The sequence below is a fragment of the Phocoena phocoena genome, chromosome 20 (genome assembly GCF_963924675.1).
Source record: "Phocoena phocoena chromosome 20, mPhoPho1.1, whole genome shotgun sequence".
Lineage (NCBI taxonomy): Eukaryota > Metazoa > Chordata > Mammalia > Artiodactyla > Phocoenidae > Phocoena > Phocoena phocoena.
In genome coordinates this window covers 9450660-9511607 of record NC_089238.1, presented here as the reverse complement: position 1 = coordinate 9511607, position 60948 = coordinate 9450660, and the positions used below count along the sequence as shown (strand labels likewise).

The window sequence follows — 60948 nt, the reverse complement described above, 5'->3', positions numbered from 1 at the left end:
GACCCAATGAAAGGGATGCTTAGCGCTGGACCACTTACTTCCCCAGAACTTGGACATTAGGGAAGGGTCAAAAGCTGGAGGACAGGAAAGAAGACTTTGATTCCATAGATCTGAAACCTGGAGGTCTGCAGGGCTGATATGATTGCTGGACTGTGCCGGCTGAATAGGAGTTCCCTGGGTGGACATGTTCAGAAAGGGTGTACCAGCGGGAAGGGAACAGCACGTGCAGAGGCTCAGAGACATGAAATGTCACAAGGAAGGGCAAGTATTGGTGATTCAAGTGGCTGGATATAAGAGATGGGGACAGGAGAGGATGTTGGCTTAAAAAGGAAGGATCAGGGACTTCCCTGGTAGCACAGTGGTTAAGAATCCGCCTGCCAATGCAGGGGACACGCGTTCGAGCCCTGGTCAGGGAGGATCCCACATGCCGCGGAGCAACTAAACCCGTGCACCGCAACTACTGACCCGGCGCTCTAGAGGCCATGAGCCACAACTACTGAGCCGCGTGCCACAACTACTGAAGCCCACGTGCCTAGAGCCTGTGCTCTGCAACAAGAGAAGTCACTGCAATGAGAAGCCCGTGCACTGCAACGAAGAGTAGCCCCTGCTGGCTGCAACTAGAGAAAGCCCGTGCGCAGCAACGAAGACCCAACACAGCCAAAAATAAATTTAAAAACAAAAAAGGAAGGATCAGAAATGATTGAAAAATAAGGACAGCTAACATTTAATGACCACTTACTGCATTCCAAGTACCATTCTAAGCACTTTATGTGAATAACTCATTTCATCCTCAAAATAACCATATGCAGAGGCACCATTTTACAGATGGGGCCTGGATGGGTAAGTGGAAATGCTGGACTCCCAACAGTGGAGCTCTAGTCTTTAACTGCTCTTATGCCACTTCTTGGGGGTGGGAAATTAGGGTTGAGGACTTTGAACTTTGATCCTCTTCATCTAACACACTTTCAACTGTTTCACACACACATACCCACACACACCACTCTTCTATTCATTCAGTAAACACTCTCTGAGCCCTTACTTCTGTACCTGGCCCTGGGCTAGGCAGTGTTGGGGACACGGCAGTGACCACAACAGCCCTGGCCCTTCTCTCCCAGGGCTGGCAGTCAGTGAGGGGGAGACAGATCTGTCCCTGACAGTCATACCTCAGAGTGGTCAAGGCTGGAACAGGGGTCCAGGGGGCTTCTGGAGCCTAGAGGGGGCCTTGTCACAGTTTGTTGGGGGAATAGGAGGAAGGAGGGAGCTGTCAGAACTGCCACTTGGAACACTCCCCTCACTTTACCTGGTTCATTCCTTACTCATCCTTCAATAGGCAGGTCTGTCGTCCCCTCCAGGAAGCCCTCCCTGATACCCACTTGGCCTTCCTTTGCCCACTTATGGTCATCATTGTCTAAGGATGGGTCTGCCTTCCCCACCGGACTGAGTCCCTTGAGGGCAGGGCTGGGGCTGTCTCAGTCACCACTCTGCCCAGCACTGCCCAGCTCAGGCTCTGGCCTAGAGTAAAATGTTTCTTACATATATTGAATGAATTCATTCATTGATTAATCAACATTTGTGTTTGTTGAGCATTTACTGCATGCCAGACACTGTGCTAGGCCCTGAGAATACAGTCTTAAAAGCCAAAATCCTCATCCTCGTGGGCAATTGATTAGTGAATGATTGACATCTGGTCATATTAATTGAGATCTCTGGCCAGAAATGTGGAGGGGATGAAAAGCTTTGATATGATTGAACACCCTCCCCTTCCTAGAATTTCATGTTTGGCTCTGGGGGCTGTCACTTCTGAAGGATATTGACATTTGGAGAGTTACGGCTTAGGCAGCTGTTCCTGGAGACACATGGACAACCTCCTTGCTGGTCAAAGAGGGATTTGCAGGTTTCTCCTGCAGTAATTTTTCCTTCCCTTAGGAATTGATGGCCTTGATAAACTGTCACTCTGAAACTGCAAGGCTCTAAGCCTTCCAACCCAAGAGATCATCTGTACAGTTCAGACAAGGAAAAGAAACACAAGTGTGTAATGTTCTACAAAATTCTATGTACTGCTCTGTCTAGAGAAATCCTATAGATTTGTTACCTTATTATAGTTCTATTAGTGCAGTGTTTCTCAAAGTGTGGTCCTTGGAGCATCTGGGAACTCTTTGGAAATGCAAATTCTTGGGCCCCACCCAGATTGATGGAATTAGAAACCCTGGATGGGGAATTGGGAGGAGGTGCATTTTCATTATAACAAACCCTACAGATGATTCTACGACTGCTCCTTCAAGTGTAAGAACTACTGAACTCGAGAATAGCGGTGGGGTGGGGGGCGGGAATGTCAGCGCTTCAAACATAAAAGAAAGAGAGAGAGAGAAGAGACAGAGAGGTAATTAGATAGCATCACCATAAATTATCTTGCCTACCAAAGATAAAGGAATCAGAACAATTCAGTCCCTACTCCTTCTGGACAGTCACAGTTAATATTCAGCTGGTTCACACTGATAGGGCTGTATCATTTGTTAAAATACTGAAATGCTTTCATACCAGGCAGTAAAGAGTCATTAACAAGAGCAGACTTCTCCTCCTTGTCCTAAGGCAATAGTTGGGGCTGCAAAACTTGATGCTTCTGCTGGCCTAGTTCTAGGCACCCCACTTGACTTTATGATTCCTCATCCAGCACATCACTACTGACTAAAAGCACACAATGATTTCAGCCAGCCAGCCAGCCAACCTCTTCTGAAGTTGTTACCCTCTCTCTCTCCTACTTCTATTCACTGCTGCAGCACTCTGAATCCTGCCACTTCTCTGGCCCCAACAGAAGAAAGGAAACCTCAATTGTCTTACCTTGATTGGGGAACTTTCTGTACCTCTTGCAGGTTTATTAGAGACTCCCATTGAGAACGCTGACCTATTATGTTTTAATTGATGATCATTCCTGTAATGATTAATTTTATGCACCAACTTGACTGGGCCATGAAGTGCCCAGATATTTGGTCAAACATTCTGGGTGCTCTGGATGAGCTGAACATTTAAATTGGGAAACTGAGTAAAGCAGATTGCCCTCCCCAACGTGGGTGGGCCTCACCCAATCAGTTGAAGGCATGCATGGAACAAAAAAGGCTGACCTTTCCCCGAGTAAGAGAGACTATCTTCTGCTCAACTGCCTTTGAACGGGAACACTGGCTTTTTCCTACCTTCTAGATTCAAACTGAAACATTGGTTCTTTCTGTGTCTCGAGTCTGCCGGCATTCAGACTAGAACTGCACCTCTGCCTCTCCTGGATCTCCAGCTTGCCGACTCAGCAAGCAGATCTTAGGACTTGTCAGTTTCCATAATTGAATGAGCCAATTCCTCATAATATATACATCCCACTGGTTCTGTTTCTCTGGCGTTTTCTCTAATACAATACTTCAAAACTGAAAATAGAGGTATCCTATCACTAATTTAAGGTCTCCTTTAGAATACAGTCCCATACCTGAGGTACGAACAGCCCAGATGGCAGACCTCATTGAGCTTATTAAGGTTTGTTAACTAGCTAAAGACCAGAGAGCAAACATACATATACACAGACAGCAGGTATACTTTGGGAATATTTTGGAAACAAAAGGGAGTTTCTAACCTTTGCTGGAACCCCCTTGGAAAAAATCTATACACGTCATAAAACTGCATAGACACACGCACGCACACACACACACACACATATACGCACGCATACAAGCAGAAGGGCATGTAAAAATGGTGAAATCTGAATAAGGTCTGTAGATTCACCAGTGTCAGTTTCCAAGTCTGGTATTGTGCTATAGTTATACAGGATGTTACCATTGGGGGAAACTGGATGAAGGATATAGAGGACCTCTCTGTACTATGTTGGCAACTTCCCCTGAGTCTATAATTATTTCAAAACTGTTTAATTAAAACCACACACACACATGTTCCTCAAAAAGTTAAATACAGAATTACCATATGGCTCAGCAATTCTACTCCTAGGTATATACCCAAGAGAAATGAAAACATATGTCCGAATAGAAACTTGTATATAAATGTTTATCACAGCCTTATTTGCAATAGCAAACGATGGACACAACCCAAACTTCCATCATGGGTGAATGCCTAACACCAAACTATGAGTGATAACAAAATGGTTGTTGTTCTAAGCCATTACGTTTTGGAATGCTTTGTTCTGAAGCAATAGATACTGGGAATAGGGGTCTTCAAACTCCCAGAAACATTATTGACCCTGCCCTCCAGGGTGTCACCCACCTTGACATAAATATGCCGAGGTTGCTGGTAGCTTCCGTCTCCCGCTTGAGTGTTTTCCCATCCCCCTTCCTTTGGGAGAACTCCCCGACCCATTCTGCGAGGTTTAGGTGGCGCTGTCAGTCCCAGGTACACTAACCCCTTCCTAAGCAAAAAGATGAGCACGTGACCCAGGCCTGGCCGATCAGATGACTCCATTCCCTAGGCCATGGAGATTGGCCACATGATCCAAGGTGAGCCAATCAGATTACTCCTGGAGACGCTTGAGTGGTATGAGAGAAAGACTTCCTCTGGCTTTGTTACCATGTGGCCTGGCAGAATGCCTGCAGCCATAGCGTCTGTGTTCTCAACAGTGTAAAAATAATCAGCTAACATTTGTAGAGAGCTTGCTACGTGCCAGGCACTGTCCTAAGCTTTTGCGTCTATTTAACTCATTGTCACAGCACCCCAATGGGGCAGGTGCTATTATTAACTTCTATTTTATACATTGGGAAACTGAGGCCTTGAGAGGCTTAAGAAACCCGCTCAAGGGGAGAAGCCAGATCCACGAGTTCATACTCTATGATTCCATCTATTTAAAGCAAAGGTGAGCAAACTACCACTGTGGACCAAACCCTATCTACCGCCTGTCTTTGTACAGCTCGTCAGCTAAGATGGTTTTCACATTTTTAAGTGGTTCCCAAAATATCAATAGTATTTCATGACACGCAAAAATGCTGAGAAACTCAAGTTTCAGTATCCATAGTTTTATTTGAACACAGCCAAGCTCATTCATGCCTGCACCGTCTGTGACTGCTTTCACACAACAATGTCAGAGTTAGCTGGGACAGAGACTGAGTGGTTCATAAAATCTAAAATATTTACTATATGGCCCTTTCCGGAAACAGTCTGCTGACCTCTGATTTAAAGTACAAAACTGGGTAAAACTGTTTTATGGTGTGAGAAGTAGGATAGCAATTACTGGCGGGGGCCGGGCGGTGGTGTGCAATGACAAGGAAGGGGCACAAGAACGCTTTCTGGGGCCTGGGGATGTTCTACTTCATCTGGGAGCTGGCTGCATGGATGGGATCAGTTTGTGATTATACATTTATGATGGGCGTACTTCTCTGCATGTAGCATACATCAATACAAAGTTAAAGTTAAAAATTTGCTCAAAGTTAGATACGACACTGAGAAATCGCCAAAAGGAAAACCCCAATCACATCTGAGCCGCCTGAATCTAGCTGGGTCCCTCCTGGACTACCCAGTTCCATGACCTGGCAATTGCTTCTTATTGTTTCTGCTGGATGAAGTTAGGTTTCTGTCTCTTGCTACCCAGAATCCTCATACCCCATCTCCTAGACATCGAGAAGGTCATCAGCCCACTTCTCTGAAAACTTTCCTTGCCCTATTTCAACCTCGTGGTTCAAGTGGAGGCTTCCGTGTTTTTACATATTCCATCTTCCTGGCCACAATCATTGGTCCAGGGTTGGCCTTCACCCAAGTGGAACCAATCACAGCAGGCCAAACAACAGGCCACGTTGATAGACCTGCAGATGGGCCAATCATAGCCCTTCCCTGGGATTTTTGGACTTGGGGCTCAACCTGCTGGGTGCCATCCTTCCGTGGTGTGGAGAATGCTGGTCCCAGAGAAACATGCTGACTTGCAGAAGGTCAGAGAAGGTATGGAGTACCTTGGTTGCCCTCAAATCCTTGGTTTGATGGCCCTGAAGGCCAGAGGGGACAACTGCCCTTCCTTGTTTGGCAATGTCGATCAACTGAGTCCTCCTCTGGCCTAAGTTAGAGCAAGCTTGGTTTCTGTCAAGCTTAAAGACGAATAAAGACCTGATAATGGTGTCTCATCACAAACGCTGTAATATATGCACACCCCACACACACCTCATACATATACACCTATAGACACAATCTATGGACACACCATATACACAGACCCTGACACTCCACCTCAGTGCACGTGTTTTTATTTCCGGATGATATAAAATAATAAACTTAAAAAACACCCCAAACCAAACACCCTAATGGCTCCCCCAAAGCAATGTGCCCCCTTTTCCCACCCCAATAAATAGAGACTTCTGTCTGTCAGTCCACCCTCCCACCCCCATAACCCCCTTTGCTATAGACATACTCTGGGTATATATTACTCTACTCGGCAATAGACATCTCCCGAAAATAGAATTCCAATACTGCCACCTGACTCTACCTGGGCCCCATGTTCCTGGGAACCCCCCCACCTGCCAGTTCAGACCACCCGCCACTGCAGCACGCTGGTGTCCTTGCCCCCTGTGGTCAGGGCCACACTGTCATCCCACAAGAAGGCCACATTTGTCACATGGCTGCTGTGTCCGCCGTATTTGTGGCTGAGAGCCTGTGATATGGAAAGAAGGAAGTGAAAGGAAGTCATCTGTCTTGTTCACTGCTGTTCCCTGTATTCCCTGGGCCCAGGCATTCGGTAAGTGCTCAATAAATATTTCTTGAGTTAATAGGAAAAAGAACCAAAGATCTCACAATGCAGATGCTCAGACCTTTAGCACTACAGACTTGGTAATTTATCGACTTTCAAGTTAAGAAAGGCCCCTGGGATCAAGCCACTGCCCTCCTTGTACAGCTGGTGAAACTGGGATCCAGAAAGGGCTGCCTTAATCCTGCCTGCAGTGCTGCTTGGTACCTCCACCCTGCCAGCCCCCCAGAGGGACTCACTCGAGGCTGACAGCAGGGGTAGCTAAACAGGTGGACTTTGCCAAAGTCATCAGCTGAAGCCAGCAACTTCCCATCATGGGAACGGGCCACGGCATTGATGTCAGTACCATCTGCTCCCTCAGACCAGATCCCTGCGGGCAAGATTGGGGGTGGCTGGTGGTAAGATGGCAGCTGGGGCCAGGGACCCCCAAGGCGAGTAGGCCCCAGCCCCAGCCTCCCTGCCTCTCTCTCACCTAGCCCGTCTCTAGCCGGGGATGAGAATTGGAATAATCTTTTGGAAATGCTTATCTGACCCTATCCCTCTATAGCTCAAAGCCCTCCCATGGGGAATTCCCTGGCGGTTCAATGGTTAGGACTCCACGCTCTCACTGCCAAGGGCCTGGGCTCAATCCCTGGTCAGGGAACTAAGATCCCACAAAAAAAAAAACCCTCCCATGGCCCAGGCTTCTCGCCATGACCCCCAAGCTCTGCCTTGTCCCCCACACTGCTCCTGCCTTGTCCTTACCAGTGCTTCCCTTGAACTCTGCAATGATTTAGCCATCCTGCCTTCTTGCATTTCTCCAAATACCAAGCTCTGTCACCTCTAGGCTTTTATACATGGCTATTATTCTCTTTGCCTAGCCACTGCTTTCCTTCTTCACCACCCTAGAACCTAACTCCTCATCCTGCAGATCCAGTTCGGATGTCCCTTCCTCCAGGAAGCCCTCCCTGACTCCCTCCTAGGCTGGGGCCAGGTGTCCTCTCTGGACTTCCTTGTCCCAGCCCAGTCTACTCTGGGTGGTCTGGGGACAGGTCTCCCTCTTCCACTGGACTGTGAGACCCATGATGGCAGGGTCAGGGCTGTCGTGGTCACCACTGGGTCTTAGCACTGCCCAGCTGGGCACACAGGTGCTCAGGGGGTATGTGTTGAGTGCATTAATGCCTGAATGAATGGGTGACTGGGACACAGGCTGTGTGAATCTCCCTGGGCCAGGTGACACCCCCAATTGTTCTCATTTCATTACAGTTCCAAGGGATCTGAGTAGTCACCTCACCCTAACCTTTCCTCTTATACAAATACCGCTGCTCACATGTTTAAAGGAATGAGTTTCCCACCTTAGAGGTAATAAGAGACTGTGAAAACCACCAGTCAGGGATGTTTCTTGGAACTCCTGTCCTCAGCAAGACTTTCCCCATTCCAGAACTTACCAAACACGCCAAAACCCAGGACACAGGTAGCCGTGGCCCATTCCACGTTCCTCACAGCATCTGCAGTAGTGATCTGCTTACAGGTAGCTGGGTCCCCTGGGGCAGAAAATGGGAGGAGGTGTTCAGAGCAGAAAGAACTACTGGGAATTCCCTGGCGGTCCAGTGGTTAGGACTCCGCGGTTCCACTGCAGGGGGCACGGGTTCGATCCCTGGTCGGGGAACTAAGATCCGGCAAGCTGCGCGGCAAGGCCAAGAAAACCAAAAACCAAAAACCAAACGGAAAGAACTACTGACTTAATTCATCCATTCCACAGACAATGGGCACTGAGGTCCGACACAGGAGGCTAATTCTACCTCTCCAGACTGGTGCTAGATCCTGGGTGGTGACATCTCAAGACGAGAGCAGGGGTATCTGCTTAGAAACCTGTACCCCAGCCATCCAACCCGGAGGGGGAGGAACTGGTTAAAAGTTGGGTCCACCAGGGAGGAAACCAGAAGCCAGGAGACCAGCCAATCAGATCAACCCCTGAATAAAACAGCCAGAGGAGAAGGGACTTGAAGCCCCTGCTTCCCCTTCCAGAACCCAGGGAAGGCTATGCAAATCGCACACGCAATAGAGGCTGAAGGAGGAATGCCTTTGGGTTTCAGAGAACTCACAGTACAGAATCTCGTAGTCCCCAGAGTTGGTGACGAAGCAGCTGCTGTCCTGGGCCCAATCCAGGTGGGTGATAAAACTGGAATGGCCCTGCAGGGGAGGGAAGGGGCGGAGTTAGAGCTGGAGCGGGTAGGATCAGACCAGGATGGGTGGAAGGCAAAATACAAAGGTAGGGTGAAAACACAGGGGGTCTCGAGGAAAGATACACAAGCCTTTGGGGTGTGGGGACGGGGCCACACTATCATGGGCGGGGCCAGACTGTGATGAGCGGGGCTAGACAAATAGGGCTTAGAACACAAGGGGGAGTTTAGAACAAGTGGGCAGAGCTAGACACGGAGGGGCGGGCTTCGACTGCAAGGGGCTGGGCTACACAGAGGGTGTGCTTAGAACGTGAGGGGCGGGGCTACACATAGGGACGGCCTTTAAACACAGGAGAGGGTAAATGTGTGGGCGGGGCTAAAACTCCTTGAGGTGACCAGGGCAGTCAGTTGAGTGTTGAAGATGTGCGCCCTTGAGGTAGAAAACTGGTTAATTCTGCACCCCCTGGACGGGGTGGCGGCGCGGGCTGGGGGCCACTGCCCACTCACCGAGCACTTGCCCAGGCGGCTGACCTTGCGGCCGCCCTGGTCCACCGTGTACAGGTACACCAAGTTGTCGTGGGAGCCCACGGCCAGGTACGCCCCGTCTGGGGGAGGGGGAGGGGGCTATGAGGAGGCACCCAGGCTCTACCCCTCCTCTCTCAGATTCAGCCCCCCACTATCCCAGACTCCTCAGTAGTCCCAAGTTCCATCCCTGCCACAGGCCTGGCCCCGCCCTTAGGCCGTGCCACACAGACTCCACCCCTTCCCCCTGCCAGTAACTCTTGAGCTTCAGTTCCCAGGCCTGGCCTCTCCAAGGTCCCCTCCCCGGCCCCGGCCCTCACCTGGAGAGAAGCTGACCACTGAGATCTGTTCATTCCCATCTGTATGGATGGCCACCAGGTCATGGGTCTCCGTGTCCAGCAGCAGCCATCTTTAAGGAGAAGGCATGGTGGGAGAGGAGGGGTAAGCTGATCTGGTAGAGAAGGGTGGCAATCTGTGGGGCCTGAGGGAAGGACCCCAGAAAAGATTAGGGAGAGAGGCTGACTCCAGAGGAATGTTGGGAGATCAAGGCCTGGTAAACAGTTGGTACCTAATTATCATTCTCTGTAAGCTTTGGGGCAGTAGGGAAGGCAGGGGGAGGTGATCAAGGGATAGTGCCTGGGGGGCGCAGAGAAGCCCTCCCCAAATGCCCATCAGCTTTACCTGCCCGTCGCCGTGCCAATGGCCAGGACACAGCCACTGGGGTGGAAGCCAGCAGAGTAGGCCGGGTCCTGAGGAGGGAGAGAAGAGGAAGGGCTGGGAGCTGGGGTCCCCCTTCCATCTGGCCCACACTTCCCCAGCCTCAGAGGCAACTCTCAGCCTGGCATGAGGGCTCTCACCTCCCTCTGTTGCCCTCCAGTAACCTGCTGCTGCAGATGCTCTGGAAACCACTCTCCTTTCCTTTAACATGTCAGCTCGAAGAGAAAATATTCCTCCTTTCACTGTTGACTCTGGATCCTTTTTCACTCCTGTTTTAACCTCCCACAGCTTTATAAACCCAAGATGATTTCCTTAGGGACTTTTCTACTAGTGAGATCGTTGGGACAAAGGCTATCCATATTTTTAAGGGTTCTGATATATCATGCCAATTTGCTTTCCCTTATAAAATTATATTGACTTATCATTAGGCTTGTCTGAGTGCCTGTTTCCCCATATCTTTATCTAACTCCTAGCACAAAATTTTTAAATTTCAGGGGCATTTGGTTGATTTGCAGGCAACAGAGCACCATGGAATCAGACGTGGTTTGAAACTGTGGCCCTGACACTTCCTCGTTATGTGACATCAAATAACTTTCCCCATCGTGGCCTTGGTTGCCCCAAACGGAGAACATCAATACACACTCCCCAGGACTGTTATAAGCAAGGTGTAAAGTCCTTAGAATGGTAAGCTGGTGAGTAAGATGGCCTACAGGAAGCACTGAATAAAGGTCAGCTATGATTGTAATTACGAACGGCAAGTGATTTTACCTTTCTGGGCCCGTTTCCTGATTTTACCTTCCTGTTTCTGGGCGATCCATCGTCTCTACTGCCTTGTGGAGGTTGGGGTGGGGGGGAGTTAAGAAGACAATGTGGGTAAAGTGCTAAGCCAATGTCAGGCATGGTGGGCAGACTGCCCAAATCAGAATAACCCGAGGGAGCTTGTTCTTATTATAAATTGCAGATTTCTGGGACTAAACTCAGACCTCCTGAACCAGACTTCCCATGCTTGGGACTCAGGATTCTATGTTTCTAACAACTCAGGGGGTTCTTATGCCCTGGCTAGAGAACTGCTGTGCTGAGCACAGGTCCTGGCATATAGTAGGTGCTCAATTAGGCAGCCAGAGTGAGGATTATTATACATGGCCCTAATAATTTCCGGGGTACACCATCCCTGACTCCTAGAAGTTCAAAGGCCATCAAGTGTTCCAGGATCATAGGTAACCCTAGATTCCTGGAGCAAAACCTCAAAGGGTGGTGTGGGGAATATGATGACTGACCTTCTACCATACAGGCAGGAGAGCTTAAAAACTACATTGCCCAGAATCCCTTGTAGCTAGGGTTGGCTGTGATTTGGGTCTGACAATCAGCTGCACCATTGTGGGCTCTGGAAGGTACGAGGTGGAGGCCCCGCTCTGCCACTTCCACTGATCAGTTGGGTTGTGAAAGCAATAGCATTTGCTATGCTGGTGAGCAGTCACTAGCCTTGAGAGGCAAGGGCACAGAGTATCTGTTTTTGGCCAGTGTAAATGTAGCCAGCATTGGGTCACTCTAGAGCAAGATAGTCCAACTGAACCTTCTGCGATAATGGAGATGTTCTCTATCTGCACTTTCCAATATGGTAGCGACTAGCCACATGTTTGGAATGTAGCTAGTGCAATGGAGAAACTGAATGTTTAATTCTACTTACATTTAAAGTTAAGTTTGAATAGCCACATGTATTGGACAGCATAGCTCTAGAGCCAACACTTGAGTGACCACAGCATCCTGGTTCCTGGATTGCAGTTACAATGACAGCATTTTCTTGAACTCAGTGGTTCCTGACTCCCCAACTTCCTGACTGTGGCAGAGGCAGCAGCTCCTCTGGCAGGTCAGTTCTGTGGTGCTGTTCTGGGCTTCTTTCCAGTCAAGAACTCACTCCTCTAGCACTTCTAAGTGAGTTTGTAAGCACCCAGTTCCCTGCATTAAATCTCCTTCTGCTTAAAGACGCCAAGTGTGGCTTCCATTTGATGCACTGAACCCTGACACACTGAGACAAGTCGTTCTGTTAGAATGGCGTGTCAAGTCCCCCATCCCCTTACCTCGATGATCCTACTCCACAGGGGCTGGTGGGACTCCACGCTCCACAGATGCACCAACTTATCCTGACCACATGTCACAAATTGTCCCCGGCTGGGGTGTGTGGCCAGGCCCCACAGCTCTTCCACGTGGCCCTGGCAGAAAGGAGAGATGACAGCATGGAGACTGCCAATCCAGGCCTTTCCTCTGCATCCCCCACCTCCCCAAAGTCTGATGCCAGAAAGAAGTGCTGGACTAGCCCCAGCAACACACTCTCCCCACAGGTTACCCAGGGAAGACCCTTTCCCCAGTCTATCTGAAGGAGGCTGTGATTGGGCAGACCCCTGCCCCAGTGTGGGGCTCGAGGCAAATGTTGCCCCTCCCCCCAGGTCTCTGCTTTCCAGTGTGCACAATGGGAGGCAAGAGACATGATGAGTAGGAGCTTGACTTTGGGAGACAGATGGCGCCCAGCAGGCTGTAGGAACCCATGGAGGGTACTCAGCCTGGTGAGTCTGACTGCAGCTCTCTCTTATTGACTGTGGCAGTCACCTGGGCAGATGACTTCTCCTTGGAGCCTCAGTTTCATCTTCTGTAAAATGGAACCAATCACTGTATGTGGCTCATGGCATTTTTCTGCTCACTCAAATTATGGATGGAAAGTGTGAATAGATGGAAAGTGTATGAGGCTGGTACAAAATGCTCACCAAATGGAAGTGGCTGACTATTATCAGTAGTGATAACATACACTATTAATATATAATTAAAGTAATTAACAATGATAATCAACAGAATTATAATTATTGATATTAGTATAATGATTAATGTTAATAAATAATATAAAGCTAGTAATATATTAATAATATAATTAATACTAAATAATATTGATACTATTATTAGAGGTCTTTAAGGTCCATTCTGGTCTTGGGACCCCTAGGAAATCCCTCTAGCCCTTGTTTTTCCTCATCTTTTTCCATGGAAACAAGAGCCAGAGAGGGGGAATCTAAATGCAGCTGCTGTACGGATCTCAGCTACCATGCAAGAGGTAAAATGCATGTCAGGAGTGAAGGAAGGGGCGGGGGGGGGCTCACTGAACAAGAAGTAATTTTGGCCAAGACTCTTTGAGCCCTTACTCTGTGCCAGGCACCATTCTAAATGCTGTGCATGAATTGACTCATTGAATCCTTACAAAACCCCATGAGTCAGTTCTATTATTCTCCTGGTTCACAGAGGCACAGAGAGGTTATTTACTTGCCTCATATCACACAGCGAGTGAGCAACAGGGCTGTGCTTCGATCCCAGGGTTTTTTTTGTCCGCACCATGTGGCTTGCAGGATCTTCCCTGACTACCGGGGATCGAACCCAGGCCCCCAGCAGTGGAAGTGCAGAGTTCTAACCACTGGACGGCCAGGGAATTCCCCTAGTAGGCTGGGTTTTTTACTTGGATGTGTGGTAGGGTTCTGGCCCACGAGGATGAAGGAATGCGCATCTGAGAAGACTCCAGAGGGTCTTCCTAGATCCTTGTAGCTGAAGACCTGGGAGGTGTGTGGCTCAAGGCCTGTGTGACAACCTGCCAGGGCACTTACAGAAATGGACACCAACCTGACCAGCAGGGGGCAGCACAGCTGGAGCAGGGCCCTGGGACCCCTCTGCTGTGCTACCAGTTAACCCATTGCTGGACCATGGGGTGTTCTGGGGTGGAGTTATGTGTCAGGAGCAGTTAAAGGGAAGGTAAGTGGTGTTTACCAGGCCAGAGGATAAGGGATGGGGCAGGGAGGTGAGGTGAAATGGGAGTGGGAAGAGAGGAGGAATGAATGGTACAGAGGAGAGAAGAGAGGTGGGTGGGGAGGGAGCAGGGCAGGTGCAGAAGAGAAGCTCACCTGGATGAGCAGCGAGAAGCCAGTGTGGACAGAGCCCTGCAGGATGGAGTTGCGGGTGGTCCCCACGTACAGCGTGTCACCCCGGCCCTCTGCCACGGTCCGCACGGGGCCGAAGTCCTCGGGGACCTGAGTAGGCAAAGGGGGGTGGGGGGTAGGCAGATGAGTGTAGGGCACACGCAGAGGTGGGGTTGGGGGGTGGGGGAGACAGGCTGGGAGAGCAGGGTCTAGTATTAGTGGGGTGGGAGGAGGTATCCTCACCTTCATGAGCCTCTCCCCCTCACCTCCGCCTCCTGCAGCTTGCTGTAGTCGGAACCCCAGAGGATCACCCGCCGATCGCGGCCCCCTCCTGACACCAGCGTCCCGTCCCGCAGGGCGCAGAGCCCAAACACGCCGCCATCGTGGACACCCAGCAGGGCCTGTGTGATACGGTTCCCACCTGCAGGGTGGCCAGGGGCAGAGGTCAGCATGGGGAAGCTCCCCCATACTGACCCCAGAAAACACCTCAAACTCTCAATCCTACATCCAGCCATTCACTCAACTTTTCTTCTACCCAGCCTTCCACCCACCCATCTACTCAACCACCCATCTATTCAAATACCCTATCATCCATCTAATAAACCATCTGAAGTAACATCTACCCATCCACCCTTTGATCCTAACCCTAACCCACTTACCCACCCATTCATCCACTCACCTATCTACTGGTCTGTCCATCCATCTATCTACTCACCCATCCAATTACCCATCCATCCAGCCATCAACGCTTCCTTCCTTCTATCCATCCATCAATCCGCCTCTCATCCATTCATTCACCCTCTCTTTCATCTGACTACCCACTCACCAGTCAATCCATCCTTCTATCCAAACATCCACCCATTTTCCATTTTTTTTCCTATCCATCTACCCATTCACCCATCTATCCACTCATCTGTCAACCTAACCATCACCATCGGTTCATCCATCCATTCAGTCAACAATTATTAAACTAGCATTGACTCTGGGCCCAGCCTCATGCTGGGTGATGCTGGGTACTGATGAAGGCAACCTCAGATCCTACCCTCACAGGGATCACAGTCCAGTTTCAGAGACAGACCTACTACCAGTCAGTGACGACCCAACATGGCTGGGGCTGGGATGGGGAAACCCAGGAGACTGTGGGATCCCAGAGTGGGCACCTACCCTGGTGGGCCAGGGAGGGCTTCCTGGAGGAGGGGACAGCTGAGCAAGGATCTGAAGGTTGAGTAGGAGTTGGCTAGGACAACAGAGGGTAGAAAAGTGTTCCAGGCAGAAGGAACAACATGTGCAAAAGGCAGAGAGAACATGGACTATTTAGGAAACTAAAGAAATCTGGTGTGACCAAGTATAACATGCAAGGGACAAGAGAAAGCAGGGCCAGACCATGCATGGCCTCATTGAGGAATCCGGACCTTGCAGACCTCAGTGAGGAATCCAGACCTTATTCTGAGGGATCTGAACTGTGTAGTAATGGAAGGGTTCAGCAGGGGAAGGATAGGGTCAGATTTACATTTGGTTCTGACAACAAACTGAATTGGAGGGGACAAGACTGAAGGCCCGGGAACCAGGGAAGAGGCTGGGGCAGGGACTAAGTGGAGAGGAAGAAAAAGCAACTCTCTTCAATTCCATCCTTCCAGGCTCAGAAGTGGTGCCACGTGTACATACATCCTTTTGTCCACCTATCTTTCTAACCACCCACCCACCCAACATCCTGTAGCCCTGCGGGCTGGACCCAGTGGTGAGACTGGAGATATGGGAACCAATCAGACCAAGTCTCTGCCCTCAGAGAGCTTAGAGTCTGCTGGGAAAGACACACTGCCAATTATTCAGAGCTTATTCTCAGCTGTCTAATCTCAAGAAAAGCTCGAAACAACCGTGTGAGGGAGAGAGTATTATACCCATTTTACAGATGGGGCAACTGAGTCTCAGAAGGGAGCTGACTCTCCCAAGGCCACAGAGAGCACACAGCACCGCTGAGACCTGAACCCAAAGCCTGCCCAACTCCCAAACCCACTCCTCACCCACTACCCCAAGATGAATGGTTACCTCAGCCAATGGATTAACATGTTATGAAGAACTGATTGTTCCAGGAAGTGGTTTGATGACTGAGAAAACTCATTCATTCATTCATTCGTAACTTTACAGTCATCCACTGCCTGGGAAAAGACCTAGTCGTTTATTAACACAGTCGTCCGTTCTGGGGACAGCCATTCATATATTTATTTGTTCACTCACCTAATCACCCACCCATTAAGGACAGCATATTCATCTACTCATTCTTCTATTCACTGGGTAGGACAAACGCTTCATTCATTCATTAACTTTTTCATTCATTCATTGCTCTGGAACAAACCACCTCTCCATCCATCCGTCCATCCACACTGGGTTAACCCATTCATTTATAGCTCAAACTTGATCGCTGCCATGGGATTTGCAGAGGACAAGGGGAGGGAATAAGTGAAGATTTCATGCAGGTGGGGATACTGGAGCTGAGCCTTGATGGAGGTGTTAGAATTGGACAAGTAATGACTTGTATTGTTGTATCGTACATTCCACATCAGCATGCTCCGAGAAAGGGACGCACAGCCAAAGGGAGTCAGGGAGGACCGGGTTGGGGAACCAAACAGGTGGGGCTGACACTGACCTTTGCCCCAGACATAGAGGTTCCCCCCAGAGTCCCCGGTGACCACATCGCCACCCTCCAAAAAGGTCACACACAGCACGTACTTCGGTTTCTCGTGTTTCTAAGGTGGGGGAGAAGGGGAAGGTGTCAGAGGGTCGCTGAAGCCGGGAGGCCTCCCAGAGCTCACCCATCACCCAGGACAATGGTCCAGGGGATGCCCTCCATGCTTTGGGGAGCGGCCCTGTGGGGAGCATCCTCATCTCCAATCCACCTCCATGGAGTGTCACGTTGCCTACAGACCACTTTCTGACCCACCCCGGACCCCCTTCCTCCCTCCTCTCTCTCCTCCCTGACTCCTGTCCCAGTCTCTGTCCTTCGTTCCCCTGCTGTCTTCCGCTTGGATTCCTTTCTCTCTGGTCCCTTGGTCTCCCCCTCTCTGCCCCTGCCCCTCTCCTCTCCTTCCCTCCTGCCCCCTCTTCTGTCTGTCTCCAGGTCCCTCACCCTGCCCCGCCCCACCCTCTTCTCATCTCAATATCTCCGTCTTCATCTCCATCTGAGCCTGGTGTTCTCAGGGCCTCCCCTTTTGGGGTAGAAGCCCCAACTCTCACCAAAGGCAAAGGAGCCCTGTCAGAGGTGTGCCTGCATCTTCTCTCCCAGGCCCTGTGCTTCCTGCTGTTTCTCTCTCTGTCTCTCTTGGCCAGTCAGCCTCTGACCTCGGTTTATCCAGAATATTGACAACCGCAGCAACCCATCTATTGAGCATCCACTATCTGCTAGGAGTCGCTATACTCTTCATCCCACTGAATCCTCACAACTTCAAAGAGTTAAGGTGGATCACGCCACTGGTATGGATAAGGGAACTGAGGCCCCAGCAGGCAATATCTCAGCATTCCTACAACTTCCAGCCCCTGGGGTATCTTCTTGTCTGCCTGGGTGTCCCTGCCAGCCTCCTTCAGGGCCAGCCTGTCCCAGTACCCCTGGCACTCACCTCAAAGAGGCCCTGCCGTTTGCTCATGCCGCCCCCTTCTAGGTTCCAGAAGTAGATGTGGGATTTCCCGCAGGTGATGAGCACGGTGGGGTCTGTGGGGTGGAAGGTGGCCACCAGCACGGCCTCATTGGAGCACTTTAGGGGGTGGGGGAGATTCTGAATGAGGACCTCAAAGCCATCGGGACCACGATACCCAACCCAGGAAGGACTGCCCTATACAACTGTGTGGGTTGTGCGCTTGCACACCCAACTTGCCTGTACCTCTCCTTTACGGGCAAACTAAAGTACAGGAAGCAGGGCCAGCCAGTGAAGCATTATTGTTTTCTTCATCAACATAATGGCAGGCACGAGAGCCCTAACTTTGTACCAAGCTCTGTGCCAAGTACTTAACGTCCATCAACTCATTTAACCCCACAGCACCCTGTAAGGTAAGGCTCATTAGCACCTCCTATTACAGATGATGAAGTGAGGCTCAGAGAGGGGAATTCACTTGCCTAAGGACACACAGCCAGATTGTGCCCAGAATCAAGTCACTGAGAGCCCAGCCTCTCAACTACTTCTCTTTCCCCAAGCCATGGGCCCCAATCCTAGGTCTCTTGCCCCCAGCCCAGAATAAGCACGTGACCATGGGCAAGTAGCTCTCCCCTCTACCATGCCTCAGGTTCCTCATCTGTAAAGCAGGTTATTGCCCAGAGATGCAAGTCAAGGTCTGTCTTGGACATCACAGGACAGCAGAACCAGCAGCCACCTTGTACCGATCCTCCTGTTGGGCCTGGTTTGCCCACCCCATATGCCAACATCAAAGCCAAATTATCCCTACAAGGAAGATGCTACCATTATCCCCATTTTATAGATGAGGCAACTGAAGCTCCGAGAAGGCAAGCCACTTGCCCAAAGTCACACAGCCAGCAAATGGCAAAGCCAGGACTTCAACATAAGTCTGATTCCAGACTTGTGAACACTGAGATCTGGCCAATCCCACAGGGAGACCCCAAGGAGAGGGGATAAGAAGGGTTACCTCACCTTGCCATCTGCCACCTTGGTCTCCTTGGCCCAGTCCCACACAGAAAGCATGTGATCGTTGGACTCATCTACCGCACAGAGGAGGTTGCCCCCATTCTAGGAAGAGGAGAGAGGATGGGAGAGGGGCAGGCAGGTCAGGATCCACCCCCTCCCTCCAACACCTTGCCCACTGGGGCATTAGCTACTCAGGCCTGTTTCACAGGCCCTGACCCAAGTCATGTGAAACACATGAAAATATACTCCCCGTCCAGGGCCACACACATTTTAAAGGCTGTTTATAATTTTCCTTTTGAAATGACTCCTCCCTAAGAATTTCCTCTAATTTCCCCTCAGCTACAATTTCTCTGCAAGTAGCCCGAGGTCAGGAATTCTTACTGAGAGCCTCTAATCTGCATTTTCCTATGGAATGACTTTTAGGGCTGTGAAGTTAAACAGTTAATAAAGTCGGGATGATGTTGCTTTTTTATACCTGTAGTTAAGCGCAGGTTAGTTTTGATTTTGCAAAGTTTTCCTTTCCCCTACATTTTGGCAACAAAATAGCTTTATTTCCCCAAAGTTCTCAAGTGTCTCCTCAGGTCTCAGAAAACCTGTGAGGTTCTTAAACTGTCTATGGGATGACAGGTTGTTTTTTATTCCCCGATCCATTGCAGCCAATACTCTGGTAAAATACAGTAAAACTGTAAAATATGATTTAAAAAAAAAAAAAAAAGCCCACCACTCACACACTTGGATGTTGTGTGAATGTCAAATTGCTGGACAAATTCCTAAAGGCTAACTCTCGATTTCTGTGCTTATCTCCTCCATACCTGCCAACACCCACTTAGGATGGTACTAGGAGCCAGGGCTGCCCTAGACACAGGGCTTAAAATGCCTAAGGGTTAAGGACCCTTCCAGAATGAAAGGTGGTGTGAAAAAATAATGCAGAAAGTGTTAACTGACGTACAAAGGATCACTGAGGAGTTTTCTCTGCGGAGCAATCATGACACATGGTCCCCTCGTAAGGGCTAATAGAGCAGGCTTGTGAGGCCACAAATGTGGGCACACAGCCTGGAGGGCCAGGGGGCGTGGCCAGCACCTGTGAGGCCATGATGAAGGCCTCCAGCCCCAAGGGGCACCCGGGGCAGGCGAGGGATGGCACAGGACTTACAGATTTGGAAAAGCCCACACAGCACACAGCTCTGTCAAACACCCCCAGGCCCAGTACGTGTAAGGTGGAGAGGGAAACGGAGTCCCAGACGCGCACGTGGGGCGGCAGTGGCTGCAGGGAAGAGAGAGGCCGGTTACCTGGAGGGCCCAGCTTCCTGACCCACCCACGACTCCATCCCAGTCTCCAGGTCCTGCCCCCTCCACTCTGTTACCTTCCCCTCCTTAGTGGTGCCTGCCACCTGTCCAGTGGCGATGGTGACCATATCAGGGTGGACAGCCAGGCTGAGGAGAGAGAGGGCAGATGGACAGGGCTCAGCAGGGGGGTGCTCGCAGCACACCAGGACCCCTCCCACAGCAGGCCACAGTCTCGAAGCCTGATTATTCATTCCGCAGTTTGCTTGACTGAGTTACTTAGTCAATAAACACTGATTCAGCTCTTCAGTAGCAATAAGGGTATACTCTCTGGGTACTCCGGCTCAGAAGCAAGACTCAGGCCTGCGTCTCTAACTCAAGTGCCCAGAGGGCTCAAGCCTGTACCACAAACGGTCAGGAGAACACACCCATTTAAAAGGGCTGTCAACAATAAAATAAAATAAAAGGGACTTCCTTGGAGGTCCAGTGGTTAAGACTCCAGGCTTCCACTGCAGGGGGCATGGGTTCGATCCCTGGTTGGGGAACTAAGATCCCACATGCTGTGCGGTGAGGCTAAATATAAAAAAATAAAAAATAAAGGGGCTGTCACCACAGGGCTCCAACACACTGTGGGATAGTTTGGGGTGCCCACTTGAAGTTTTCAAAAGAAGTGAAAAATTCAGGCATCTGAGTGAATTCACCGACATTTGACGTATTGATAATCAATCCACATTTTTTTCCCCCTGAATTCAGCCTGTTGGCCAGGGAAGGCCTGGCCCCACCCACCTCCCCTAAGAAGGTCCCAAGCAGGAAATATTTGGCATCCTCCTCCCAGGCCTCACCACTTGATGTCATCATTGTGTCCCAGGTAGTGCCGCTGCCTCTGCTCCTCCACACTGTATAGCACAGCCACAGAGGCCACGAAGTACACTATCTCCCCTGTGGGCAGCAGGTAAAGGTTGGCGCGGCAGTCTCGGCCACGGTAGCCATAGCTGGAGGTGCCCAGGGGCTGGTTAAAGAGCCTGTTTTGCATTGCATCTGCTGACTGACTCCCAGATGAAGGTCATCAGAGCTAGGTTTTCCTGTTTCCACTCTTACCCCTGTGGGAGGTTGAATGATGGTATCCCCCAAAAATATGTCCACCAAAATATTAACCCCTGGGAAGTGTGAAGGTGACCTTCCTTGGAAAAGGAGTCTTCGCAGATGTAATTAAGGATCTCAAGACGAGATCATCCTGGATTATCTGGATGGGCCCTAACTCCAGCAACAAGTGTCCTTATAAGGGACAGAGAAGAAAAGACACAGACACAGGGTGGGAGAAGGCGGTGTGAAGACAGAGATTGGAGTAAAGCAACTATAAGCCAAAGAACCCCAAGGGTTGCCAGTAGCCACCAAAAGCTGGGAGACAGACAGGGGCCTCTTCCTCATCTCTCCATGGCTCCCGCACCTCCTTCAGATCTCTACTCAACTGTCAGCTCCTTGGAGAGGCCTTCCCAAGCCTCTCCCAAATAGTTCCCAGCTGTTTAAAACTGCAAACTGGAATTCCCTGGCAGTCCAGTGGTTAGGACTCAGCGCTTTCACTTCCGGGGCCTGGGCTCAATACTTGGTTGGGGAACTAAGATCCTACAAGTCGCGCCACGGCCAAACACAAACAAACAAAAAAACCGCAAACTCACACACCCTCAACTGCCCCCATCCCCCTCCCTCTTCATATTCCTGCAGTACAGTCATCAGCATCCCACACGTTATCTGTTTATTTTGTGTCTCCTGAACTACAGTGTCTGCTCCAGGGGGGCAGGGACCTCTGTCCATTTTGTTTACTGATGTACCCCTTGTGCCCAGATCAGGGCCTGGTACACAGCAGACATGAGTTCAATATTTGTTGAAGGAATGTGACCCTCCTCTGTTCAGAACTTTCTGTGGCTCCCCAGTTCCCCTAAGACAAAGCCCAAGCTCCTCCACTGGCCTGGTTTGCCCCTCCCTGGCCTTAGCAGGGCTTCTGCCCTCCTTTGCTCTCTGACCTTGGAGTTTCTCAAAACACTAAGATCACTACTGTCACCCAGGTCTTGGCACTAACCTTCCCCTTTGCCTAGCACACACTACCTGCCACCCTTCTCAGTTGCCCTGTCCTCAGATCAAGCTTCAGGCTCTCTTCCTCCGCTAGATTCATCCCACTTATCTGATCAATTTGTTAACGTCACCTATTCCTTAATGAGACTATCAGTTCCACAGTGGCCAAGACTGGGCTGTTTTGTTCTCTTCTACAACTCCTCCTCTGAGAAGCCTTCCCTGATGCCCAGGCTGGGTCAGCTGCCCTCTCTGGGTTCTCCCAATCCCAGCCTGAGTGGTCATTGTCACGGATTCTGTCCCCACACTGGACTGTGATTTGGGGACTGTTGGAACCCAGCCCTTAGCCCCAGAATGTTCAGGAAACATTTGAATGAATGTCGATATGTGTATCCCGACCCCACAGAAACTGCTTCACCCTGCAGCCATTTGGGGCTGGGGAATGAGGCCTATACTGACTGTTGCTATCTCAACTGCTTTTCTTTTGATGCTCACTTATCAAGCCCAGCTTGACATGACAGCATGGTATTCTTTGACTCCCGCGAATATTTCCAGCTGCCTTAAAGAGGCTCTGGGCTCCCACATTCATCCCTCCTCCAGAGCAGAAACCAAGGCGAAGAGAGGAAGACAGGGACTGGGTCCCTAAGATGCTGATCCCAAGCCCCAGTCTGCATTTTGGGAAAAGCCTGGGGCTCAGAATCAGAGCTCTTGCCTCAGATCTGCTGACTCCCTAGAACAGGGCTTGATATCCCCTCTCTTTTTTTTTTTTAATTTTATTTTATTTATTTTTTTATATAGCAGGTTCTTATTAGTTATCTATTTTATACATATTAGTCTATATATGTCAATCCCAATCTCCCAATTCATCCCACCAGCCCCCTCCCCCCTTGGTGTCCATATGTTTGTTCTCTATGTCTGTGTCTCTATTTCTGCCCTGCAAACCGGTTCATCTATACCATTTTTCTAGGTTCCACATATATACATTAATATATTTGTTTTTCTTCCTGCTTGGTCCCCTCTCTTGACCTCAGTTTCCTCATCTGGAAAGAAAAGGTAATAGTTCCCAACCTGCAGGCCTCAGAGAGCTCTCGGAGGCCACTTGTTGTAAAAATATATTCTCAATCCTACAAAAGAGAAGGATCACAGTATTCAACGTATTTATACTTGAAAGAGCTTTGAACAGTGCCTGGCATATAATAAGTGCTCAATAATGATTAGTTATTATTTTAATCAATCTCTGTTTATGGGGCCCATATGATGAGCACATTGTTTCACAGCCTTATGAATCTGAGATCACAACACCCATTTTTCAGAGGAGTCAACTGAGGCACAGAATGGCAAGGTGACTTGTCCAGGGTCACGAAGCCAGCCAGAGGCTGGGCTGGGGTTTCAACCCATTTCTGCCAGGCTCCAAAGACAGGGTTCTTAACCATTATCAACTTCTTCCATTTCTCAAATACACCAAGCTCACTCTGACCGCAGAGCCCTTAGACCTGCCGTGCCCTCTGTTCTTCCTAGGCTGGCCCCTGAATGTCCGATTCTCAGCTCAAATGCCCTCTCCTCAGAGAAACCCAGTTACTCCTCTCACTTGAGCTTAGTTTACTGTATTCCCAGACTGTGTGAGCTCAGGGAACACAGCCCACATGTAGACGAGGATGTGACAGATGGAGGGCGCTCAGCAAACATTTGCTCCTTGAATGAATCATAAAAGGTCATGTCAGCTAACCTGCCTTCCTCTGCTCCCTCCAGACTCCAGTTCTTCCTGACCCCTAAAGCCACAGAGGCCTGGAAAGTCCCACCTTCAGTACAAAGGCCCTCCCTCCAGCTGAAGTCCCACACCAGAAAGGCTCTGGTCCCTTCCAGGCTGGGGGCGGGTGGGTTGGGAGAAGTGGGAGGAAGAGATTAAAGCAAAAGGATACACCCAGTCCAGCTTGAGACGGCAGGAAGGCAGCTCGGAGCGTGTATCCAGGCTGTAGCTGGGTGCCAGCTCGTCGGGGATCAGCATGAGCACAGGGCGGCCCCTCAGGAACATTTTCACGGAGCCCTCCTCTGCCAGAACACCCCCAGAGGTCAGGTGCTGACGCCAGCCCCCAACCCTATTTCCTTTCCCCTTCCGACTTCACTTTTTTACTTTTTTAATTAGTAGAGGTGGGGAAAATGAGGCCAAAGAGGCAAAGGCCCAGCCAGTAGCCAGGCTTCCTGACCTCCAGCTCTGGCTTCTCACCCCAGGAAGCCCCACCCATTCTCCCTACTTACCCATGCTGAAGATAACTTCTTTGGTTTTGCTGTCAGGCAAGGGAAAAAAAAAAAAAAAGAAAAGAAAAGAAAAGAAAGAAAGCCCTAATTAGCAGGCAAGTCAGAAATTGGGAGAAACCACTTCCCCACCCCAGCGCTCCCCGGAGGTATTTGATGAAAAATGGGGGCCGAGTAAGGAGCGGAGCGCTGCCTCTCTGCAGGCCGTGTGCTTTGCTCGGTTGATCTTGCAGAGCCTAAGACACAGGCCCAGAGAGGCAGTGATCGCCAAAGATCAAACAGCACGAAGTGGCAGGGACGCGATCCTGAAAGAGGAGCGTCACGGGTACCCCTCCCACCTAATCAGCACGGTTCTCCCAACGCTCCCCACCCCCAGTCCCACAGAGCCCCAAACTTCAAGCAGAGAGGGAAGAGGTGAGGGTTTAAGGGAAGGGGCGTGTCTCCAACTCCCTTTCCTGACGGAAGGTGGTGATGCCCGCGGGTCTGGGTCCCCGGAGAAGGGGGAAACCTGGGATCCAGATCTCGGTAGCGCGAGGAGGAGGGGGGTGTGCCAGAGAGTCTCACCCAGCTCCAAAGCTACTCATGGCGGCGGCTGGCGAAGCTTCGGGGCCGGGGGTGGAGCCGGGACCGGCTCCGCCGCTTCCGGCCCTGGGAGGCGCCCACGCCGCCGCGCCCTGCCCCGCCCTCCACTGCCAACCCCGTAGCCGGAGGGTCACACTGGGTCTCAGGTCCCTGGCTGCGGGTCCTGATACCAGGCTCTTTTTTGGGGGGAGGGAGAGTGTTTTTTGAGAACATGGACTCGGGGACGTGTCTGCCTGAGTTCAAACCCCAGCTCTGCCAGTTCCTAGCAGTGTGGACAAGTTGCCAAACCTCTTGCCTCGATTTCTTCACTTTTAAATTGGGGATAAAAAAAATACATACCTCTCGGGTGATTGCGAAGCTTAAATTAGTTAATTCATGTAACATGCCTTGCGTGGTGCCTAGCACATAGCTTCTGTACGTGTTTGCCATTATTTCAGTGAGGTTGAAATGTGTGATCTTTGACTCTGGTCCTGCCTTAGTCTGGTCCTGCCTTAGGCCGGACCCGCCAAGCCCTGACCACGCCCACTGCATCAAGACTCCACACTCAGGTTTTTACACCGCCCAGACCTTCAGTGTGGCCCGGGCTCTGGGAACTTGACCACGCCCAACATTCTGATCATACACACCTCTCCTTCCGATCCTGCCCCTGAACTGACAGCTCTCCATGGAACCGCCTACCCTCCTCAGGTCCGGTTAAACTTCAGACCGTGACCACTTTCACCTAGAGTCCCTTCAAGCCTACTGATATCTGCCCACGCCCACATATGACCACGCCCAACTTTCAAACCACGCCCATTTCCACTTGGCAGCGCCCCAGGCTCCCCTCCGCCCAGCTTCTTGCGTCGGACACTACGGCACCTGGTCTTAGCCCATTACCCCCACCCCAGATTCTGATTCTGCCCTGGCTAACCCTCTGGCCACACCCTCAAATTCCAATCACTTCCCTCCCTCTGATTACCCCATTTCCTGCAGAAACTCCTCTGAGGGTCCTGCCCTGGCTACATCTCTGAGACTCAACGGGGACTCTCCCCTTTACCTTAATTGCCACGCCCACAAACCTGGATCCTCCCTAACTTCTACTCCGGCTCAACCAAGAGACGCTAATCATCCACGATTCCTAGGTTCTAGTCCAGCCCCTTAATGCTTTGACCACGCCCCTCCATGTTGGTTCCGCGTTTCCATGCCTCCCAGTTCAACCACGCTATCTCAAGATTGGTCTCTCCGAGCCTCCGGCACTGTTTCCGCATTCTGAACTAGATGACCGGCCTTTAGGTTATCACCTCGTGGCCTGGGGCATCACCCTAAATACCCCATCCTTTTCCAAGCCTAACTGGGGTCCTGGCCCCACCCATTGTGTCACGACCCCGCTTCGGACACCTACCCTTCCTTTTTGGCGCTACAATTGCTGCTAGAGGATGTGGTGCGGCTGCGGGGGTCCTCGCGGCGCACTGAGGCGAGGCGCTCTGGTGACAAGTAGCGGCGGGCACTGCGAATAGAGAGCACGTAGGTAGGGGCAGAGCCCGCGAGGCCAGCAGGCGAATGCCGGAGGCGAGCAAGAACTTCCCCGGACCTTCCACTGCTGGTGTTCGGACATATGAGTCCATCCGTTTCCACATAAACAGCCTCCGAGGTCTTGGAGGAAACTGGGGACCCTGGCTTCCGTGACTTACCTGCGCCCGGAGGTCGCCTCCTTTTTGGGGGAGGATGGGGACGTGGCATAGCCGCCCACGCGCCGCGGGGGTCCCGAGCCATTGAGGGGCGTCCTAGTGGGAAGACCTTTCAAGAGCTGACACACTAGAGGAATGGGGTTAGAGGACAGAAGGGGGTGAGTGTGAGGTCCTGGCCCCAATCCCTCCCATCTCACCCCTCCAGTTTAGCGAAGATACCCGAGGCTGTGGTGCCTAGGCGCGGAGGCGCCCGGCCCTTGGGGGTGCCCCGCGCGCGCAGAGCAGCGCCTTGCTCCTCGCATGCCCGCAGGCGACGCAGCGCGTCAGCCAGCGCGGCCTTTAGGACCGCCAGCTCGTCTTCCTGCAGCTGCAGCCGCTGCTCCAGCGCCGACACGCGGTCGTCCACCTCCATCCCGCTCGTGCCCGACAAATTGTCATCTGGAAGGCAAGGGAGCGCTGGCTGCGGGGGGCCACCCAGCAGCTACAACGCCCGAGGTGAGATGTCCCTCCAGCCTTCCCCGGTCTAATCCTGGGGCGAGCCACGCCCCCTTCCTCTCCAGTAACCTGGGGCTGGGACGCTTGGATGTGGGCCAAGAAAAGGGGAAGGAAATCCCCATAGCTCTCAGCCCTTGTCCGCACACTCCTCTCTGCTGCAGCGCCCTGGAGGCGTGACCTTAGGGAAGTCCCCTCCTCTCTAACCTTCTAGGAGACTACGAATCAAGAGCCTCTCGACTCTGGTTTTAAGATTCTATGACTAAGATGCTAAATACATATGAGTCATATCAACATTTTAAGGATGACAACCAACTTTTCGCTAGTGACACCAACATTCTAGAATTGATTCCCAATATTCTCTGACAAATATCAAGATTTTATCGCGGGTACTAACATTCCCTCTCTGTTTCTAAGACCTTCCAAGCTATAAAGGTCGTGCCTGGTCCCTCGCCTTCACATTCCCTCCTCACCAAGGGGTTCGACACACGAGCCTGCTGCAAGGACAGAGTTTCTGCGGCCCCTGACGGCAGATTTGGGAGTTGCAGGCAGCGCATCCAAGACCCGAGACCCACGAAAGGGAGATACCCGCGGGGATCTGACACGCAAGCTTTCTTCCCCGACCCGAGCTTCTCCCCTCTATTCCCCTCCTTTATTTGGCTTATGTACCCCATGCCCCTGATTCGGCTCTCCCTCTCCCCTCTAGGCCATGGGTACAACCGAATAACTCCTCCATCTCCCGCGGGGGGCCCCCCCACCCCTCCCATTTTTCCCGAAGTGGGAGGGGCAGAGGACCAAGGTGGTCCCCCCTCCCCCTCCCTCCCAGACCACTCATACCCAGACTCATTGCTGGCAACAACCAAGAAACCCTGGCTCCCAGTCGGGTAGAAGTAAGGGTGGTACCATTAACAGGAACCGGGCGTGGAAGTAGCACCTGCCATCCCCTGTCCGTAGGCCGCCCCGCCCGTCCGCTGGGCTCCGCAGTGCAGCCGTCTATCCCGTCCCTCCCTCCCCCCCACCCCCCGCAGCCCAATCGCCTGCCTGGCCTTGCCCGCCCTGCCCCCCACCCAGCTCCTCTCTGGTCGGGTGCCTGGACCTGCATTGGAAGGTGGGGGCCTCCCGAGGTCTGAGGGAGAGAGCTGTCAGGACTTGGAACTCATAAAAGGAGGAATCTCAGGGTCCCGTTGGCAAAACGTTTTGCAAAAGAGGAAACTAAGGACGGAGGTTGGGGAGTGTGCACAGATCACCAAAGGTCAAACAGCCAATAGATGAGGTGCAGGAGGGCCTGGTCACCTCCTTGTGCCAAGACCCCTCTTACCTACCATTAATAATACTACCCCCCCAAATGAGATCTGTTATAGGGAGCTTACACGTGGCAGGCACTCTTCTTGCAAAACACTTAGCACCTCACCTGGCTCTGGTTATGTGCTCAGTAAATCCAGAATATAATTAACTGTTATATGGTACCCAGTGCTCCCAGCAACTCTAGCAGCTGTAGTATTATACCCATTTTAGGAGGCAAGAAGGTGGAAGGGGACTGAGACCTAGAGAGTTGAAGGTGCTTGTGCATGGACACACAGCCTTTCAGCAGCAGAACAGGTACATGACCCCAGGCTTAGGCACCCTGTCAGCCTGCCTCTTAGAGGGACAGAGGAGACAAAATAAGCATTCTGGAGCTCTGCCAACTTCAGTGGTCCCTGACACTGTGCTGTGTGCCCAGGGGAGTGAGCCTCCAAATGGAAGAGAGTTCCTTCTCAGGGCCCCTGAGTGAAATGGGGCCCCATCCAGAGAGCCAGCTGCATTCTGAGGCCTTGGCCTGCCCACCCCCCACCCACCATGACTCAAGTCCTCTGCTCCCTCCTGACCATTCCCCCACCTTCAGCACTTTTGCCCGGAAACCAGCCCCCACTTCCCACTTCTCCCATCCCTCCCTCCTCCCCTCTGCCTCCAGCTTCCCTCATCTGGGCCTGACACCCACAGTGACCTTTCTTGTATTGTACCCATTTGTCTAGGGAGAAGGGATGAGTCCTAATGGGTGGGAGGGGCGGGGCCTGAGGATTTGGGGGATATAGTCGAAGCAAAGTCCTCTGGTCATCCTACCCAGTCCCACATCCAGCCCACAAGCCAACACCAAATACCACTCTCCCCCTAATCTGTCCCTCTGCTAGGGAGAAGGAGGAGGGTCCCAGAGGATTGAGAGGGGATAGGGAACGCAGAGTTCCAGACCTCCAGGCCTCCCCCGCTTCTGCCCCAAGCTCCTGAGGTTCTGCTCCTTTCTCTCAGTTCAGCCACCTCCGAAAAAGGGGAGGGTTGAAGAGGGTGGGGGACTGGGATCAGGGCTTTGGGGATCAGGGAGCTTGCTCTAGGGTCAGGGTCCTGCTAGGGGAGAAAGGAGAATCTTCAGCAAGCGGCCAGGATGGGGACTTGGAAGGAGGAGGTTGGGGCAGGAGGAGATAGGTCCAGCCCTGGGCGGGGCCAGGGTCGGAACTGAGGAGGGGTCTCACCGTTGCAGTATTGAAGCAGGGAGGACGTGTCGTAGAGGCCGCAGAAGGCCGGGCCGCGCTCCGCCATTGCCCCACCACAGCCACCGCCAGCCCCCCCGGCCCCAGCTCGGGCCTGGGCTCCCCCCCCAGGTCCTGCCTCCCGTTGCCATAGCAACGCCCTTCGTTCCAGCATCCCCGGCTCGGCCTGCCCGGCATCAGGCGGCCGACGCCGGGCCTGGCACCGGGGTCATCCCCCAGGATGCTCAGAAAAGGGGGGGTCGGAACACCCCCTGCCAGGCCCCCCAACACAATCTTCGGGCCGGGATTGGCTGACCCGAGATCCCCCTCGGTACTGTCTGGTCCCGCCCACAACAGGCGCGTATTCTCTTTAGACACCCCCGCCTGTTCAGGACCAATGAGAGCCTGTCGCGCAGGCCCCCTCCGCCAATAGGGGTGCAGAAGGTTTGGAAGGGGCAGGGCCTTCTCTGCTTTTCAGCCCGAAACATAGCCCCCCGGCTCTTAGAGGAAGATAGGGTGGAAGAAGACACTCCACACCCCGCAAACCTCCCTAATCTTCTATTGGATTTTCGAGAAGCCACCTTGCAAGACTAGAGCCTGACCCTAGAGTCTCAAATCCGCCCAGATATCCACTAGCTCCGCCCTGGAACTCTTATTCTAGCTCATTTCTTAGAACTCTTGTTTATTCTATCTACGCCCGCCCCCAGGGCTCTTAACTCCACCCCCAGAATCCTGAGGGGGCAGTTAAAGTTCTATTCCCGCCCCCAGAGCTTTTGGCACCGCCCCCTAAGCATCTCAGGGCGATGGTGCTTGGCCCAGAGCCCTTGACTCGGCCTCCTGATAGGATTGGCTCCGCCCCTTAAGTTTTATACTCCTACCCGCAAGTCTGTTAGTCCCTCCCTAACCTTTCCTTCCACTTTCCTATTGGCCGCCCCAGGCCCTTAGCTCCTCCCCTACAGCGTTCATCTCCCATAACCTTGTATCCAGTCCGGGTTTTGACAAAGGCCCAGCTGTGATGCCTGGATGGCTGGCGGTGTCAGTCGGAGGCGGCTCCGAAGTTGGGGGGAGAGGGGAGGGTAGAAACGCTGACAATGGACTTAAAGAATACTGGATCACCTTCTCCAAGTCTCCATTGAGGGTCAGCACCTAGAAATGACCCAGAACATGCTTTGTAGCGGTGGGAAGTGAGCCCAAAGCAGAAGAGATTTGCCTCTGGATGGACACAAGCAGGCCTTGGAAGCCCAGGGCTTTGGAACCAAATTGGCCTGGGTTTGAATCCTGACTCCACCAGTTTCTGATTGTGACCTTGAGCCTCAGTTTCCACATCTGGAAAGTGGGGGGTCATATCGTGCCTACTTCTTTCATTCATTTGAAAATTTTGGGACTTTCCTGGTGGCGCAGTGATTGAGAATCTGCCTGCCAATGCAGGGGTCACGTGTTCGATCCCTGGTCCAGGAAGATCGCACATGCCATGGAGCAGCTAAGCCAGCATGCCACAACTACTGAGCTTGTGCTCTACAGACTGCGAGCCACAACTACTGAGCCTGCATGCCACAACTACTGAAGTCCACGCACCTAAAACCTCGCAACAAAAGAAGCCACTGCCAGGAGAAGCCCTCGCACCGCAACGAAGAGTAGCCCCTGCTCTCCGCAGCTAGAGAAAGCCTGCGTGCAGCAACGAAGACCCAACGCAGACAAAAATAAATTAAAAATAAATAAATAAATTTAAAAAAATGTTTACTGAGTGCCTATTATGTGCCAAGCTCTGTTCTAAGTGCTGGAGTTTCAGTGATAAGCAAGTCAGCCCCAGAGTTTGCCCTCGTGGTCTGTGCAGCTTGCAGAGGAAGTAAACCACAATACAGAAAACAAGTAAATAGTAATAGCTAACATTTATTGAGCACTTACTATGTGCCAAGCACTCAGTTATTTTCATCACCATTTTACAGATAAAGAAACAGGCACAGAGCTCGTAAGATAATTTCAGGTCCTGGCATTACAGAGATAAGATAGAGTGATATGGTCAGGGATGGGAGGGTGAGGCTAATTTAGAGAGAGTGGGGCCAGTGAAAGTCTTTCTGAGGAAGTGACATTTGAGCTGAGATGTAAATGACAAGAAGGAAGCAGTCACACAAGGCGGGGTGGGGGTGGGGGTAGGAAGTAGCTTCCCACGCAGAAGGAAGAGTAAGTGCAAAGGTCCAGAGGTAAGTATGAGTTTGGCATATTCCTGGGGCAACAAGAAGACCGGTGAGGATGGAGCTGTGGAGGAGGAGGAGAGCAGGAGGTAGATGAGGTCAGGGAGGTAATGGGCCTGCAGATTTTGCAGGACCTCGAAGATTGTGGGCAGATGTTGGCGGTTTGTCACTGTATCCTCCATAAGCCCTAGTGAGGCCACCTATGTAAATCACACATGAGAACAGTGCCTGGCACACAGTAGGCACACATAAATGACAGCAACCCCTATTCATTTCTCAGTGAAACCTACTATATAAGATCAATAACGGGTTCCAAGTGATGACCAAAATAGACGTGGGCCATTATCCTTCTATGATCACAGCTAACTGTGTTACTGACAGAAACAATGCAGGAACTCAGATTTCCTGCTTCCCAAACTCCCATTTCTCCCACCCTCCACCTCCCTGAGCTCCAATTCTAGGAGAGGAGAAATCAGACTCCTACATACAGAACAGTGCGCAGCAGGCTGCAGTGTGCTAAGGGCTGTTACTGGAGTGCCCCCAGAGGCCTGTGGGAGCCCAAGGGAGTTCAGATCCTGAAGGCTCTTGTGTGTTGGGGGTGGGAAGTGCAACCAGGTTGTGAATGAAGGAACCACAGGGGGAGGAGTTTAGGCTGGTGGGTTGTTGGGGCAGGTGACACACAAAGATGAGTCAGTCCTTGCTCTGTGTGCGCACAGTGACCTTGGCCCAATAGCTTGGCTTTTCCTTCTCTGCCAAATGGGAGTCATCCCACCACCCACTTCCCAGGGGAGAAGAGCAGGTTCAGTGAGCTCATGCCTGTTAAGTGCTGCTCGGCACAGTGGGTTTTGGGTAAGGCTAATGGAGCTAGTTTTATTACAAGTGCTTTCTCAGATAGATGTTAAAGGCCTCGGGTGACAGGAGGGGGGAGGGGGCAGCTTTGCCAGGGGGCTGGCAGCAGGGCTCACCGTCATGCTTTGTCTTTTCTCTCTGCCTCTAGGTTTCCTTCTCTCTCTTCTAGGTTTCCAGCTGCTTTTCTCTCTCATCTCGGTCTCTCTTTATGTCTCCGTCTGGAAATTGGGTCCTTGATGTATCACTTATAAGCTAAGTCACCTTGAGCAAGTTACTGCCTCTCTCTGAGCCTCAGTTTCTTCTTCTGGAAAATGGAAATGAAAATGCCTCTGCTACAGGTCTGTTATGAGGATCAAGTGAGATACATATATGTAAAATGCCCAATATATGGTACAATCATTATTATTAATTAGCCTGATTTTGGACTGATTTTTTCTCAGCCTCTTTTTTTTTTGACCATGCCGCGTGGCATGCAGGATCTTAGTTCCCCGAACAGGGATCGAACCCATAGCCCCTGCAGTGGAAGTATGGAGTCTTAACCACTGGACTGCCAGGGAAGTCCTTTCCTCTGTCTTTCTGACTCTTTCTTTCTTTCTGTTTCTCTTTCTACCTCTCCTTCTGTTAGTCTGTCTCCCTAAGTCTATACCTGGGCTGGGAGCTCCATGAGGGCAGGGCAAGGGCTACCTTGGCTATCCAGGCCCGCAGCATCACCAAGCCCAGGGCCTGATACATAACAAGTACCCAATAAAGTAAATTGAATCCAGCTCTGTGCCGAACCCGTGTTGGGTGATGCTGGGGACCCAGTAGTGACTGAGACAGCCCCAGCCCTGCCCTCGCAGAGCTCATGGTTCAGGAGAAGAAATCATTATTTGTTGAGTGACTGAGCTAATTTTGAGGTGGGCTTGGAAGACTTGACCAAAATTGTGTGGAGGTATGTGAGGTGGAAAAAACTGCTGGAACCAAGGTTGGGGGGCTGGAAAGGGTTTGAAGAGTCGCGAAGTGATGGAGAGAAGGCTGGAGAGCTCAGCAAAGGCCTGGAAGGCTGTGAGAGGAGCCTGAGGGAGCCATGGCAGGTTCTGAGCAGGAGAGGGACAGGGACAGGTTTGTGCTTTAGCAGGACCACTCTCACTGCCTGGCTGCTCTGGGGAGGTTGGGGGATGGATGGAAAGGAGAGGGACACGACTGGGGCAGCAGAACAGGGAGAGAAGGGTCCTGGATCAGAGTAGGGGCTGGGAGGAGAGGGAGGAAGAGCCAGATTCTAAAAACCAGGAAAGGGGACTTCTCTGGCGGTCCAGTGGTTAGGACTCCACGCTTTCACTGCCAAGGGCACGGGTTCGATCCCTGGTCGGAGAGCTAAGATCCCACAAGTCGCGTGGTGTGGCCAAAAAATAAAATTAAAAAATAAAATTAAAAATTAAATAATATAATATAAAACAAAATAAGTACAAACCAGGAGGAAAATGCCAGCCTGCTCTCCATGACGCTAGGAAATGGGCTTGAGGGATGGCCCACCACCACCAGGGGGCAGCCAGGGCTCCAGGTTTGAATGTCTCAGAGGCTCCTCCCAGGGGCAGGGAGCATTGCTCCTTGATCTGGAGGTGGTGGCAGGTGGGAGCTGTCTTTGGGGCCCCAGCGGAGAGCCCCTCTGCTCTCCTGCCCTCCCATCCTGGCCTCTTGGTTCCCTAGAGCCCTCAGTCCACCAGCAAGAGATTATGTCAACACAGCCCCGCTGCTTCTGCCCGGGACAATATTTGCCCTCAGGATCTGGGAAGGTTGCTATGGAGACTGGGGACGTGCTGCAGGAGGGTGGGGGGCAGTGAGGGGGGAGAGGCAGGGTCAGGGGAAGCACCCCCCCTCCTGGAAGAGGGTGAGGGGAGCCAGGCCTCATCTCTATCTGATGGTGTCTTTGAGAGTTTATCCCCATCCTCATTTATCTGTGTTCCAAGTCTCTCTGTCTCTCTGGACCGTTTCTTCATCTCTGTCTCTATCGCTCTGATACCTGTCTCTGGGTCTCTGTCTCTCAGGTCTCCTCTCTCTGAGTCTCTTTCTCTGTCCTTTTACTCTCTCTCTCTCTCTCTCTCTCTCTCTCTCTTTAGGTTCCCATCCCTAGGTTTCTCCACATCTCTGTGTCTCTCTTGGTATTATGTCTCTATGTCTCGGTCTCTCTTCGGGTCTTGTCTCTGTCTTTCTGGGTCTCATGTCCTTCTTTGTCTCTGTCTCTCTCTTGAGTCCCAAGTTTCTTTGTGTTGGTCTCTCTAGGCCCCCATCTCTGGATCTCTGTCTCTGGGTTCCTGTCTTTCTCTGGATCCTATGTGTGTGTGTGTGTCTCTCTCTCTGGGTTTCTGTCTTTCAGGCCTTGTCTCTCTGCAGTCCCCAGGGGGCCATCTTGGCCTCCCATTTCTGGCCTCAGTCCCTATGGGGCCCCCCTCTCCCCATCTCTCTCTGCCTCATTTCTCCTGCACCATCTGCCGGCACTCCAGGCCCCTGCCTGCTCCCCACAGGCTCTTCTTGGCCAGGCAGCCCCATGGGGGGAGGCACAGGTCCACCAGCTTCATCCTGAGGTCGGGGGAGCACTGCCTGGTCAGGCCTGGGGTAGAGGGAACAACAGCCTGGAGACCCGGGACCAGGGGACATGGAGAGAGAAAAACAGACAGACACCCTGAGAGGAGATAGGAAAAGAGGGATGAGAAAGGAGAAAGCTTCAAGACAGGCAAGAAGAGACTGACCTGGAGAATGGAGTGAGCAAGAGAGATGAGGAGGGGGCGAAAGGGAACCTGGAGGGAAGAGAAAAGACAGTCTAGCCGACAAGAGCGGAAGACAGACAAACTGAGTGCGGGCTTAGAGGAAAGGAGAAAGGAGACATTCAGACGGAGAGAGGAGATGGCGTGGAGAGAGATGGATGATAGAGAGAGAAGAACAGGGGGACAGGGCAGGGCTGCTTCTCTGCCTGCAGCTTCCAGAAGCGCTGAGCATGGGGATGGGGGAGGGCCCCTGTGGCCACCCCTGTGGCCCTGGTGCCTCCTCCCCAGACCCTGGGAGACTGTAAAAGCCCTCAGGAGGGCTGAGATGGGCAGGGGTCCAGTCGGGGACCCAGGCATCACCCTTCCTGTCCTTCACGCCCACCCCCCACCCAGTGCTCTGTTCTGCCCTGTGTTTTCCCAGAGGGACTTGATGAGGGAGGGGCGAGGGGCTCTGAGCCCCAGTAGGCTGCTCATCTCTCGGCTCCTGCCTTGGTTATCTCTCCTCAGGGTCCCCGTCTTTCAGGCTCTCTCTCCCTCCACCCCTCCCCATCTCCATCTTCCAATATGTATCTATTCTCTCTGTCTTTCTCCCTCTCTTGGTCCCTGTTTTCTCTCCCCTATTTTGTTTTGTTTTCTCTCTCTCTCTCTCTCTCTCTCTCTCTCTCTCTCTCTCTCTCTCTCTCTCTCTCTCTCTCGGTATTTCTCTCTACTTTTCTGTCCTTTTCTATTTCTTTCTCACTATCTGTCTCTCTTGGTCTCTGTCGTCTCTGCCTCTTCCTGTCTCTGCCTTTCTCTGCCTGTCTCTGGTTTTTCTTGGTCCTTGGTTTCTTTTCCTGTCTCTCTCACCACCTCAGTTCCTCTCCCCTGCTTCCCCCTCCTGCCCCCAGCCTCTCTCCTCCCACTTTCCAGCTTCCCCCCACCTTCCCATCCCTAGCAAGTGACCCCCAGGCCCTCTCGAGGCCAAGAAGAGACTCCCTCCCAACTCCAGCCTCTTCCCGAGGTGCCGGGCAATCTCAGACCCCTCCCCTCTCCACTTCAACTGAGCCTTTCCCAGGACCCAGAGGGCGCCAGGAATGTGGGGCAGAGAGCAGGGAGGCCAGCTGGAGGTCAGGAAGCCAGGACCCACCCATGTCAACCCCCCTCCCCCAGACTGGTCTCCTTTTAGCCTCTGGTGCTGCATCTCACGCCACCATTACTCCCTGCCCCTCCCGGGGCCTCTGGGCCTCAGTTTCTCCTCTGCAAAATGGGCAGACTCACCTCTGTCCCATTTACCTCACAGCTCCCCAGGGAGTGTGTGCTCATGAATGTTACTAGTATGATTAACGAGCAGGAATTGGTGATTTGTATTAAAGGGGGAAGCGAGTGCTGAGAGCCGGCACGCAGTTTCTAAGCCAAATATTCTCCGCATTTCAGAGCAAAGGAAAAGACTGAAAGTGGAGATTGTGAGGGGGCGTGTGATTCAGTGGTGACCGTGACCAGATCACGTGAGGCTATGGGTTCGTGTGTGATCATGGGATGATGATGTGTGATCCTGTGGAAAACTGTGTGACTGTGTGTGACTGTATGTGACTTGTGAGTGCGGGTGAGGCTGTGATGGAGAGCTGTATGTTTGTATGACCTTAGCACTGGATGTGACTGAGGATGACAGTGTGACCATGTGACACCAGGAGCTCATGAGAGTGTGCCTTAATGACACTGGGGGAATGTGTGTTGTTGGAATATGACTGTGGACTCTGTAGGTGATTATGTGAAGTGTGTGACTCGATGTGTGAGCGTGTTAATGGGTGGAGTTGTGTAACATTGTGTGTTACCTTCAGATCGCGTCATTAAAGGATTGTATGACTGCGTGAGGAACCATATAACTGTCTGCTTTTATTTCGTCGACCATCATTCTTTGAGCCTCTGCTCTATGCCCCAACCTGTGCTGAGTGATGCTGGGGACCCAGTGGTGACTGAGATGCCCTGGCCCTGTCCTCATGGGGCACACAGGCCAGTGGGGGGAGACAGACAGTGTTTGTGATGTGACCTAGTGATGGTGTGAATGTGTGTGTGATGGACACTGTATCATTGGGACTGTGGGAAGCTGTGATTGTGTTTCCGTGTGAGCAGAGGAGTCCACGCCCCAGGTATGTGGCTGTGTCACTGCGAATGACTGTTAGCCTGTGGGGGAGAGACTTTGGGTCTCTGGGTGTGACGCTGGATTGTAGGACTGTGAATGAACATGAAGAACATGTTCTGTGAGGAACAGTGTGTGAGATTCTGTGTCATGCCTCCCTGCGGCTGGGTGTATGGGATTGTGCGTGACACTGTGTGTGACTGAGACTCCGTGTGCAGTGGCTGAGTGGGACGGTGGGACAATGTGAGAGGCTGTGCACCCTGGGGGGGGTCCTCAGGATGATGACAGTGACTGTTCTCCCACGTGACCCTTGGCTGTGAGTGGCTGTGACACTCACACGCAACTGGCCCCCTGTGCTGGGTCTCTGCCCCAAGCTCCCCCTTCCTGTTCCTTGGCCCGCCCTGGCCCCGCCCCCTCCCACCACCCCAGGCTGTCACCTCTTCCAGAGCCCAGGCGAGGCAGTGGAGGCAGCAGCGTCAGAAGCAAGTGATCGAGAGGAGGGCTGGGGACAGGTGAGGACTCCCCCCATCCCAGTCCGTTCCCCCTGCCACACGTCCCCCTCAAGTCTCTGGGCCCCTCTTTCTGCATTTCTTAGCCTGTGCTTTTGTCCCTCCGCCCCTCTGTGCCCACAGTCTATATCCTCCTTCTGTCTGTCTCTCAGCATCTCTGTCTCCACGTCTCACAATCTCTGTTCAGCCTCTAGATAGCTCTGTATCTCTGCTTCTTTCTCCCATTCTCTGTATCTCTCTCCACGTCTCTATCTCCTCTTTGTCTCCTAGCCCACATTTTTGTCTCTGTCTTCCTCTGCCTTTTGGTTTCTGGTCTCTTGCTGTGTGTCTCATCCTGTCTGTCTCTGTGTCTCTCAGTCTCTATATTTGTCTCATGTCTCTGTGACTCTGTGTCTTTCTGGGGCTCCAACCGAGATCCTCCTTGCTTTCCCCTTTCCCTACATGGTGCCGGCTGTGGGGTGTTGGGGGTTAGACCGATTTCCAGGCATCTGGACCCCTGCAGACCTAAGAGGGTCTGATGCCTCTCTGGTCCCTAGGAGAGGATTGTCCCGCTGACTCTGGGTTTTATCCACAGTAGGGAAAGTTTGATACGGTCGGGTTCCTATCCGCGATTTGAAAACCCTTTGGGAGAGTGGGAACTTCAACAGTCATTTCAAGCTCCGTGCCCTCCTCTCCAAGGTGGTCCCCAGGTTCCCCGGAGTCTCTAGGTCTATACTCCGGGTGACACTGGCGCTTTTGCCCAGCGGGGCTCTAAGGCAACCGCACTCTCAGCAAATATTCCCCTTCTACCGCCGCTGCCCCAGAAACAGCCGGGAGCGGGCCCGGGAGTCAGGTGTTGGATCTCGGTCTCCGCCCACTCCTCACCACTCCCGCCCCCCGCCCCAAATCACCACTCTTGGGGGAGGGGGGCGCTGCCTCCGGGTACCTGAATCCCTCTGCGTGGTGGCGCTGGGGCTGGGGAAGGGGGGCGGCGGCTCCTGATTCTGCCCTCGGACCCCCAGAGCCTGCTGCCCTTGCGTGACCGGACCCTTCGCCCCCCCATGCCCTGCCTCTCACACGATGCCGAGCTGTCCACCCTGGTGGCTGCTACTGCTGCTCTCGCTGTGGGAGCCGCTGCTCCGGAGGGCGGAGGTGAGAACCCCAGGAGCCAAGGAGCTCAAGGCTTGGAGGGATGTCTGGGGCCGGCTTTTAAGGCTTATCCCACTGGGAAGATTGTTTTAAGACCTCGCCGCCTCCTTCCTGTAAATTTCCTGAAGGTTTTCAGTTCCCCACAGCAACTCCCCTGGTGGTTTCTAGGCAGCCCTCAAGACTTAGAAGAGGTTTCTAAACCACCCAAGACTCCTGAGCAAAACAGGACAGCCCCTCCAAGTCCCTCTAGGGTGTTTCTGGCCCTCAGGAACCACGCTGCCTGGGAGCAGGGGTCAGCGCGGGGCGGAATTGGGGGGTCCACCCTTCTCTCTTTTTGTAGGCAGGCTCTGAGGGGCAGACGGCGGGAGAGCTGTACCAGCGTTGGGAACGGTACCGCAGGGAGTGCCAGGCGACACTAGAGGCTGCGGCGCCCCCAGCAGGTGTTACTGGGGTGGAGATCTGGGAGCAAGAGAAGGGCTGGGGCTGAGAGGGGTGGGCTTGAGGCCGGCCTAGGACTGATCCGCGGGGCCTGAGAGAAGTCTGTGTTAAATGTGGGCGGCGTGGGAGTGGCCTGAGATGAATCTTGAAAAGGAAGGTTGAAAAGGGAGGGGTCTTGGGCGAGGCCTATACTAGGTGGGTGGGACCTAAAGTGGACCGCGAAGAGGGAGTTTGGGGTGGAGCCTAGGAAGGGCCTTAAAGAGTGGGAAGCATCTGCGGCGGGAACTTGCTTGGTGGCAGGAGCCCAGAGCAGGGTTCGGAAGGTGGGCGGGGCCTTGGGGTCTGGTGGGAGGAGCTGTGACGGAGCAGGGACCCGACCACTCCAGGTGGGCGGGGCTGGGGCAGGGCTTGTGTGTGGAAGGCGGAGAAGCATTGGGCGAGAGGTACAGAAGGTCCACCCGACATCTGGCCCCCACGCCCGCCCCAGGCCTCGCCTGTAACGGGTCCTTTGATATGTACGTCTGCTGGGACCACACTGCACCCAATGCCACTGCCCGTGCGTCCTGCCCCTGGTACCTGCCCTGGAACCGCCATGGTGAGCTGCCTCGTGGACACCGGGCCCTCCCCTGACACAAACAGCTCTCTTTTAACCCTGGCCCCAGACACCACTGCCCCGCAGCAATCCTGCTCCTCTTTCCGGCTGGGTGTCTCCTTCTGTCTGTCCACCCCTGGCTGGGTCACCGCATAATGCCCCTTCTCTGTCTCTGTATCTCTCTGAGGACCACCAGGTTCTTATTTTCTCTCCTTTTCATGAGTCTGTTTCTGCACATCTTGGTCTTCCTTGCCTAACTAGCTGTGTGACCTAGGGTAGTTTATTTAATTTCTTACGTCTCACTTTCCTCGTTTGTAAAATGATGCTTATGATAGTACCAAGTTCACAGCCTTGTTATGAATATTAAATTAATTGATACGTGTAAAATGCTACACAAGGGTTTATCATCATCATGTCACTGGATCTCTCTCTGCCTTCGTCTCACAATTTGTCTTTCTGCCTCCATCTCTGTGCCTCTGATCCCCTCCCTTGTTTCCCCACAGTGGCTGCAGGCTTTGTCCTCCGCCATTGTGGCAGTGATGGCCAATGGGGACCTTGGAGAGACCATTCTCAGTGTGAGAACCCAGAGAAGAATGGGGTTTTTCAGGTAAGAAGAGGTGAGGGATTCAGGGTAGGATGTCCAGACATAGGCAGAAAGCAGCCTCAGACAGAGCCTCAAACCCCTGGTACTGTTCAGGACTCTAGGTTCCAAGTGATAGAAATTCAGCTCCTTGTTTGAAGGAGAAAGAAAAAGAAATATATTGGCTTCTGTGATTGAAAAGTATAAGGCTACAGCTTCAGGCACAGCTGGATCTGGGTGCTAAAATGATGTGGTTGGGAATCTCACCATATTGTTCCTCTGTTTTTCTGTATGATGGTGTCCTCTTTTCTGTGGAGTGGAAAAGGTGGCTCTCACTGGCACCAGGCTCACATTCCACCTACCAAGCAACAATGTAGGAAGACTGAGTTTTTTTCTCAATAGCTCTAACTTTATGTCCCAGGACTGACTGTCACTGGCCTGATTTGGGTCATATAACTGCCCTCCACTAATCGTTGTGTGTGTGTGTGTGTGTGGTGTAGTGTTAGATAGAATGCTTTGATTGGCTGGTCACATGCCCAGACTTGGAGTTGAGGGGCGGAGTGCCCCACTCAGACAATGGTAGGTGGATCCCCAAAGGAACACTGGGGTGTGGGGTAGGAACAAAGAGCAGATATCTCTCCAGCACCTTTATGGCCCTAGGGGAAGAACTGAGCTCTATTTCTGTGTCTTCTTGCCCCACCCCCAGGACCAAAGGCTCAGCTTGGAGCGGCTGCAGGTTGTGTACACCGTGGGCTACTCCCTATCCCTTGCCACACTGCTGCTCGCCTTGCTCATCTTGAGTTTCTTCAGGTGGGACCCCCAGCCCTGAGTGGAGGAAGCAGAGACTGGGCTTCAGTTTTCCCAGTAAGATGGGGTAGTCAGGCTCCACCGGCAACAAGCATTTAATGGTGGTTCTGTGGGAAGGGCTGGGGGGTAGTTTAAGGGACTCTGTGTGGCCAAGGCCAGGTCCTCAGACTGCCTTCCAAATCCCCCAGGCAGCTGCGCTGCACTCGCAACTACATCCACATCAACCTGTTCATTTCTTTCATGCTGCGGGCAGCAGCCATCCTCACCCGAGACCGTCTGCTTCCTCCACCTGGCCCCTACCCTGGGGGTCAGGCTCCTATCCCGTGGAACCGGGTGAGCACCGTCTCTCTCTTTCTCAAATTGGGATTCTCTCTCCTCTGGTGAGGCCAGAGGGTTCCCATTCCATTTACTACCTCCTACCCTATCGACAGTTAATCTCTCTTGACCCTTCCAAAACAATTGGAGAGGGACCCTCCCAACTCGGCCTCCCCCATCATTGAACTCTCCCACCCCATCACCTCCTCTATTGGAATTTTCCATTCCCGTTCTCTCAGTATCTCACCCATCGCTGGACTTTCGCACCAATGAGAGAATCCCCTGCTAGAGGTGAGACGGTGGCAGGATGGGAGAAACTAACTAGTGGGGGGATTTGGTAGATACCAATTTGTTCCTGAGAGACAAGGTGGGAGAGACTAAAGTCTAGGGACAGGGGGGAGGAAACCTATTAAGTTGGGCCATACCAATTGTTAAAAAGCCAAGGGGTGGGAGAGTCCATATGCTGGCGGGACATGAGAGAAAACTTTTGAGAGGTGGAGTAGTTGAGTGGAATTCTTAGAAGGAGATGGGGTGGGAGAGGCCATATTTGGGGGGATCTGGGGGGAACTCTGATAGCAAGATGTAAGATACCAATTGTTAAAGAGGTTAGAGTGGGAGAGTTCATATAGGGAAAGAGAATAGGGCGAAAGAAACCAAAACGACATCATCCTTTGGTGATATAGAATGAGAGGAGAATATTTGATGTCAAGAGACGACAAGAGATGGGGGTGGAGAGGGCCCTGACTGCCCCCTTCTCTTGTCTGGCCACCCCCTAGGCCCTAGCTGCCTGTCGCACGGCCCAGATCTTGACCCAGTACTGCGTGGGTGCCAACTACACGTGGCTGCTGGTGGAGGGCATCTACCTGCACAGCCTCCTGGTGCTTGTGGGAGGCTCCGAGGAGGGCCACTTCCGCTGCTACATGCTCCTCGGCTGGGGTGAGCCCCGACCCTGTCCCCTGCCCAGCCCAGTGCGCCTCCCCTCTCCCCAGCTACCCTGCTGGTCTACCTCAGGGGGTCTCCTCTCCTCTCTAGGCTTCTGCCTCCCCTTCCCGGCGGGGGAATTCCTCGGGTCTTGGGCCTGGCGGGGCCCGTGCGCGCTCTGACAGCTGCGGCGGGGTGGGGGGCGGGGGTTGGGTCTGCACAGGGGCCCCCGCACTTTTCGTCATTCCTTGGGTGATCGTCAGGTACCTGTACGAGAACACGCAGTAAGTCGTGGGTCTGGGGCGGGGCTTGGGAGGTGGGCGGAGCTTTGAGGGACGCGGGAGGGGTACGATGGAAACGTGGGGAGGTTCTAGTTGCACCTAGGGACCTGGGTGGGTTCTGAAGGAACAGATTGCTTAGAAAGTTGGGTTCCAGGACTACGGGAAGGGGAGGGATGAGGGCTGGGCCTAAATAGTAGCGGGCGGGGCTTTAAGGAAATGTGGGTGTGGCGTTAAGGAAGGTGGGCGGGGCCTGGGGAGTTAAAGCGCTTAATTCGGAGAGCCTAAGGTTTTCTGTCCCTTAGCTCTACTCCCCCTCCTCCAGGTGCTGGGAGCGGAACGATATCAAGGGCATTTGGTGGATTATAAGGACCCCTATCCTGCTAACCATCTTGGTACGGCCGGCCCCACCTCTTTCAGGCTGGTCTCAGGGATTTCCTGTCCTGGGAAGCCGGGGCGGTGGGGGGTAGGCCTGAGAGGTGGGAACTGGCTCAGTCTCTCTCTCTCTCCCCCCGCAGATTAATTTTCTCATCTTTATCCGCATCCTTGGCATCCTCGCGTCAAAGCTGAGGACGCAACAGATGCGCTGCCCAGACTACCGACTGAGGTGAAGGAGGGCGGTGGGGACGGAGGGGAAGGTGGCTGGGTGCAAGATGGGGGACCCGGGGCCGTGGGACCACTGCCACCCTCTACCCCCAGGCTGGCTCGCTCCACGCTGACGCTGGTGCCCCTGCTGGGCGTCCACGAGGTGGTGTTTGCTCCCGTGACTGAGGAACAGGCCCGGGGTGCCCTGCGCTTGGCCAAGCTCAGCTTTGAGATCTTCCTCAGTTCTTTCCAGGTGCTTAAGCAGGGTGCAGGAGCTACACCCTTTGACTTGGGGCCCTCCTACTCAGAGGGGCACGAGGGTTACAATAATCCTCTGGCGCAGCCACAGAATGGGGTGTGAAGATGGGATTTTGTTCATTCATTCTACACAAAATACTGAGCTAGCGCCGTCCCCAGGCCGGGGAAGCAGCAGAGAGGAGACAGGAGACCAGGCAGCCCCAGCAGTACTGCCTCCCGGTTAAGATAGAGGGCTTTGAGGCCAGCCAGGGCTGGGGCCAAATTTGGGTTGTCACTCCCAGCTCTGTGGCCTTCACCTCAGGGCCAGGGCAAGGATGAGGCATCTGAAGTACCTAAAGCGCAAATTTTAAGGAAGTGCTTCCTGAAGTTGAAGGCCCACCCTGCCCGTGCTTGCCCTACCCTAGCCTCCACCCTGCTTTTTACTTTGTTGGGCCTCAGTTTTCTCATCTCTAAAGTGGGGACAATACTTGTCTCATTTCATAAGGCTGTTCATTCATTACATTCAGCAAAACTTTATTGAACACTTACTATGTACCAAGCACCCTTCCAGGCTTACTTTGGGGATACAGCCAAGAACCAAATGGTGCCTGCCCTCTAGTGAGAGAGACAGATGCTAAAGATACTATATAAGTAAAATATACAGAATGTCAGATGGTGAGACATGCCTAAAGGAGGGGGGAAGAAAGCAAGAAAACAGAGATGAGGAGCCAACAAAGAAGGATGGGGTTATAGGGGGTCAGGGAAGGCCTCGCTGAAAAGACACTGGAGCAGAGACCCAAAGATGAGGGAACAAGCCAGGAAGATATTTGGGAAAAATGTTCCAGAAAGAGAAATGCGAAGTGCAAGATCCCTGAGGTGGGAGAGAGTACCTGTCATGATGGAAGAAGGTCAGCATGCCTCAGCAGGGGGAGCCAGTGAGAGCAAGCGGGGGGTGGGGGGGGGGGTGGGGGGGGGGGTGGGGGGGGGTGGGGGGGGTGGGGGGTAGGGAAGGAGGACAGAGGTGAGATACCTGGGCAGATCCTTGAGCCAAACGAGGACTTTGGCTTTTCCTCTGAGTGAGGTGGGAGCCAAGAGAGCAGAGGGACGTGATCAGAGTTAGATATTAAAAGGATCATGGAAAGTGATAAGAAATATCTTAATAATTACACATAAAATAATTGTCTTGCATTAATATATCAATTACTTTCTTAATTATAAATATACTTTATATTTATTTAAATTTATATTTAAAATATGTATAAATTTATATAAATATAAAACTAATTCTTTATTAAAGTTTATAAATAGGGAATTCCATGGCGGTCCAGTAGTTAGGACTCCGTGCCTTCACTGATGAGGGCCTGGGTTCGATCCCTGGTTGGGGAACTAAGATCCCACAAGCCGCACAGTGTGGCTAAATAAATAAAATCATGTAGTAAGTTATGATAAAATTCAGAAAAAGGTTTAACTATGTGCCACGCACTACGGCTTCTTGCATATTAATAATACCTCAATTCTCACGACCACCACTGTATTATTACTCCATTTTCCAGATAAAGAAACTGAGTCACAGAGGGGTTAGGCAGCTTACCCAAGTGGGGAAGAAAGTGGGGAAGCGGTGATCACATCCAAGCAGGCTACCTCCGGGGTCACTTGTTCTTAACCTCCAGCCCTGACTGCTCAGCAAACTGGCGAGGGCAAGGGGGGATTCGGGAGCCAGGGAGAAGGTGACTGCAATAGTGTAGGACCAAGGTGGCGGCAGGCGAGGTGGTTTGGGGCCTGGAAGGGGTCAGAGCTCATTAAGGGGTGTTTATAACCCTGCCCCTGCCCCCAATTTAACACCGCACCTCCTCTGGCAGGGTTTTCTGGTCAGCGTCCTCTACTGCTTCATCAACAAGGAGGTAGGGAGAGCCCCGGCCCGCCGCCCACGCCCTCTGCTGGCCGCGCAGGGAATGGCGCGCCCCGCGCCGCCTCTGAGCGCTGTCCCGTTGCAGGTGCAGTCGGAGATCCGGCGGGGCTGGCACCGCTGCCGCCTGCGCCACAGACTCGGCGAAGAGCCGTGCCAACCCCCCGAGCGCGCCTTCCGGACCCTGCCCTCGGGTTCCGGCCCTGGCCAGGTCGCCGCCGGCCGCGCTCTGTGCTCGAGGACACTCCCAGGTCCTGCGGGTGAGGCCAGCCATGTCTTAGAAAGTTACTGCTAGGCTGCGGGATTCTTGGGTCCATTCACTTAGCACGTATTTATTGAGCGCTTGCTGTGTACCAGGCCTGGTGTGGAGAGCGCTGGGGAAATGGGGCGGCGCGGGGGCGGGGGCGGAGGGGAAGGAACAGAAGACAAGGTCCCTATTCTCCTAGAAATCACAACTGAGTGGGGAAACAGACCGTGAGGATAAACCAAGTTACATATACGCTGCGGAACGGCTTATAAAGAAAAGTTAGAAGGGGACCTAGTGTGGTCTGGGGCATCTCTGAGGAAGTGACATTTAAGCCATGCCTGAAAGAGGTGAGGGAGACACCTTTGGAAAGAATTCGCGGTGAGATTCTAGGCAGAAGGAAGCACATCTGCGAAGGCCCTGGGGCGGGAAGGAGCTTGGCGGTGTCTGAGGAACAGAAAGGAGGCCTGTGTGTCTGGAGTGGGGTGAGTCAGAGCCAACGGAGAGAGAAGTGGGAGGGGGCAGAAGAGTGGGAATTTTATTTCAGGTGCACTGAAGGTTCTTTGGAGCGGCTCCTAATGGAGTGGGCTAAGTTTTTTAAACAGATCTCTCTGTCTGCCCTCTGGGGCAACAGATTATTAGGGGCAAGGGTGGCAGCTGGGAGCCCAAGGAGGAGGCTAATGCAGGTGGGAGGTGATGTTGGCTGGACCAGGGTGGTGGCCACATAGGGTGTGAAACAGTTAGATTCTAGAGCTGTTTTAAAGGTAGAACTGAGAGGATTTGCCAAGGAAGGAGAGAAGCCAGGGAAGACTTCTCGTTTGGGGCTGGAGAGAGGAAAGAGGGAGATGGGGTTCAGGGTGGGGAGAACCAATAGTGCTCTTTGGACATGTTAAGCTGGGAATAAGGGTCTGGAGCTCACAGGAGAGGTCAGAGTGAGAGACAGAAATGTGAGTGGCACTGGGGTCCAGAGAGGAGGATTCTGTGCGTAGATATCAACATGGGCAATTCAGGGCAGGTGTCAGAGCTGAAACCTACATCCAGGGAGGCCAAGACCACTGCTAGCTGGAGAGTGTGGACACACATGCATACCCTTCTTGGTGGCTCCTGGGAACTAGGAGAATTAGGAAGAAAGCCAGCAGTCTCACTGTGGCTGGACCACCTGTACACATGCAAGACCCTCACTCCTAAATCCCTCCCCCACATAGACACACACTTAGATTCAGTTGGTACCTGGGTGTTGTCCAATTCTTTTCCTTGGGGTCCCCAGCTCCCTGGACAGATATGGCCCATGGTCGCTGAACTCAGAGTCCTTTCAAGCATGTGGTCCTGCTGGGCCCCTCTTGTGGGTTCTGGGAAGGTGGGGGCCTAGGGCTGGGCCCTTGTAAATAAAGCATGAGAAACAGTTGTTTTTTGTGGGGGTGGGGGGTGGGAAAATCTTCTTGGCCAGGCCATAAGGGAAACGACAGAGGCGGGCTGTGTGGCCAGATGCCGGTGGTGGCCTTGCACCCTCTGGAGAGCAGTACTGCTCAACTTCAGCCACGTGTTGCCAAGAGATCATGGACACCATGCTGCCACCATCCTCCATGCCTAAGAGAACGTTCCCAGCTGGGAACGTTCATGTGATCTCCTGTTATTTAAACTATTTACAATGTGTATGATTAAAAATTGTGTGTGTGCCAAACATTTTCTGAGAGCTGCTTCTCCAGAAAGGTAGTGTAGGAATAATAAAGCTGCAGGAACCAGCCTAGTTCAAATCTTAGTTTTCGGCTACTGATTAGCTGTGTGACTTGGGGAAAATTCCTAACCTCTCTGTGCCTAAGTTTCACTTCTGGAAAATGGGAATAATGATGGTACCAACATCCTAGGGTTGCCTGAGATTCCAATGAGTAACTCTTAGGATACTGCCTGGTGCGTGGAGCACACTTGGCCAGTTTGCCTAGTGCTTTTCCTGCAACCTGTTTTCACTTTCGCTCACCGTAACGGAAGAGGGGATTAGAGACCATTTGGGCAGTGGGTTGGGTAAAGAGATGAGGAAATTCAGATTGATGCCAGGCAGGGTTGTCCTAGGCTAGAATCTTTGCTGCCAGCCTGCAAGGCAGGGAAAGGAATTCCTATTTCCCGGGGAGAACAGGAGGGATGTGGGGCAGGGATTCGAACTGTGACCCCGGGGCTTGTGCTGTCCCAGCTCCTGCACAAGAACCAAATCCTGGCGGTAAGTTTCTTGTGGCAGCATCATTCCCCACACTGTTATGGCTCCATCCTGCTCCCCAACAGTCATGAGGGCCTGGCTCCCTGGGTTTGAACTTGGCTCCATTGTCTCCTGAGCGATCCTGGGCAAGTCACTTACCTTCTCTGGGCCTCGGCTGTCTCATCTGTAAAATGGGGTGCCTCTAGCATCTATCTCCCAGATGGTTGTTCAAATTAGATGTGAACCACTCAGTAAACATGAGCCTTTATTACCTCACAGCCATTGCCTTGCATGTGTCAGGCCTTCTCCTGCTGCAGGGTCCTCAGCTCTGTCGCTAACGGGATCATGGCTGCGCCTTCCACAGCTCAGTGTGTCAGACAACTCATTCGACCCTGACCTCAGACTTGCGAACTGCACCAGCCTGGCACTTGGCCTTATCTGGAGAACACAGATAAAGATGCAGAGACAGAACACAGAGAGAGCTGGGGTGGGGGGGTGGGGCGGGGCGGAGCATGATGTGTGTGCGTCAGAGCAAGACAGGGATTTCTCTTAATCCACCCACAATAAGTTAGGTCCCCCTTTCCCACCTCTATCTCCCTACATTTGTCAGAGAATTTCTCTCTAGGGTAGTTAAGCTGTGATTTGAGAGCAGCAGAGTTCAGGGGCTAGGCCACAGGCTCAGGAGCAGGGTGGGTTTGAACGGTGGCATCACCACTTCCTGGCTGGAAACCCCTGGGGAGGTGCCATCACCTCTTTGTGCCCCAGTCCCCGCCTCCGGAATTGGAAGTAATAAATCACAGTGCCTGCTCAGAGTTGTTAGGAAGTGTGAACAGCACAGAGTGTAGGGCCTGGCAACCGCACAGGTCAGGTGTCAGCTACAAATGCTGTTGGTATTGAGTACTAACTGCTTTAACTGCAGCTCTTTCTCCTGTCAGTGAGGGCAGCTTGGGGGCTCTTCTGGGCACGGCTGTGTCCCCGGCATTGCAACACAGGGCTGGGCACAGAGTAGGCACTTGGGGGAATGTCTGACTGAACAAATGGGAAAAAAAAAAAAAAGACTGAAAGAAATTTTGAGTGAGACCGACTTACTGAGAGGTGGGGAGAAGGAAGAGAAAGAGAAAGTGATGAGAAGCTAGAACAAATTAAAGCACAAAAGGCAGCAAAAGCTCCCTCTGCCCAACCAATTCACTTCACAGAAGGGGAAAGTCAGGCCTGGAAGGGGCAGAGACCAGGCCTCTTCACCTGCTCAGAGAGGTCCCAATCCCCGTGCTTGGCCCCATGCCCGGCTGTCCCCCTCCTGGGTCTGCCCCACTCTCTAGGCCCTGTGAACAGACAGAGGCCACTAGAAAAAACACATGACTTTATTATTCCCAGCACAAAGGGCAGGTCTTTGCAAAACGAGGGGGTAAGTTCTGACGGCAGGGAGGAGGCCCCTACTTGCCGGCGATGAGCGGGTTCCGCAGGACCACAATGACCGAGTCCCCGCGCAGGAACATTTTTGAGATGTAGCGGTCCTTGTTGACTGGCTTGGACTTCTTCTTGCCCTTGCCACTCTTGGGGACTTCGGTCCACATCTCCTTCACGTTCTCCAGCACCATGTTGCAGTGCCTGGTGGGCAGAAGGAGGCATCAGGAATGAGAAGGAGCCTCCTGACCCCCTCCTCTGTGCAGCACTGCCTCTTCCTCCATCAGCGTGGCATGGGGGAAGGTGCAGGCCCGGGACCAGGATGGCTGGGGCTCCAAGGCCACCTCTGCAAGTTCTCAGCTTGAAGCTTGGGCAGGAGAGTTTCCTCCTCTCTATAATGGAGACATTCATGGTGCCTACCTCCTAGGGCTGTTGTGAAGATTAAATGCATCAATACAGTATTCTTGTTAAGTACTTAGAACAGGGCCTGGCACAGGATAAAGGCAAATGAAATGGTGCTGCTTGTGCTTTTTAACTCCGAGTACTCCTGGTGGCATAAGCAAAGGTACAATTTCTCTTTGGAGAACCAGAGGTCCCTGGGGCCTGAGGCCGGTACATGACGCCTCCACTCCAGTCCTGCTTTCTGTCCCTGTCCTTAGGGTGCTGGGTGGGCACGTGTGACGACAGTATAGATTAGCTCAGTCAACAAACGCTTGCAATGAATACAACAATGAATAAAAGAGATAATATCCCTGCCCTCATGGGGTCTGCAGTCTAGTGAGGGGTGAAGAACACTAAATAAGTAAACAAAGACACCTGTAATATACTGTCAGGTGGTAGCAAGTGCTATGAAGAAAAATGAAAGCAAGGTAAAGGGATAGGAGGATACAGGGAAATATTACCAAGCATAAGAAAGATGAGGGGGCTTCCCTGGTGGCACAGTGGTTAAGAATCCACCTGCCAATGCAGGGGACACAGGTTCGGGCCATGGTCCGGGAAGATCCCACATGTCGCGGAGCAACTAAGCCTGGGCGCCACAACTACTGAAGCCTCCGCGCCTAGAGCCCACGCTCCGCAACAAGAGAAGGCACTGCAGTGAGAAGCCCACGCAGCGCAACGCAGAGTAGCAACGAAGACCCAATGCAGCCAAAAATAATAAATAATAAGTAAATTTATTTAAAAAAAAGAAAGACGAGGAAGCTCGTGAGGAGCACATGAGGAAGCTCTGTGCCTTGCTATGTAGTAGCCTCCAGGAGATACTGCTGAGTGAAAAAGGCAAGGGAGGGAACAGGATGCATGGAAAGCAACCTTCTGTACATTCCACCACCTGGTTGTGCAATACTAAATCCCTGAAATACACCTAAAGACTGGTGGCAGTGGGGTGACCTAGGTAGACTGGAGAAAAACCAGATGGAAACTTTTCATTGGACTGTTATTACTGTTTTGGAAATCATGTGAATATATTACCAATTCAGAGAAAATAAGTTAAAAAAAGGAAGTAGCATACCAATATGGGAACATTTCCAAGGTATATTGTTAAGTGAAAAAACCAAGGTCTAAAACAGCATGGCATGCCATTAGTAGTGACTTAAAAATAAATAAAAAGCACCCTCCTGTATCTACATGTATGATGTTCTGTGCAAGTAATCCTCCTGGAGGAGACCGGAGAAATTAGCCATGATGGGTCCCCGGGGAGGGCAACTGGTGCATAGAGAGGGAAGACTTGCTCTTCATTGGGTGCCTTTTGTATTTTTCAAATTTTGCATCTATCGCTCACTCAAGAAAGTAACATAATTAAGTAAATAAAGTGGTTAAGAATACCCTAGCTAACTTGCAGTGATGTCCTCAGACCACTGATTTGTGTGAAAAAACAAGATGCAACAGAGCACACGAATGATTCTACCTTAAAAACAATATTATGACAGATCAATTATGCCTCAATAAAGCTGTTAACTACCACCACAAGGGAGTCTCTCGGTGAATCAAACATGGCAGGACACATACTAGGGTGGTAGGCTGGGTAGGGAGAGGGATGAGAGGATGATATGGGGGCACAGGAGGAAGCTAGGGGAAAAGGAAAGAGTCACCTTAAAAAATTATATATATATATACATATATATATATCCATCACCTTGAGCACTTACCATATAGGCACTCACCAGGCCCCTTTAAGCACTTTCTAAGCATTAACCCATCAATCCTCCCTGCATCTCACCCCCAAGGAGGTAAACACTGACTGGTTTACTAGTTCTCTCCAGCTTCTAGAGCAGGAAACTGAGCATAGTGGGATGAAGTGACTCACCCAAGGTCACGGAGTCTGGAAGTGGCAGAGCCTGTGTTCGAATCCAGACCTATCTGCCTCCTGTACCTGGCACTTCCTGTTGTTCTCATTCTCATTTTATTCAAGGGGAAACTAAGGCTGAGTGAAAGACTTGTTCATGGTCACATAAAAGCTAGTGGCAAAAGCATTCCAGGAGTAAGTTGCATCACACCACTGTGAGGAAAGCACTTCCCAAATGCTAACTAAAGGCTGCAGGTCATATGTTTACTGAGCATTTATTATGTGTTAGGTACTGAGCCAAGTGCTCTTCATACATAATATCATTTAAGCCTCACAACTGTTCTGAGGGATATTATTATGATGCATATTTCACAGATAAGAAAACTGAGGCCCAGAGAGGAAAAATCATTTGCTGCTCCCTATGGCTGAAACACTCAGACCCTAGCTTGCACCTTCATTTTATTCATACCTGTCCACCGTTGCGTCTTCCTTTGAGGCCTCCCATGTTATCTACCTAAGACAGCACCTCCTTCCCGGTACTTCAAACTCTTACCTGGCTTTACTTTTCTGCATAGAATTTATCATCACTTGTCTTTATGACAATATTTACATGTTTGCTGTCGGCTTCCCTGCCTACAGCATAAGCTCCCTGAGTATAGCAACCATGTTTGTTTCCATCATTGCTGTATCTCTGGAGCCTAAAAGAGTACCTGACCCAGGTGGACGCTCTCATTATGCAATAACTGCAAAAAAACTGATTAAGAGCTCTGGGTGCCAAATGCTTGACTTCTAATGACTTACTACGCTTCACATATATTAAGTGATTGAATCTTTGCAACCACCATGATTACTGCCACTGTACGGACAAGATAAAGTCACTTGCCATAGGTCACATGGCTGTTAAGAGGCAGAGCTGGGACATGAATCCAGGAAGACTGGCTCCCAAGTACATGACCATAACCACTGTGCTTCACAGCTGGAGGGACAACGATAGACCACCACATCTTGAGGTCCTGAGATGCTTCTGCCCTGGGCTTCGGACTGGAGCTGGGACTGCTTCTCCAGGCCTGGAAAGAACACCTCCCCAGACCCAGGCGTTTACCTGTCAAAGGCCTTCACACGGCCCAGGAGCTTCTTGTTGTTGCGGCAGTTGATGAGCACTTGCGTGTTGTTCTTGACCGACTGGGTGAGCACGGAGAGTGGCCCTGTGTTAAACTCCTCCTCCTCCCGCTTCTGCAGCTCCTCTGGGGTCATCTCACTCTTGGGCTTGTTGAGGAGGCTCCTAAGTGGGCAAGTATGGAACCCATAGGTGTGAGGGCCCAGAGCCGGAGCCTGGGTGCTCATGGCCTCTGGCTTGGTGTCTCCCTCACACACCCACCCTCCTGCTCGGTCCTCTCTCGGCATCACCACTTGGATACTTAACAGACATTTCCACCCTTCAAGTCCTAGGCTGAACTCCAGATCCCCCAATACCCCCAACTTATACTATACTATCCACAGCCTTCCTCATCTCCATCAATGGCAACTCCATCCTTCTAGTTCTTTAAGCAAAAACTCTTAATGTCAACTTGACTCTTCTTTCCTTCTCCCACATCCTATATTCAATCTGTCAGCAAATCCTGTCATCTGCCGCTAAAATATATCGGAATCTGTCCATTTCTTACCATGGCTTAAACCTCCATCATCTCTCTCCTACTGGTCTCACTGGCTCCATCCACACTCCCCAACAGTTTGCTCTCCACAAAGCAGTCTCGGGGATGGTGCCAAGACTCAAGTCATATATCATCTCACTCTTCAAAACCCTCTCATGGGCTTCCCTGGTGGCACAGTGGTTAAGAATCGCCTGCCAATGCAGGGGACACGGGTTCGAGCCCTGGTCTGGGAAGATCCCACATGCAGTGGAACTAAGCCTGTGCGCCACAACTACTGAGCCGGCGCTCTAGAGCCCGCGAGCCGCAACTATTGAGCACGCGCTCTAGAGCCAGCGAGCCACAACTACTGAAGCCCGCACGCCTAGAGCCCGTGCTCCGCAACAAGAGAAGCCACCGCAACGAGAAGCCCGCGCACCACAACGAAGAGTAGCCCTCGCTCGCCACAACTAGAGAAAAGCCCGCGCGCAGCAACGAAGACCCAACGCAGACAAAAATAAATAAATAAAAATAGATACATTTATATTAAAAAATAGATATTAGGCAAACTTTCTTCTTGAGTCCCTGCATTTGCTTTTCCCTCTGCCTGGATACCTCCCCAGATATCTCTGTAGTACACTCTCTCACTTTCTTCAGGTTTTTGCTCAAGTGTTGCCTCCTTTATGTGTCCTGTCTCTCAAAAGTAGCGTTCCACATTGTTTCACCCTGCTCTACTGTTTCTTTATTCATAGTCCCGGTCACCTAACACACCACATACTTTACCTGTTTATTACCATTACGTTTACTGCCTGCCTCTTCCCATCCCATAAGATGCAGAAGGGGATTTTCTTCCTTGGGGGAGTGGGGTAATTTACTGATAGAGCCTATGTGTCTAAAGCAGCCTGATATAGGAGCACTCAATAAATAATTGTTGAATGAATACGTAAGGAAAATCATTCCCGTAACTCGTTATCCGTAAAAATCGAGAATGTAGTTGGAAAGCCAACCGTCTCCAGCTCAAATTATCCGTATAAACCCCTTATCTAAGATCGTTTTTCCTACAAGTCCGTACTCCCCTCTTCCAGGTTCTTTATTCGTAAAAGCGCTTCCCCTTAAAATTCATTTCAGTAAGATTCATTATTTGGGAAAGCCCAGCCCGTTATCAGATAAAGCTGTCCCTCCTCCCGAAGTCAGAATCCGTCAAAGGCCCCACGTCCGTTCTCAAACGCATCAGTAGAAAAGTACGCCACTTTACCCCTAAAATGTTTGCCTCCGCCCCCGGCTCTGCCCATCCCCTTCCACCGGTAAGTGGCCAAATATACACCCTCAACCCCACTCCCGCCACCTAAGCCTAGCCCGGCCTCACATGTTGCCAATGGTGGTGGCCGCACTCTCAAGTCACTACCGTCTCCGCGTTGCCTCAGCCTTCCACAGAGAGCGCAACAGAGGCGGGACTTCCGCTTCCTGCGGCCCACTTCCGTGGGCGCCTGCGCAAACCCAACCAGTGGGTGGGGGCGTGGCCAGTTGCCATAGCGATTTCCACCAGCCCTTCGCGGCTTTGGGATAAAAGCTTCACATGGTGATTCCCGGCCATTCAGGACTGTACGGGGCGGATATTCACGATAGTGGAGAGGAAAAGAAAGCGGGACTGATTCAAACCATTTTGTTGTAGAACCGCACAGGTTGATAGAAGGAAAGGACAAGCTATTTCCACATGCCCGCCCACCCTGCCTTTGGGGGAGCGGCCTCCGCGAAGCCAATCCGCTCCTCGCTTCCGGGATGGACACCTCCCCTTTTCCTTCGGAGACCGTTCCTTTAAGTGTCTATTGATCTTTTGACTAGGGGTAACCAATCCTTTGCCTACATCCGGGAGGGGCGTGGACCTGCGCCCGGCAGGTCGAATGTTTTCCATGATCAAACGATTCTCATTGGCTTCCCCTCCTCCGCTGAGGCGGTGCCTACCTCTTTCGCGCTCCCTTTTGGGTTGTGCAACCCTCAGGGGAACCAACCCCCAAAGCTCCGGGGAGACAGGGAGGCGTGTCCTCAGAAAGAAAGTCCAATTGGCTTTACTGTCCGCGGAAGTGTGGGATGGTGCAGCCGCTCTTGTTGCTCATTGGTCCCGTGATTCCACGGGGTGGGACTTGGCTGGGCCTAAACTCTATCTGCTGTCCCAGACCGGTTTTCAGGGCAAAGCTGCCATGCGTTCCGGGGGCCGCGGGCGGCCCCGGCTACGGCTCGGGGAACGCGGCCTTTTGGAGCCACCCTCACCGCCCAAGCGCCGCCTGCTACCTCGGGCGCAGCTGTTGCCTCTGCTGCTGCTGGCGCTGGCGGTGGCCTCGGTGTTATACACCAGTTGGAGCGGCTGGCACCGCCAGTCTGAGGAGCTGCCGCTAGGCCGGGAGCTGCGGGTGAGGCCGGGAGGGGACGCGGGTACTGCGGGGGCCCTTATTCCCCGCCTCCCCTTCGCCGAGGTTTCAGGTTGACGTGACTTTATCTTTATCGGATTGCCCTAGCCGCAGGTGCCGCCGTCTCCGTCTTTAGAGCACATGCCTCTTTCCAACGGAATGAGGCTTCGAGCTTGTTCTGTAATAGCGGTTACCCCGTAAGAGGAAGGGTCTGGAGGAGTAACACTGGGAGTTCTGGGTTCTAATCCTAAAGTCATTTATTTGGAAGAGTCCCTTACTCTCGCTGGGCCTCGATTTCCCCCATCAAGATGGGGGTGGGCTGGGCCGGATGGGCTTGGGGGTACTTTCCCGAGTCTAGGATTTATCCTAGAAACCTCCGATGCTGGAGGCTGCGATTAGGAAGAGGAACTGGGGCTTCTTAGGGACGACAGTTCCCAGGGTAGGGTTGGAATGAGTGTTGCTTTCACGCTCTGCTCTTCTCTTCCCCACCTCCTTCCCAAGGGCCCGTCGATCGGAAGTCTCCCCGAAGCCGGTGTGCGGAGGGTGGTGGGGCAACTGGACCCTCACCGTCTCTGGAACAATTATCTGCGCCCCCTGCTGGTTGTGCGGACCCCCGGCAGCCCCGGCAATCTCCAAGTCAGAAAGGTAAGGGGCCCCACCTCCAACCCCTGACCCCGCAGCCCACCAAGGAAATAGGTATTCTGCCCAAGTGGCAGAGCTAGGGCTCTGGCTGGGCGTAATCTGACTCTAGAGTCCTATCCTGCTAACCACCAGACCATTGCCCTCTTTACTGCCCCCACCAAAATCTTACTATAGGCTAAGCATCAGCAACAGCCGGATAAGGTGGGCACCAATCTGATCTTCATTGTGTAGATGGGGAAACTGAGGCGCAGAATAGTTAGGCATTTTGCCCAAATCCCACAGCTAATGAATGATATACCTAGGGTTTCAACCCAAATGGGTTGGCTCCAGAGCCGGTGTGGTAACATCTCTACATTGCCTCTCAGAAAGTATTGAGAGTCATTTGAACACTGCCTGAGTTCAAATCCACATCAGCCACTTGGAGTGTGACCTTAAACTAGTTTCTTAACTTCTCTGTGCCTCAGTTGCCTCATCTGCAGAATGGAACCATTGACAGTCCCCACTCCACAGGGTTCCTAGAACAAGGGCTTGGCACAGAGTGAGTGCTATGGAAGGATGAGCTGTGATTAGTCTTGGCATCAAGAGACAGGGTCACTCCACGCCTGGCACTTAGTAGGTACTCAGCAGAAGTGTATCAAGGGAACGATTAAACTAAAGTGAGATTTGTGAGTCAACCTGACTGCTCGGCATGGTTCAGGTCACATGGCCCTTCTTCCGACCTTCTCCCCAGTCCCCACCCACTCTCCCACCTCTCTCTTGCCACTAGTTCCTGGAGGCCACACTGCGGACCCTGACAGCAGGCTGGCATGTAGAACTGGACCCCTTCACAGCCTCGACACCCCTGGGGCCACTGCACTTCAGCAACGTGGTGGCCACGCTGGACCCAAGGGCTGCCCGTCACCTCACCCTTGCCTGCCATTACGACTCGAAGCTCTTCCCACCTGGGTCAGCCCCCTTTGTGGGGGCCACGGATTCGGCTGTGCCTTGCGCCCTCCTACTGGAGCTGGCCCAGGCCCTGGACCTGGAGCTGGCTAGAGCCAAGGAGCAGGTGAGGAGCCGGGGTAGGGTGGGGGTGGGTGGGTGGGGACTGCCTCTGCCTTGGTCCATACCAACACCATCCCGTGCTTGGTCTTGTCTTCCTCCGCTCCACAACACAGCCACAGGGTCTTTCCATTTCCTGAATGTCAGATCCTGTCCCTTCTCTCCCACAGCTCTCACCTTGTTCCACAAGTAAGCCAGAGCCCTTCTCTTAGCCGAGGTGTGCCCTCTCACCTCTCTGGTCTCCCCTCCCACCTCTCACCCCTCACTCACTCCACTCTAGCCTCCCACCTCCTCTGTGTACCTCAAGGCACACAATTCACTCCCACCCCAGGCATTTGCACTTGCTCTTTGCTCTGCCTAGAATGTGATTTTCTCGGATATATTCCTGGCTGGCTGCCACCCTTCATTCAGATGTCCACTTTGATGTCGCCTCCTCAAAGAGACCTTCCCAGCCACCCTAAAATAGCTCCCTGTCACTCTCCCATGCCTCATGGTGCTTTATGTTGATTTGTTTATGTTTCCCCAACTAGAATAAGCTCCAGATAGCCAGGCCCTTGGCTGCGTTTATTTCCTGCTGTATCCTCTGGGCTGAGAATATTGCCTGGCATAAAGTAGGATGTCAATAAAAATGTATGGAGGGACTTCCCTGGTGGTCCAGTGGTTAGGACTCTGCGCTTCCAATGCAGGGGCATGGGTTCGATCCCTGGTCGGGGAACTAAGAGCCCACATGCTAAAACAACAACAACAAAAAGATAAAAACATCAACCCTGTGGGAAAAAATTCTTTTAAAAATGTATGGAATGAATGAACGGAAATACAGATCTCCTCACGCTCCTCCCCTGCTCAGATCCCTTCCATGGCTCAAACCCCAGTGGCCCTGTAACAAAGCCCAAGCTCCCTGGCCCTTGCTGACCCCTTGGGTCTCTACTCAAACCTCTTTGGCACCTTCTTTGGCCCCAGTTCTGATTCATGTTGCTTCCTCACCGGGGAACACTCTTCCCTCTGCTCCATCTTACCAGGCCAGCTCCTACTCAGCCTCAGTGCAAACATCCCTTTCCGATAGACCTGACATGTTCCCTAGGCCAGATCAGGACGCTGTTGTTCTTGGAAGCATTTGCCCGACTGCATTTCATCGTTTGTATAATTATTTATTTGTGGGTCTGTCTCTTTTGCTACATGAACTTGAGGAATAACAATTACAATCAGTGCTAATCCTTGTTTAGTTACTATGTGCCAGGCACTGTCCTAGGACCTGGGTTCGAATCCTACCCTATGATGAGGACTGGTATTAACCCCATTTCTACATAAGGAAGCCGGTGCTTTGAGAACTTAGTAACTTACCCACGACTGCTTGGCTACTGAGCAGCCCAGCCAGGATTTGAACGCAGGCAGTCTGGCTCCAAGTCTGTACTCTTGGCCACCGTGCTCTTCGAGCGAGGAGACTTAGTTTGCCCTCGTCAGCTGTGCAAGCAGGCAGGAAATGTGTGTGCACTGAGGCTGAGGGCTGGCACTGCGCTGGCCCTGACCACTGGCCCTCACAGGCAGCCCCAGTGACCTTGCAGCTGCTCTTCTTGGACGGTGAAGAGGCACTGAAGGAGTGGGGACCCAAGGACTCGCTTTACGGCTCCCGGCACCTGGCCCAGCTCATGGAGTCTGCACCCCACGGCCCCAGCTTCACCAGGATCCAGGCTATTGTAAGACCAGGCCCCACTGGGTTCCGGTGAGGTGGGAAGCGGGTGACACGAGGCTGGCAGCATCCCGCCTGGCCTCTCCAGTCCTGGCCTCTCTCCCTAGGATCTCTTTATGCTTCTTGATCTCCTGGGAGCCCCCAACCCGACCTTCTACAGTCACTTTCCTCGCACAGCCCGCTGGTTCCATCGGCTGAGGAGCATCGGTAAGGAGGCAGGCACCCACCTGGGATGCTGGAGGGAGGCCAGGCACCTGTCCTCTAAGGGGTCATCCAGCCTTCCCTCTACCTCCCTAGTCTCTCTCTAAAGCACTAGGACAGAAACACAAAAAGACCCCACAGCAGTCAAATGAAGTGATTACAAACGGGGGCTCTGGGGTCAGATAGCCCTGGGTTCAAATTCTGGCTCTCTTTCTTACCAGCTGTGTGAGCTTGGGCAAGTGGCTTCCTCTCTCTGAGCCTCAATTTCCTATCTGTAAAATGGGCATGATGGTAATAATAGGGGTATCTACCTCTTTAGACTCAGAGGGATTGAGACTGGGAACATCATCGGCCTGCGGTAAGGGGTAACTAACATTCATCCTTGTTGGGACGATCAGAGCTTCGCCCCCAGACCCCCTGCCCTCCTCTGATTTGTGAGCAGGGGAACCTTTGACCGTTGAGGGGCTGACCCTTGCTCTCTAATCCCCACCGCCTCCAGAGAAGCGCCTGCACCGTCTGAACCTACTGCAGTCTCATCCTTGGGAAGTGATGTACTTCCAGCCCGGGGAGCCCCCTGGCTCTGTGGAAGACGACCACATCCCCTTCCTCCGCCGAGGTACTTGCTGTGGGGAGGAGTGGTGGGCAGGGGTCCCAGGGAGCCACAGATACGGCCTGGCCCTGGCCCCTTCCCAGATTAGGGAAGGTGGCAAACTGTTTAACCTCTTTGTGCCTTGATTTCCTCATCTGTAAGGATGGGGATGATAACAGCCCCCATCTCAGAGTTGTTGAGGGGATTGAATGGAAAGACCTTGGACCAGTGCCTGGCACTCGCGAGTGTTCAAGAAATGTTAGCTATTACTAGTTGTGCCTCAGTGATTGCAGTTTCTTCGAGATCTTGCCTCTCAAGCCCTTGGCCACCCAGCGTAATCACCTGAGCTTCGAAAAATGCCCAGTCACATTTCAGGCCTACTGAACCACAATCTGGGGCCTCTACATTATTTTTACAAAACTCCCAGGTGATTCTGATGCACAGCCAGGGTTGACGACATCTGGTAGAGGGGTTCAAAACATAGGTTTTAGAATTGGATAGGTCTGGGTTCTACGATCTGCAACTTACCATTGGTTGACCTAAGGCAAATTACTGAGCCTCTCTGTGGCCCCATTTCTTCTGGAAAAGGAAGAGATAGATACATACAAACACAGACGTATGTATGTATTCTTTTTTTTCTTCATACGGCAGTTTTAATTTTTTGAGGAACCTTCATACTGTTTTCCATAGTGGCTACACCAGATTTATGTTATGTATTCTTAATCACAGGGTTGGGAGGATTAGATGAGATTAGATATATAAAATGCCTTCTTACACGGTGCTTGGCATATACAGTAAGTGCTAAAAACGGCTTTTTAAATTTTTATTCTATAATTTACTCATTCAACAAATATGCATTTCTTACAATGCCTTTATTGATTCATTCACTGAATACTTCCCAAGGCAGGTACTG

At 52.2% G+C, this 60948-nt stretch overlaps 4 protein-coding genes across 8 annotated transcripts in view; 2 read left to right on the top strand and 2 right to left on the bottom strand.

Annotated features, from left to right (window-relative positions):
• Positions 1-6185: 6185 nt before the first annotated feature.
• EML2 (EMAP like 2) lies at positions 6186-29769 on the bottom strand. 4 transcript variants are annotated; one of them, XM_065899207.1, is made up of 22 exons: positions 29535-29769; positions 26758-26976; positions 26542-26665; positions 26253-26357; positions 24293-24321; positions 23956-24085; positions 20812-20961; positions 20050-20119; positions 19839-19949; positions 18692-18787; positions 17669-17803; positions 16702-16801; positions 14324-14478; positions 14043-14168; positions 12189-12320; positions 10075-10142; positions 9714-9802; positions 9379-9476; positions 8794-8881; positions 8137-8232; positions 6949-7079; positions 6186-6616 (listed from the first exon to the last, which is right to left on the bottom strand). In XM_065899207.1, the coding sequence occupies exons 1-22, from the start codon at positions 29704-29706 to the stop codon at positions 6491-6493; spliced, it is 2550 nt and encodes an 849-aa protein (XP_065755279.1). In that variant the 5' UTR covers positions 29707-29769; the 3' UTR covers positions 6186-6490. The 4 variants fall into 4 exon arrangements, with proteins under 4 accessions (XP_065755279.1, XP_065755280.1, XP_065755281.1 ...); XM_065899208.1 differs by lacking the exon at positions 29535-29769 and adding an exon at positions 27868-27877 and having other exon boundaries at positions 6491-6616; XM_065899209.1 differs by lacking the exons at positions 26253-26357; positions 26542-26665; positions 26758-26976; positions 29535-29769 and adding an exon at positions 24854-24873 and having other exon boundaries at positions 6491-6616; positions 20812-21014; positions 23946-24085.
• Positions 29770-38997: 9228 nt separating this feature from the next.
• Positions 38998-46020, top strand: GIPR (gastric inhibitory polypeptide receptor). The gene is made up of 13 exons (XM_065898288.1): positions 38998-39069; positions 39407-39506; positions 39992-40099; positions 40600-40703; positions 41383-41486; positions 41672-41816; positions 42575-42734; positions 42943-43003; positions 43323-43392; positions 43516-43604; positions 43697-43835; positions 45679-45720; positions 45814-46020. The coding sequence occupies exons 1-13, from the start codon at positions 38998-39000 to the stop codon at positions 46018-46020; spliced, it is 1401 nt and encodes a 466-aa protein (XP_065754360.1).
• A 3479-nt stretch (positions 46021-49499) lies between these two features.
• On the bottom strand, positions 49500-53118 carry SNRPD2 (small nuclear ribonucleoprotein D2 polypeptide). The gene is made up of 2 exons (XM_065898801.1): positions 52945-53118; positions 49500-49765 (listed from the first exon to the last, which is right to left on the bottom strand). The coding sequence occupies exons 1-2, from the start codon at positions 53094-53096 to the stop codon at positions 49591-49593; spliced, it is 327 nt and encodes a 108-aa protein (XP_065754873.1). The 5' UTR covers positions 53097-53118; the 3' UTR covers positions 49500-49590.
• Positions 53119-55637: 2519 nt separating this feature from the next.
• QPCTL (glutaminyl-peptide cyclotransferase like) overlaps positions 55638-60948 on the top strand; it is a 6689-nt gene continuing 1378 nt past the window's right edge. The window contains exons 1-6 of one of the 2 annotated variants that reach the window (XM_065898805.1): positions 55638-55878; positions 56377-56520; positions 57284-57565; positions 59100-59252; positions 59353-59452; positions 59946-60062. In XM_065898805.1, the coding sequence (XP_065754877.1) occupies positions 55669-55878; positions 56377-56520; positions 57284-57565; positions 59100-59252; positions 59353-59452; positions 59946-60062 (1006 nt within the window). In that variant the 5' untranslated portion in view covers positions 55638-55668. The remainder of the gene's footprint in view (positions 55879-56376; positions 56521-57283; positions 57566-59099; positions 59253-59352; positions 59453-59945; positions 60063-60948) is intronic. The other variant, XM_065898806.1, reaches the window with a different exon arrangement.

Bases quoted from the DNA above. Each gene is read 5' to 3' on its own strand.
- EML2 (XM_065899207.1), bottom strand. From the start codon at position 29,706: ATGCTGGAACGAAGGGCGTTGCTATGGCAACGGGAGGCAGGACCTGGG. The intron at 24,322-26,252 runs GTAGGTGTCCGA...CTTGCCTGACAG, and splicing joins TGTAGCGCCAAAAAGGAAGG to CAAAACCAAAGAAGTTATCT. The intron at 20,962-23,955 runs GTATCCTTTTGC...GGGCACCTCCAG, and splicing joins CGTCTCAAGCTGGACTGGGT to CTATGGCTACCGTGGCCGAG.
- GIPR (XM_065898288.1), top strand. From the start codon at position 38,998: ATGCCGAGCTGTCCACCCTGGTGGCTGCTACTGCTGCTCTCGCTGTGG. The intron at 39,070-39,406 runs GTGAGAACCCCA...CTCTTTTTGTAG, and splicing joins CGCTGCTCCGGAGGGCGGAG to GCAGGCTCTGAGGGGCAGAC. The intron at 39,507-39,991 runs GTGTTACTGGGG...CGCCCGCCCCAG, and splicing joins GGCTGCGGCGCCCCCAGCAG to GCCTCGCCTGTAACGGGTCC.
- SNRPD2 (XM_065898801.1), bottom strand. From the start codon at position 53,096: ATGACCCCAGAGGAGCTGCAGAAGCGGGAGGAGGAGGAGTTTAACACA. The intron at 49,766-52,944 runs GTAAACGCCTGG...TCTGCCCACCAG, and splicing joins CGTGTGAAGGCCTTTGACAG to GCACTGCAACATGGTGCTGG.